Below are 72,089 nucleotides of genomic sequence, written 5' to 3'. Positions count from 1 at the left end.
CCAAGAGTACCGGTTTATCCTTTTTTAGTGTGGCTTCATATGTGACAAGCATATTGACCATCTCTTCAAGGGTGGCCTCTATCTTGTTCATATTAAAGTTCATCACAAAACCGTCAAACGATGAAGGAAGTGATAGAAGCAACAAGTCCGCGCTAAGTTCATGCTCCAAAGTCAAGTCGAGTGTTACCAACTTTTCAATAAGCCCAATCATGCGCACCTCATGCTCACGGACCGATGTCCCATCTCGCATGCGGCTCGTCATGAGCTCTCTAACGGTGGCATACCTCTTCGATCTTGACTGAGCTCCAAAGAGTTCCTTGAGGTTCTTGTGAATGTCAGCAGCATTCACGGCATCCTCGAATCTCCTTTGAAGCTCATCAGACATCGAAGCCTGCATGTAGCATTTGGCCTTGATATCATGGTCCCACCATAAATCAAGTTTGACCAACTCTTCCGGACTTGTATTAGCCGGGGCTTCCTTCGGAGGCGGCTTCTCTAACACGTAGAAAGCTTTTTCCAAAGTGAGAATAATTTTCAACTTACGGAACCATTCCGTATAGTTTGCGCCAGTCAATTTGTTTTGTTCGAGAATTGAAAACAGTGGATTGCGAGAAGTCATTGTAATAGTATACTGAAAAGGAAACAGACAATAATCAATGATTTGTTTAATTAATTTACTAAGACATAAAATATGGCGAATTTCATTTTATGAATTACACTCCCACTATTTTGACGATTTCACTACCCTCTAGTGAAAGCGGGAAACTATTTTCCTTAGTGAGAACATGGGGTCCAATTGACAAATCATGATCCCGAATAATATCAGCCAACCATAATTTTCAAAAGGTAGAGCCCAATTACTTCCAAAGTAACCCCCAAGTTTTTATCTCATGTCCAATAAGGGCCCAATAATATGACGCCGTTTATTGTGACATGTCAAGATAACCCATCAATATTAAGTTGTGATGGACGGTTGCCATGTGGATCCCCCAATAATATGAGTCAATCACATGGGAGTTCCACCCAACTTACAACATGTGTCGATCCAATGTACAGCTTTCCGACGAACGGGCCCCCCCAATAATATGAGCCGGACCGTATCCGCGGGTAGCATCTCATACATTGATCATTGATGGAAGGTAGAAATATTTAAACAATATTTAAATTCCCTTTTTATTAATCTTGATATCAATTTTAAATCATATTTAAAATGAGGGATTTTTAATTTTGAAAATTTGTCTCATCATGCAAGTTATGTATGCTTGCGGGATTCATACAATTTTGTCTAAACATGCATACATCAATAATATCATATATTATTTAAGGATAATCGATCCCATTAACTAATCGACCCGTGGTTGCCAATCACGAGTCTAAGTCCAATCCTAGGTGATATGTAAGTATGCAATGCAATCCTATTACATTGTACTTTCAATTTACATTTCTTCGGTCTTCATTGTCTGCTGGGCCCACCATTTCTTCAAATCTTTGTCTCCCACTAAATCTAATAAATTTATAATAAATTTCGATGACAAATATGGGATACATTTTAGGGGTGGAAACGGGCCATAAACCAGGCCCACTTTTATTACATATGACAATCATATTGGGCTATAAACCAAGCCCATTAATAAACACCAACAACAATAAGACAAATGTAAATCACCTAACATACACCTAAAACATTGGTCATGGAAATCGATTATCCTTTTATCCAATAATTAATTCAATAATTAAAATAATTGGATAAACATGCAATGACATCATAATTAAAAGATAAAATCATATTTTATCTTATCCATCCATAAGATCATATCTTATCATCAATTGTACCAAAATAATTAATTTTATAAAATCTAATTTAACGGATAAAATTTATAAATTTTCCAAAAATTCAAATTTATCCAAAAATCAATTTTAAAAATTTCGGACTCGAACAATTCCATCCGATGCCTCGTGATCTAATCAAAAACAATTTTCGATCGGATCAAACACTAGAATTTCAAAAATTCAAATTTTTTTTTAAAAATTAAAATTTTAATTTTCCGGGCTGCCCGGGACAAACCCGGGCAGCCCGTGCCCCGACCAGGGCTCAGGCTGGGCAGCGCCGTGCGCTGCCCTGCGCAGCGACAATCGCTACCCCGGGCAGCGATCCAATCGTTGCCCGTGTTTTGCCCGTCAAAAATTAAATTTTAAAAAATTTGTTTTGTTTTAAAAACCGAGGCTTAAAAATTTTGTACAATCGATTAATTTAATCGTTTGATCTGAGCAACCTGGCTCTGATACCATTGTTGGAAAACTGTGTTCAGATCAATTAGAATTGATACCCGGTGCAGCGGAAGTTTAAAAATTTATTTTATTAATATGGAACGATTCCATATCTGGGTATCAAAACTTTTACGATTAAATTTGTGTAAGTAAAATAAATAATCACAATTAAATATTTTACCTTAAAATCTCGAAGCGAGATTATGGACACCAACAGAATTTAATCTGCTCTTGTTGTATATCCCCGGAACTGATAAACGAACGTTTCTTCAATCAGGTCCACGAATAGAAAACAAAACCCTCTGATTGACTGCACTAGAAATCAATCAGAAGTTTGCGTAGAGAGTAAACAGATATGATCTGTTAATCCGGATTGTAATTTTTCACAAAAATCACAAGACCGAATTTTCTCCGAAAAGGGACAAGGATTTTCGAAAAACCCTAAGAAAATAATATGTGTGTGTTCGAAAATTTGATGAATGAATTCTCTTCAATTTTCGAACCCACTACATGTATTTATAGATAATTTCTAGTTATAATTGTATCAGGACTCTAACTCCTTAAAGCCCACAATCCATAACTTAAGCCCAACAACCCAAGCCCGTTGTTATAGAAATTAATATAAAATTCATCGTGACTCCGATTGATAAACTGATTTCACCAATGTGCACAGAAACCATTTCTGCATCTTTTAGAGTCAAGATAATTTTTTTGAATCCGAATTCAGTGATTTCCAAAAATGCCCATCCCTATGTCATTTTAGGAAATCCCACTCCCTTTAGTTAAGAAGTCCAACTTCTCTTTCATTAAATTTAACTCTTTAAATTTAACTATCTCTACGGGGTTTTAGTAATCCATTACTTATGTAACCCTCAATGGTTCAGGAATACAGCTAGCCGTGGGCTCACAACTTCTTGTGACTCGGAACAACAATTTCCGACTTACCCATCGAATCATGGTAAGAGCGCCTAGCAACATCGCCCCATGATTCCCTAGGTATTACTGATAGTGCCTGCAAGAACCAGTAGATTCTGGTTAGCGTACAGTACGGTCCCTTCAACCATATATCCCGATCGAATCAACAACCATTGGTATATCGAGAGTCGTTCGAGATTCGATAACTATGCATAACATCTTGGAGATCTATTAGTGACATCGCATGTGTTACTAGGATAACCCATTAACCTAAAACACATCATGTACTCTGGCCAGAGATTCGTCACACTAATATCTCCTCAGATCGCATAGGATATCCACACTCGCAAGTATGTGGTGAATCCTTGACAACAAAGCATCGACTCCTATATGTGTCGTAACTGTACCCAATCCCGACACCTGATGACCCCAATAGAGTCGGTAAACGAGTCAAAGTACAGTACTAGCATATAGAGTCTCAATGATGTTTCAAGTAATAAGGACTAATGGTGTACAACCAAAACCGCGGACTTTATCCACTCGATAAGTGATAACCACTTGGAAAGTCCGAATAGGGTAGTTCGATCATTCATCATATGAATATCCATTTGCATGCTTTGAACATCTCTATGTTCCATACCAATGAAACGTGGTACTCGGCATCGCAAATGCTAGTCTCAATCTCAAGCGATCCTTATCCTTATTTGCGGACGGCTCAATTGACTAGGAACAGTTTAGAATATACAGTGACTATAAGATGTGTTTCATGATAGCTATCCCCATGTGCTACCACATCTTACATACACTATAGTATATTCAAGGTCTTTATCAAAACAACAATAGTATATCATAATATAACAATATGAAGAAAGATAAAGTCAATGCCATTATAAAAGTGTAAATTATATTAAACAAAAGATTGTTTTACATAAAGTCATAAAAGCCCTTAGCCACAAGTTGGCTAACCGGGCACCCACTCTTTCAAGTCGGTCCACCACAACCCAGATAGCATCACAGTTCCTCGGGGATACCGGCAAATGGGTCACAAAGTCCATTGTGATAAACTCCCATTTCCATTCAGGAATAGGTAGACTGTGAAGCAATCCTCCAGGTCGTCGGTGCTCTGCCTTGACCTGTTGACACACCAAACATCTCGAAACAAACTGATAAACACTGCGTTTCATTCTCTTCCACCAGAAACGAGTACGTAGATCCTTGTACATCTTGTTGCCCCCAGGATGAATACTCAACTTAGTGCGATGTTCCTGAGACAAAATCTCCTCTCGCAACTCTTCATCCTACGGAATCACAAGTCTACCAGACAAACACAAAAAGCCATCTGATTGATAGTGAAATCCAGATGAGCTACCCTCGTTAGCTAGACGAGCCAAACGCTGGGTTTTTGAATCAGACATCTGAGCATCTCGAATCCGCGAATACAAAGCTGGCTCAGATAGTATCGCAAACATCTAGATACTCTACATACCTTTCTTATGCTTGAAGGTATATCTCGAAGTACAACAGTCACTGATCGCACTAGACATCGAACAAGTTTGAAGTGCGGATAGTCGTACCTTGTGACTCAATGCATCAGCGGTGATATTAGCAGCTCCCGGATGGTACTTAATCTCGCAATCATAGTCCTTAAGCAAGTCCATCCAACGTCTCTGCCTCATGTTCAACTCCGCCTGAGTGAACAAATACTTGAGACTCTTATGGTCAGTGAAGATCTCAAATTTCTCGCCATACAGATAATGACGCCAGATCTTCAAAGCGAACACAATGGCTGCCAATTCCAAATCATGGACTGGATAGTTGTCCTCGTGAAGCTTCAGCTGTCTAGAAGCGTATGCGATCACATGCCCATTTTGAGTCAGGACACAACCTAACCCCTGAAGAGAAGCATCAGTGTATACCACATACCCTCCAGATCCTGACGATAATGCCAACACCGGCGCAGAAGTCAACCGCCGTCGAAGCTCACAGAAATTCTCCTCAGAGGACCACTCAAAATCCACACCCCTGCGGGTAAGCTGCGTCAAAGGTCGAGCTAGCTGAGAGAAGTTCAGAATGAAGCGACGATAATACCCTGCTAGACCCAGAAAACTACGGATCTCAGCAACTGTCGTCGGACGCGACCAATTAAGTACCGCTTCAATCTTGCTTGGATCAACAGAAATCCCCTCCCTGGATATGATATGGCCAAGAAAGACCACTCGATCCATTCAGAACTCACACTTGCTCAGCTTGGTGTACAACTGCTCATCTCGAAGTGTCTGCAATACCAACCGCAAGTGAGAAACATTCTCTTCCGTATTACGCGAATACACCAAGATGTCGTCAATGAAGACCACGACAAACTTGTCCAAATACTCTCTGAAAACACGGTTCATCAGATCCATGAATATAGCCGGCGCATTAGTCAAACCAAATGGCATTACTAGGAACTCGTAATGCCCATAGCGAGTACGGAATGCAGTCTTGGCTACGTCCTGATCACGGACCCTCAACTGATGATACCCAGACCTCAAGTCAATCTTGGAGTAAATAGAAGTACCCTGAAGCTGATCAAACAAGTCATCAATGCGAGGCAACGGATACTTGTTCTTCACTGTAACACAATTCAGCTGTCGATAGTCAATGCACAGCCGCATCGACCCATCCTTCTTCTTTACAAAAAAAACAGGAGCTCCCCAAGGAGATACACTAGGACGAATGTACCCCTTGTCCAAAAGATCCTGTAGCTGATTTTTCAACTCACGCATCTCTGACGGAGCCAGACGATACGGTGCTCGAGAAATAGGTGAAGTACCCGGCATCAACTCTATGCCAAACTCGACTTCCCTAGCAGGAGAAAAACCCGGAATCTCATCAGGAAATACATCTGAGAATTCATCCACGATCGAAATGCTCTCTATCTCAATGCTCTCAGCGGACAAATCAACTGCATAGATAAGGTAGCCTTCCCCGCTAGACTCTAGAGCTCGACAGGCTCTCAAAGCTGATACCAAAGGCATCGGGGGTCGCGCGCCATCTCCATAGAAAAACCAGCTCTCATTCCCCTCCGGATGAAAGCGTACTAATCTCTGATAGCAGTCCACTGAAGCTCGATAGGTAGTCAACATATCTATTCCCAGAATGCAATCAAAGTCGTCCAACGCCAGGACCATGAGATTTGCTAACAGAATGTTTTCTTCGAACTCTAAAGGGCAACCCATCACTAGACGCTTAGCCAAAGCAGATTGGCCCGTCGGAGTAGAAACAGACATCACTACATCTAGTGCAATGCATGGTAACTTATGCCTCTTAACAAATCATGCAGAAATGAAGGAATGAGATGCACCAGTGTCAATAAGTACAAGAGCAGGTATACCATAAAGTAGAAATGTACCTGCGATGAATTTCTCATTCTCCTCCACTGCCTGATCATGTCTCAGGGCAAACACCTGGCCAGAAGCTCGTGGCCTCAAATGAAAACTCCCAGCAGGCTGTCCCTGTGACCTCTGCTGAACGGTGGCCTGAGAACCAGATCCTGAACCAGAACCAAAACCGCCTCCCCCAGATAGTGGACAATCCCTCCGGATATGACCAGTCTCTCCACAACGGAAACAAGCTCCAGAAGATCTACGGCACTTGTCGGATGGATGGTTCTTTCCATAGTGATCACACTTGTCCTTCTTACCAAAACGGACAACACCAGAAGAGCCAGAGGAAGAAGAAGTAGATCCAGACTTCTTAAAAGATTGGGCACGGGGACCTAAAGAACTAGCAGGCCTCGACTGAGGGAAAGACCTGTTCCGCCGAATGCTGTCCTTCGCCTGGTGACAACGGCTCACCAAACCCTTGTAGGACATGTCGTCGCCAACCGCCACACAGTCATAGATCTCAGGGTTAAGGCCCTGAAGGAACAGATTATACTTCATCCCAGAGCTGTCAGCAATCTCGGGGCAATAGGATAGCAGATCAAAGAACTTCTGCTGATACTCATCGATAGACATGGCTCCCTATCGCAGACTCAGTAGCTTGCCTGCCTTCGACTGTCGGAGTGCAGGAGGAAAATACAGCTTCTGAAAAGCTGTGTGGAACTCAGCCCAGGTGGCCACTCCTCTCGCCGCAACAAAAGGTGCAGAAGTAAACCTCCACCACCTGCGCGCACGTCCATCCAGAAGATAACCCAGAGTCTCCATCTTCTGCTCCTCGGTGCAGTGGAAAGTCTGAAAAGTCGTCTCCATACGGTCCAACCAATTCTCCGCATCCTCCGGAGACTCACCTCCAACTAAGGGCTTAGGACCCATAGCTAAGAATCGACGCACAGTGAAACGCTCATCGTCATGATGACGATGACGCCGTTCTTGACGACGCTCTCGGTCGGCATCGCCCGAAAGACCGCCTCCACTTCCGTGGCTACTCTCATCATCGTAGTTTGCCATCTACAAAAATACCTCATGATGAGACTAAATCCCAAGAATACTTTTGCATGCTCTGATACCATAAATATAGTGACCCTTACCTGGATCACCTACTAAACAGAACTTAGGCATGCAATTAACTTAATAAAACAGTTATTAGAATAAACTTGCGGAATCCATAAATAAATACAATCCCAAGGAAAAGAATCTGTAATTTATCAAAATATTATACAACCAAATCAAATATCTGTATCAACCCAAAACAACAGAAATAAAACCTAGACGAAGCTCTAGCTAGCCAACCACTGCCTAGCCCCTCTTGGATCCACCCGCCTCGTCCAATCGCAAACCTGCCCCATGGAATATGGTGTCCAGAAACACAAAGTACGAGACGTGAGCATAAAATGCTTAGTACGAGAGTATGAGTATACATGCATACAAAGTGAACTCCCTATAAACTCGAGGTCAAGGATCAGATAACAGAGATAGACCGGGCCCTAGTATGTAGCACGCTGTTCCGTCGCTTCAGGAGGTGGCTCCCATACCAAAATACAAGTGGATATGCCGGACCCAAATCGATGGAAGTCCAACCACTAACAGGATAGGGAAAAACCCTACTAACAGACATCTCGAAGGAGATAGCTCAGTATGCAAATGAATTCAGCATAAATCAATGACATATAAATCATGCAGTCACATAATACATGCATACTCAGTCAGGATATCTCGAACAGTACTTTTGTACCTCAAATCAATGCAAGCTCTACCAACTCTAGGTCCACGCCTATAGTCTGCTCTACACTGCCAAATGATACTACTATCATTATAGCGCTCTAAAATCCTTAACTAAGCTAAAGCATACTCCTAAATATTTTTAGGAAGCAAAAGCTATACCTTCGTCCGTCGTTAGCCCTTTGCTGTCGAGTGCCTCAAAACTAGGCCACGGCTCCGCTACGACGCCTGGATCGCTATGCCACTTCCGGATTCCCCACGGGACGCCTAGAATTCCCTAGATCTGAGCTGGAAGGCTAAGGAATTGAGAGAGAAGAGGTGATTGGTGCGTCTAAATCTGAATCTCGGCCCTCCTATTTATAGACGGAGTTCGGATCGTCCGAACTGGACTTCGAAGTGTCCGAACACGATCGGAGCATCCGATCTCGACTTCGGATCGTCCGATCCCAATATTAAGTCATTGCTTACGTCAGCATGATGATGTCATCCATGACGACTGTCGGCAGCAAGATCGGAGCGTCCGAACCACTCTTCGGAACGTCCGAACCCTGACTTCGGACCGTCCGATCCTTAACTTCGGAGCCTCCGAACTCGACAACCTTCAAACCATTTTCAAGTGTTCTGAATCCAATTCCGGACTCCGATAATCCATTAAGAGTTCCCTTAATCACGTTTACTCTTACTTAATAGGATTAATGATTTGATTAACGCTAAATCACTGATTTTGGGTACGGGCTACTACAACCATCGCCCACCTCTCATGGATAAGCTCAGATCTGGCATTGATTGGAGTTTCCGATAGTGAATGGTTGCCGATTTGGGTGACGGAGCGCCGGATCTGGTTGGGGAAGAAAGGGTCTTTGATGTTGGAGACCCGACGACGGTGAAAGGCTCTAAGTCTATCACAAACTATATGCACGTCATCAAAGCCACTGTTGATGCCCTTGCTCTCATGAATGTTGTCATCGACTTTGAAGACCTCACTCTCAAAGTGCTCAATGGTCTTGATGAAAATTATAAAGAGCTATCTCATGCTCTCCAGGCCCGTGACGTCCCTATCTCCTTTGATGAACTACATGAAAAGCTTCTACACTTTGAGGCATAAATTTATGCCAAAGCCCCGATTTCCGATCATCCTACCACTGCCTTTGCTACCTCTCGTTCCAATCACCAGCAGTCATCTAGCCCCTCCCTTGGTTAGAATCGGTCGTCTGGTGGTCCAAAGGGTTGAGACTCTTGCCCTGCTATCTCTTGGAAACCACGCCCCTCAAACCCCAACCCCAACCCCAACCCCAAACCTAATTAAACCATACCTTGGTCGTGGGCAACTCTGTGGCACCCCGGGCCACTCTGCCAAGTGCTGCACCACCTAACAATATCTACCATGGACCCCGCACCCTCAGCCTCCAAATCCACAGCCACGTCCAGCCTACACCATCCCACAAGACCATACAGCATCCCACGCCTATCGTACTCCCATTCCATCCGAATGGATTTTGGATTCTGGGACTTATCATCACGTCACCACGGACTTAGCAAATCTTTCTCTACACTCGCCCTACCATGGCCCTGACAACATTGTCATGGGAAACGGTTCTGGTTTGTCCATCTCACACACTGACACACTTACTTTACCTAAATATTTGTCATCATTATCACTGTCTAACACCATATGTGTTCCATCCATGCAAAAAAACCTTATCTATGTTGCACAGTTATGTCGCACTAACCATGTTTCTGTTACCTTCTCATCCTCCTCTTTTCAGGTGAAGGATCTGTACATGGGGGCTCTGCTACTCACGAGTCCGTGTAAGAATGGTGTTTATGTCAGGCCACTGTCCACCCCTCCTCCACTACTCCTCTCGCCCTCACCAGCTCCACTGAGTCTCTGTCTCTCTGGCACTCACGTTTAGGTCATCCCACCCTAAATGTTGTCAGTTATATAGTTTCCAATAAGGCTATTCCATTCATGTCTAGTTCATTTTCCAATTTTTATTGTAACTCTTGCAATATCAATAAAAGTCATAAACTTCCGTTTTCTGATTCAACACTTACATTTTCGTCGTCTCTTGAATTACTTTTCTCTGATGTCTAGACCTCTCTGGTTCTCTCCTCAGATGGCTACAAATACTACTTAATCATTGTCGATCACCTCTCTAAATATATCTGGTTTTATCCACTACGCCGTAAATCTGATGTTCTACATGTTTTCTCCGCCTACAAAAGCTTAGTCAAAAAGTACTTTAATTGTAAAATTATCTACCTTTAAACTGACAACGTTAGTGAGTTTCTTGCACTCAGACCATTTTTATCTCAGCGTGGTATAACACATCTCACTACCCCACACCACAAACCACTTGAGCACAACGGCTTCGCTGAACGTCGCTATCGGCACATTGTTGAAACGGGTCTCACTCTTCTCCATCAAGCCTCCCTACCCCCTACCATTTGGCCCTTTGATTTTTACACGGATATCTATCTCATCAATCTCATGCCTAAACCTAATATTTCCATGATCTATCCCTTCAAAAACTTCTTCTCTGTCGCCCCAATCTCGAGAAGCTTCGAGTTTTCGGCTGTCTCTGATACCCTTGGCTGCGTTCGTATACCAAACATAAGTTAGATCCTTGTTCCTCTCCGTATTTATTTCTTGGTTACTCACTCACTCAAAGTGCATATTTATGTCTAGATCTCTCTTTGTAGTGCCTAAAATCCAATCTACAAAATAATTGCATTTAAAATAGAATAAATATTTTTGATTATTATTTTAAGTTTAATTGATTTAAATTCCTTATTTGATTTAGGTGATAATAAAATATTAATTATTTATTTAAATGATTTTTCTTGTACTGATTATTTAATTAATATTTTGATTGTTTAAGTTTATTTATTTAAATTATTTTATCTGTCCAACTTATTTATTTAAAATGACGAGAGTTTATCGGATTGGTTATTTAAATTATTTTAAATGTCTAGCGTGTTTATTTAAATGCTTTTAAATGTCCAACTGGTTTTAAAGGGGTTTTAATCCGCTTGAGTAATTATTTAAATAACTTTTAAATGTGCAACCATTTGTTTAATTTATTTAATTGCTCAGTTTATTATTTAAATATTTTATTTAGCATGTTGACATCAAAATATTTGAGTATTGATTTCCTTATTTCTAAAGTTAGTATTTAAATTCTTTAAAATTTTAATTTTGTTTAAATTATTTAAGTTGAATTAAATTTGGAATTTTTAGTTCGGTGACTTCTGGTTCCAGCAAGCGGTGACGGCGGACAGCGGCAGTAAATCCCAGTTTATTTTAAAGTTCAAGATTTTTATTTGAAAATTTAGAAAATAGATAAATTTGGATTTTTGACTTTCCGGGTAACCCAGAACAGTTTCATGGAATTTCTTGAGTTTATTTCAGCATTTTTACAGTGCTAGAATTTTTAGACCCGGACTGGAGAAATTCAATTTATATTTTCATTTCCTAAAATTTTGAGCTTGGGATTTTAAAAGTCAGTGTGGAAAATTTTAATAATGGAAAATTATTATTTTTGCAATTTTCTGCATAACATTTCATACCCTAGAATTAAAATTTGAAACCAAATTCACAACCCTAGGTCCCAAACACCAACAGCCGGTTTTCTATTTTTGTTTTCCCAAAAGCTCGATCGGCTCTCCCATTTCTCTTCTCCTTCAACTATCGACGCTCCAAGCTTCTTCTTCTTCAAATTTTTCACCAGCTCGGCCGCCCTCCTCCACCGGGCTTCACTGCCGCCGTGCCCTACCACCAGCTGCCGCCGTAGCTCGGTCCCTAAGCGAGCGAGACAGCTCGATTTTCTTCCCCTTCTGCGAGCTGCTCAAGTCCCATCTTTGCCCCAGCTGCCTTTTCCCTCATTTTCAAAACTAAGGCAAGATTATGGATTCATTGGCTCCCTTGTAGATTACTTATGTTGTGTGTTTTATTGGTGTTTAAGTTTTTTAGTTATTTTATATCATGCGTGCCTTGTTCTTCATTTTTAAATCTCGGTCATTGCTGTGTTGTTTGATTTATGGATGGAATTTGATCTACTCTTGATTACATGTTGAAGAATGAATTATTTATAGCATTGGGATGGAAATTACTTTGATTCTAGCAAGCTTTCGAAAATCTAGATTTATTTCATATTGCTAACTTTCGAAAATTGTGTGACTTTTGTTGGTGATGCTTGGTTGGTGATTTAGGAGCTACCATGAGTGATATGCAGTTCACATGATAGCATTAGGATGTGTGAAGTTGGAATGGGAGTTGGTTTAGAGGAAATTCGAATGTCCAGGATATAGGGGGCTCGGTTTTGGTTGGTTCGTGGGGATGAGATGGGCTGGTTGTGTTGAGTTTTTTTAAGGGGGTTTTTGGTGAGCTTAAATGTTAGTTTGGGTACTAGGATAGTGGCTTGGAGCCGAGAGACAAATAGATAAGTTTTGGATTGAGTTTAAGGAAGGTGGCATGAGCAGAATCATGGAACGGTTGGGGATGTCCGAAAACTAATGGTAAAAGCAGGGTTGGAATCATGTTTTAGCAAAGGGCTCAGGGCTGGTATTGGTTTAGGATGTTGGGAGTACGTTGGTGAAAGCAGGAATTAATTTGGTTAAGTTTCGGTTGAGTTCTAGGCATTCGAAAAGAGAGGTGCAGATTTTTCTTAAAAACAGGGCTGTCCGGAATTGAAATTTTAAAACAGGGTTTATCTCATGTTTTGGGTAAGGACTCGGGTTTAGAATTGGTCTAGGATGTTGGGAATATGTTGGTTCAAGCGAAAATCAATTCGGATAAGTTTTGGTCGAGTTTTAGATTTTTTATTGATTATGTGCTGAACTTGCTGCCCGGGAGTTGATTTTTATAAAATGATCTCTTAGGAAATAAAATCCGAGGATGATTTCTTGGCTTAGTTCTAAGTGTCATGGAGTTGTGGTTTCAAGCGGAATCCTTTTTGATTAAGAATCGAGCAAGTTACAAATTTTACGGACAAACCGCTCTTATTGTCTTAAGCGCTACTTTATGGTTTTGTTTTGTTTTTTCCCATCCTTCGGTTTGCCTCCTAAATCACCATCCCGATCATCCTTGTGTGAGTCATATGCATGATTATTGAGTAATATTTACATTCACGTCATATTTACATATGCATGCTAAGTGCCATACTCAAGAAGAAAAGAAAATATTTTGAACGAAGTGAGATGGTTGTGACTACATTTATTCACGTGTATGTGTGGGGCTGGGAGACGTTTGGCCTCCCTTACCAAATCATTATGGGTTTCCTTACCTTAGCATGTGTTCGTGTGGGGCTGAGAGATATCTTGGCCTCCCTTACCAATTCAGGGGAAGATTGGGTTGGGTTTTATATTGACCTCCTTGCGGCATAGTGCACTGCAGCCATGATCATGATCGAAATCACAGAGTCACAATTCAAGGATCTAAGTTCACAGTTTCAGTTCAAATCATTTATGACCATGTCTCAGTTCAGATTATTAAGTTACATTGCTCATGATAGACTTAGCCATGCATATGTTTCATTCATATTCACTTCATTCTTTTATAAATCATTTGTTTAAGTTAAGGGCACAAAAGTATTTTTAGTACAAGCTATTTTTAATATGCGTGTGCATGTATTTATGTAGTACTCGTTATTTTCCCCATATTTTTTTTTAGCCCCTAGGCTCACTACATCTATTTGGTGCAGGTTAATTTATTGTAGAGATCGAGGGGCAAAACTATCGAGTGGACTGCGATGCGGGCACGGCACATCCCTCTCACCATGCCAGTCTTCCGCAAAAGTTTATTGTATTACTTTAAAGTCTTTTATCTAGTTAATTTAGAAAATGTAAATGGAAAGATATTATTGTCAGAATTATTTGTGGGCTTGTAACTATCAAATTTTTTATCTTTTGATGTTCGATATGTCGAATCTTTTTCTCTGGTTTTCATTTCTTTATCGGTCTAGTTTGTTTAGTGTTGTTGGTTGTATTTTTTTGTTGCTGTCTGTGACAGGCTGGTTTGAATATGAACGGATAGTTCATGCCAAAAATTTTTAAAATTCGCATTTTCATTATTAATTAATTTAAAATAGAGGTAAGAGTCGTTTCACTCTTCCTCTAAAGTGTTTGTATCTCGTCATGTCCGCTTCTTTGACTCGGTCTTTCCTTATGTTTCTTCCTCATCTAGCACCCCACCCAAGCCTTAACCTTCACATTATCTCTCCGCCGTCTCTATCCCCATTCCAGTACGGTCAGCGCCTGCACCACCTTGCATGGAACCAGAGTCAAGCTCCCGTCCGGATTCTTCCTCTGCATCTATGGTGACCCGCACCGTGATCACCTACTAATCAGAAACTTAAGTATGAAATTAAACAATAGTTAATAATAATCAGAGATATACTATGGAAACTCAAAATAAATAACTTAATGCCAATAAGGTAAAACCTAGTGGCTGCCCCGCAATTCTGCCTTAGTCACCACTCAATCTCCATATCCTTAGGAGAACTACCTGCAACTACCCCGTCGAATGGGGTGTCCAGACAACAGAAATAACTGGACGTGAGCACTAAAACTCAATACGCTAATACGGGTAAACATACGTATATAATGTATGAAGTGTAATTAACAGGTATCATTTCTGGGTAGACAAATCAGAATCCGCTTAGACTGGCACCTATGATATGAGCGGTAATCTCGGGGAATCAAACCACTGGATACGATCACTCACTCCTAACTGGACGTGGAAGAAATATCCCTAGATCACTAGAGTTTGACAAACTCATCGGTCATAGTGACTCTCAGTGTCAAAACGTCCTATCAAGGGCTGATTACCCTATAACACTTGTTTATCTCAAAGAAGATCCAAGCTCAATATGAATAAACATACAACATAATATCTCAAAGCAGTAACATGCATTATGTCATATAATATGCAACACATAAGCATGCAAACCTGCTGGCAATCTCAGTCAGTACTTACGTACCTTTCTAATGCAATTCCTAGAAGCACCTATCTAGGTTCCAAGCCTACCATGCAGCACTACAATTCATAATAATAAGGCATAATCTAACATGCTCTAAAAGCCTTAATTAAACTATAGCATACTCTCTATTTTCTATAAGAAGCTAGAGCTATACCTTCGTCCCTCGTCAGCCCACTGATGTCAAATGCCCCAAAGCTTGAGCACAACCCTGCTACGACCTCTGGACACCTCGCCAAAGCTTCTCTGCTTGGCTACTATTTCGGACACTGTCCGTTATATAAGTTATTAATACCTACTCTAACTCTTTATAAAAAGAGTCCGAAAGCCTTTAAATCGAGTCATCGTGGGAGAGGAGAGGATTTTGAGCGATTTTAAAATGAGAAATCTCGCTCCTATTTATAGAGCACGATCGGAAGCTCCGATTTGCGCATGCATGTCACGTTCCAATCGGCCAAAATCGGAAGCTCCGATCTATACTTCAGACGTTTCGAACTCATGCATGCAGCTACGTGTTCAAGCTTCATTTCCATGTGCAGGAAACCAAGATCGAAAGCTCCGATCCCTCTTCGGAAGCTCCGATCATCACGTAGCATCCGATCTTGCTTTGTTTGTTCCGATCTGTTCGGACCTTCCGAACCTAGTTCGGATCTTCCGAACTTTTTCAGGCCCAATTAAACTCATTAACCATTTTTCGGGCATTTTGGACACGATTTCTTGGTCCGTTTGATCATATAAAAAAATCCCTTAATCATGAATTATTAAATCTAAACATGATTAGCAAATTAATCTTGTAAAATGGGACCTGGTTACTACATTCTCCCCCACTTAAGATATTTTCATTCTCAAAATAATCTTAAGTATGCAAACTGAACTTGTAACAGTAATTCATTCTATTACATCTGAACATTTTACAAGATACAGAGCTGGTTAAAACATCTCCAGATATTCTGCTCGCATATGGCTCGACATATGTCGAATCTGTTTTCCATGACATCAGTAGTCTATTGGACAAACTCTAGTCCTTCTACTTGTAGCTTCCCCACTTCTTTCTAGAACAGTGGTATATGACATTTTCGTCAGTACAACGCCTCAAATGGTATCATATCAATATTGCAATGATAACTATTTTTTTATGCTAATTTGATAAATGGCAACTAATCTTGTCATGTCGGATAAAAATTCATAGTACAAGCTTGCAAAATACAATTAAAATAATTATTGAGCTGTTAAAATAATTATTACTATCAAATGAGTTATAGTGTGTATTAATAAAATACACGTGTCAATTAGTCAATGAGTTTGACTATTTATGAATATCTGGAATATTAACATTTTAAAATAATTATTGAGATATTGAAATAAAAATAATTATTTATGTCAGATAATTTAATTTAAAAGAGTATTTGACCGAGTTGACTGTTCATAATCTAAGTTTGACTCAAAAGTTACTTTGAGAAATTATGAGTCCAACTGACTAGTCAAAGTCAATAATTTCAGAAAATGGTGTTAAAAGATGTTGAGTGTGAGTACCAGAAAAATATCAGATTTGGGACTAATTTTACCAATTGGGTATAAAATAAATTAGTCCGGGATTTGAAAATATTGGATTATTATAAATATCAAAACACACACTGAAACACCATAAAGAAAACACAGATCGGATTTTTTTCACGAATTTCCCGAAATATTCGTGTGCACTGTAGTAGCCCTCCGATTTGAATTCGTCGACGTTCATCAGAGCTCGGATCGGAAATCCGAACTGTCACTATGTAGATAAGATCAAGAAGATTCCATCGGTACCAAGAAATCAGAGATCTGACTGTTAGATCGTTGGGAATCTTAAATTTTCAGACGAGGTACTATTCATGTTCTTCCCTCTTCGATTTTTCTGGTTTAAGGCTCGCCGGCTGTTCATCGGAGTTCTGATGGAAAATCCCAACGGTCAAAAGATAGCCAAGGTCCATACAATTCTATTGGTACCAAGAAATCGAAGTTTGGACGCTTGGATCGTTGGAAAAAAGAAGAAGAACTGACGCGCTACTATTCATCATCTTCTCCGGTGAGAGTTTTGAGTTTTGGGGTTGATTTTGTTGGATTTAAAGGTGTTAGATGATAGTAAATGATGTGTAGAACAATTCCTAAACTTATTTTAGCATTGTTGATGGAAAAATTGGACAGATCGGATCTTGGAAACTTTGCCGGCACCGCCACTATTTTTCTCAGATCTACGACGCGTCGGAGCTCCATTCCGGTCGTGGCCTAGTGCGTTGGAATCATCTCGTCGAGCTCTACAAGCCTCTCAAATTTCATAAATTTTGGAGAAGTTTGCTCATCTCCGCCTGTCGCCGCCGTCTTCCTCAATTTTCCGACGACCGTCGACATGTCAACCATTTTTGATCGATCGTATCGACATGATAGATTCAAATATCCAATTTTTAAGTCGATATTCGAAACCGTTAAATGGTGAGAACGCAATAAAGTTTGCAAATTTTCGGTCAAAGTTTGATTAGGTTTGAATTTTGACTATTATGTGATTTTTCGTAGATCAGAAGCTAGTTGAGAATATTTAGAGGCAGAAATCAGCATTTTAGAGATTTGAGCTTTTCAGAATTTGAAGTTATAAGATTCCCAAGTCACGATCTACGAAACCAGTTAAGTTTTCGTGCGTTAGAAACGCAAAGACACGTTTTTAATCCCTTCTTGAACACCATTTAAGTCATATTACATTGATTTATGCATGAAAGATATGATGTTGCATATGTATGAGTTATAGAATGAAAATCTTCATGTTCATGCAAAGTTATTCATGTCTTTGGATAAAATAATTGGTCCGTAAATATATATTTAATTCATGCATGTATTTATATATATATATTTATATAAGTATGGATTTTATGAAAATTAATTAAATATATATTTACAAGCAAATTTTCATGAAATAAATAAATAATAATTTTTTTTAAGTTCATGCATCATGCAACGATTTTTAATGCAAAGTAAAGACAAAATTTTATGAAAATGATATCATGAAGAATTTTTTTAGTTCCTGCATTACGAAATATATTTTTTTTAATGATTATGGGCATGTAAAAATATTTTAAGGAAGTTGAAGAGAGCGTGTGACAATCTACGGGATTAAGGATGGGATACCTAGGTCTGGAGCCCTTTCCATATATATGCTACGGGACTGTGGGTCGGGATACTGGGGCCTGATTGCCTTTCCATATGATTATGATTATGCGTCTATGGATCCGAGGTCAGCCTGGTAAAGTGGCATAAGAGGTAGAGATCTCACCGCCACGTACGTTGGTTATTTGATTGATCAATCACACATGTTACAGTCACACAACATGGATGAAACCTAATGAAATTTTCAAGTTATGACATGCCATATGTTATTAAGTATGACGATACAACTTATAAAATTATTATGCTTATGATAAATTTTATGAAACAGTATTTGATTATGACTCAGTAATGATTCACAAGTTTTTAAGAGCATGCATGCATACAAAAGTTTTATATATGTATATATTATAAATTATGTGCTTGCATGTAACCTCATGTTGTTATTATTGGATAGAACTTGCTGAGTCTCTAGGATGACTAGACTTAAATGGTGCAGGTGGACAAGAGTTTGTTGTTGAGCATGTAGCCCCGATTGGTGGTGAGGACGTATGAGCTTCCAGGCAGCTAGCTCACCCGTGACCGATGCTCAGTTTATGTTCAGTGTTTTTTTTAGATTTAAAACAGTTATTTCCACACATGTTTTAATATTTTCTCTTTCGTAGTTTATTGGTTTTAAAATATTTTTGTGTACGCATGAGTTTTTCATATGCATGGATTTATGAGAGTATATTATTTAAGTTTTTATGTTTCGAATCTTGCATGCAAGGATTTAAAAAAAAAATAAGTATTAAAAAAAATCCAGTAGTAATTTGGGTTGTTTCACATGATCCCATGAGTGTACTAGATAACTATACTGTTCATGGTATCATCTCGATTATACCAAAAAAATATACTGACTTGGTGAGTCAATCTACTACAACCTAGATAATATCACAATTCCTTTGAGGATACTGGAAAATGGGTCACAAAGTCCATCGTGATAATTTCCCATTTCCACTCAAAATTAGGCAATTTGTGAAGCAATCTTTCAGATCGTTAGTGTTTTGCCTTAAACTGTTGACACACCAAATATCCGGAAATATTCTTGATACAAACTGTGCTCCATTTCCTTTCGTCAAACCAGGTACAAAAACTTTTGTACATCGAAAAGATACAAATAACAAAGAATGTCTGATACCTCATTATAACACTAACTCATGTGAAAACGTCATTGTCCATAATTCCTAATTTCTTTGAATCTTTCAGATTCGCAATATTATTCTCCTGAATCCAAAGTCAATTAGTACTTTCTCTTGTATTAATAATCTGAGTTTATCTCACCTTTTGAGATAACAATAAACTGGTTATCCTGTGACAGATAATTGTTTAATGGATTCTGACTTGCTTATACTTAGATGAACAAGATCTAGTTTACCCAAAATTTGCAAAGTCTCCAGGCCAATATAGTCTAGCTAATTCTTGAATTGATTCTATTAAATCAAATACATCAATGTTCCAACGCATCCAAAAGACGTCATGTGAAAATCAGTGACAACAATCTCGCTAGACCTGGTAACTATAGATCTCAACTGTTGTCCTTTCCCTATGTCTAAACACTTGATGTTTTCTGTTAGTACCCATTGAAATTAAAACACTTGCTAGATCTTAATTTGATGATAACATCCTCAGAAAACTGTAGAAACACAGTATCTGCTTTATAAATCTTCCAAAATTGATATCTCCTAAAAGTAATATGAAATACTACTTCTTTCAATCTCCGAGAATAGAATTTTAAAGATCCTAAATCATTAAGTAATACCCAAAATTTCCAGTTGTCTTTCTAGAAAAGTGGCACTCTACCACCCCCATTTCTGGGTTATAACATCTTGTATCAGCCATGGACAATTCAACTGATTCCCAATGTCACAGGTATTATTTCTTATCAGTTTTTCTTAACAGAAGAATATCCAAATTTCGAACTATTACATTTTTGGAAATTCTCCAACAATTGAGAAATTCTAAGTACATTTCTCAGAATAAGTTCTTAAGCATACAAGCTTACAGAACTGATTAATTACATCTTAGTAATTAATAGCTTAAATCAATACTGATTATTTTTTAATGACTGTATCAATCATACTTGATCCACTACAACTCATAATGATCCACTGAGTCTAAGCCTGAAATGATCAATCAATTAATTCAATCTTCCTATCTATTCTCGATTTATTAGAATCCAACTCTGTAGATCAATAACTATGATCTCTGTTATTCCGCTTATCGAGAAATTTTCTGAACGCAAAACAATTGGAATAAATCAAATTCCCATACCGATTTTACTTACCTTATCTCTAACGAGGTTAGAAGATAATCAAGAGTAGTCACTTATGCAAATCTTGATCTACTACAAAACTTATCCTTGTCCATGCAACATAGATACTAAAATAAATACTTTTCGGACTAATTTCAATCAAATTATCATTCTCTATTTTGAACAATCTTTGTTTTCCAGAATATCTTATTCCATCTAGTGATATCTTTAAATATCGACTGCATAAAATATCTACTTAGAATGATCACTAGGCAAGGAATACCTTTTCCAAGACTATGTTGTTAGCAGAAAATCTTATTTTGTATCTCTGACGAAGTCAGACGATAACTAATTTTGTTAGATACTGAATTTATCATCAAATTCCATTTCTAACAAAAGATTTTCAAATGACGCGTATTATACTCCTGTGACTGTATAAAATGTCAAGACTGAGATTTTACTTTCCTGAAAGTCATTTCTGAAGAACGAAAGACATCCAGAATACATACTGACATAGGATCATGCATTCTCAACGTCTATACTCATATTACAGTCCACAACACTCGATATATCTCACCATTGTACCTTGATGAGATTTGTCATAATAACCTAATAGGTTCAAGTCGGCATCTACTTGCTTAAGAAAAATTGCCCAGTTAAACTGTTATAACCAAGTTCCTTGATGAAATACATCAATTCCTGAAACTACTCAATGTCAATCAACTCATTAGATTATTCCAGAATATTCCAATTGAAAAAATTCATAATCAAGTGGTTCAGAACGATCACTTGTCGGGGAATATTCATTCTGGATTATTCTGACAACAGAAAATCTCAAACTGTATCTCTGACAAAGTCAGATGATTCTCATTCCTTATTAAAGAATTCAACTAGTCAAAATACCCATGTGACTACTATAGAATTACTAGGCTAAGGTAGCCTCCCCCATAAATGCCCTCTCCCTGAAACACAAAAGGTTTCCACAGTAATGCTGGCATAGGGTCGCGCTTCCTTTTCATCTAGCTAATTCATACAGTCCACAGTACATGGTATAATCTTGTCTAATTATATGAATCATCAATCAAATCATTGTAGTTGAATAACTGATCAACTAATCAATTTCTAATAACCCCAATGATTACAGTACTCTGTACCACAAATCCAGGTTCTAAACAATTTTTATTACATTCCCAAAACAGAACAACCAAATACAATTAGATAAACCCAAGTGTCATACAATTACAATTCAAATCAGTTTACATCGAAGAATGTGCAATGATTACCTCAAATTTCTAAAATACAATGATCCCAATGCTTACAACTGAAATACTGTTTACAATAAATCTTAATATAGTATTTAAAATCCAAATACAACGGAAATCCTACAATCTGACTAAATGCGAAAATATTTCATTCCATATTTCGATCTTGAACGTGAAGTTTTCCGTCTGCCACACACGAAAGAATCGATACAAACATGTCAGCAGACTTCTTCCTCACAAGATCTAAAATAGTTTATCCTAATAGAGATGCCCAAAGCTTCATGGGGCATTCTCTTGGAAGGATCTTCTAATAATCTCTCCAACTACTAGTGGAGAATCTTTAGGGGCATATATGAACCACAGGGAATCTAGACTATAACGTCTTCCCACATTCCAACAAATCCCGAGAAATGCCTGAAGTTTAAATCTGGATCTTCTCTTCCAACTCCATTCTGCTGGGATCCACATAAGGCGAAACTCTGATGCCACTCTCGACAATGACGATCTTGGAAAATCCTAAGTACCTTGATATTCCAACTTCTGTTACTGCTATCGTCATTGTATCTAACTTGTAGTTTACAAGGATAACCCAAATGTCAACACTATATCCCATAGAATCTTATTGCATGCTCTGATACCATAAATGTAGTGACCCGCACCGTGACCACCTACTAATAAAAAACTTAGGCATGCAATTAAACTATAGTTAATCATAATCAGAGATATACTGCGGACATTCAAAATAAAAAACTTAATACCAGTAAGGTAAAACCTAGTGGCTGACCCCGCAATCCTGCCTTGGTGACCACCCAATCTCCAGATATCTAGGAGAACTACTTACAACTGCCTCGTCGAATGAGGTGTCCAGACAACAGAAATAACTGGACGCGAGCACTAAAGCTCAATACGTTAGTACGGGTAAACATACGTATATGATGAATGAAACATAATGAAGAGGTATCATATCTGGGTAGACAAATCAGAATCTGCTCAGACTGGTGCTTAGGATGTGATCTGTAATCTCGGAAAATCAAACCACTGGATATGACCACTCACTCGTAACTATACGTGGAAAAAATATCCCCAAATTACTAAAGTCCGATAGACCCGTCGGTCATAGTGACTCTCAGTGTCAAAACGTTCTATCAAGGGCTAATCACCCTATAACACTTGTTTATCTCAAAGGAGATCCAAGCTCAATATGAATGTACATGCAGCATAATATCTCAAAGCAGTAACATGCATTATGTCATATAATATGCCACACATAAGCATGCAAACCCTCTAGCAATATCAGTCAGTACTTACGTACCTTTCTAATGCAATTCCTAAAAGCACCCATCTAGGTTCCAAGCCTACCATGCAGCACTACAATTCATAATAAATAGGCATCATCTAACATGGTTAAAAATCCTAAATTAAACTATAGCGTGCTCTCTATTTTCTACAAGAAGCTAGAGCTATACCTTCGTCCGTCGTCAGCCCGCTGATGTCGAATGCCCCAGAGCTTGGGCACAGCCCTGGTACGACCTCTAGACACCTCGCCAAAGCTTCACTGCTTGGCTACTATTACGGACACTGTCCGTTATATAAAAATATACTAATACCTACTCCAACTCTTTATAAAAGAGTCCCAAACCCTTAAAATCGAGCCATCATGGGATAGGAGAGGATTTTGAGCGATTTGAAAATGACAAATCTCGCTCCTATTTATAGAGAACGATTTGAAGCTCTGATATGCGCATGCATGCCACATTCCGATCGGCCAAGATCGAAAGCTCCGATCTACACTTCGGACGTTCCGAACTCATGCATGCAGCTACATGTTCAAGCTTCATTTCCACGTGCAGGACACCACGATCGAAAGCTCTGATCATCCCGTATCATTCGATCTTGCTTCATTTGTTCCAATCTGTTTGGACCTTTTGAACCTAGTTTGGATCTTCCAAACTTGTTCAGGCCCAATTAAGCCCATTAACCATTTTTTGGGAGTTTTGGACCCAATTTCTTGGTTTGTTTTATAATATAAAAATCACTTAATCATGATTCATTAAATCTAAACATGATTAGCAAATTAATCTTGTAAAATGAGACCGGGTTACAAGAGCATCACCGTCGTCCGAATTCACCCATACCATCATTATGCTCGCAAAATTGCCACCCAATGATAACTCGGGCCAAAAATCATATCTCCAAACCAAATCCAAATTAATCCCTTGTCTCCACCTCCGATGCTGGTGATACAGAACCCACGTGTGTCACTGCTTCTCTTCGTGACCCACGGTGGCGCTCTGCAATGTCTTCTAAATTTGATGCGCTATTATGGAATGGTACATGAGATCTTGTTCCTCCTCATCATTCATATAATCTGGTCGGTTGTAAATGGGTTTTTTGCATCAAACTCCAGGCTGACGGGTCTGTTGCATGGTATAAGGCTCGCCTTGTTTCCAAAGGATTCCATCAGCATCCTGGTCCATGAGTGTTTCATGAGAGAACTACTCCTAAGATTATAAGATTGAGTCCAGATATTAATGAAAATTTTATGTGATTATAAATTCCATGTGTTTTCAAATATTGACTACATTTATCCCTAAAAATATATGCACAAAAAAAGATACAAATACTCGATATTTGGAAACACGGAAATTTAACATATTATTTTTTCATTGCGGGTTTAAAAATCTCTAAATTTCATAGTGCTAATATATTCAATTAACTCGTTTTCTTTATAATAAATGTAATATAAATTATTTTTTTATAAACAAGCTAGTATTTCACTCGTGAAATGCACAAATTGTATCTCGTGTTAATCGGATTAAAAATTGGATAATATGTAAATTTTGGCTATGTAATTATTACGTACACAAAATAATTTGACGGTGACGAATACATTTAACGAACGAAAAAAATATTATTACAAATTATGAAAAACTTCCATAAACACAAAATTTTTCATTGATTTTTTTCTAACGTCTACATCACATATTAATATTTTTGAATTCATTGGGATTTGTAACTTTGGATACAATGACGTATAGTTGCCCATGACAGAAAACAAGTTTCTTTAAAAAAATGACCTAATAGGATAATAATTGTCACTGACTTTTTAAATTGTCATTTCATACAAAACAATCAACGGAGTTGGAATTTAAAAGGAATTCTAGGATCTAAATGGGTTAATGACACTCTTGGATTAAACATTATATGCCCCACATTACTTCCGATAAAAAAATTTCCTTCCAAAGCATGGTTTCCAAGCCTCGTGGTAATCAGTCTAGTTCTATTGCATAATCCAAGAGAATGGTATATATTTCATAACAACATAACAGGTGTACCAACCTTAAAATTTAGCTCATGATTCAGAAATCCAGAACATCTAGTTCCATTAAGAATTTAGGTATATGCATGTCGTGAAATAGATCAATATTTATATTTGTCTAGCACGTCGACAATATTCCATCTGAATTGTGTTGGTGATGTCATGTATTCATTTATGGACTAAACAACATCGAGAGTTGGTGCTAATATATCTCTTTGATGGAAGTATGTTGTATGACTTACCATACTACCAAACAAAGTATATGTATTCTCTACGATTGTTGCAATAGAATCATCGCCGTCCTTCAGCAACATTGCATCTAGAATATAAATGGTCGCAAAGCCATCATTTGATTCTTTAATTTTTCCATCTCCTATATTTGCAATCCAACCCAAAATTTCTCAATTTCATCACTTTCTTCATCAGAAGCCAAATTATTAAGTCTTTTATTATTAGTCAATCTCAAAACTATGCAGTGTCTCCACAGATATAAAGAATTAACGGTGACATGAAAAATATAATGTCTACTATACTTTGGAATAATAGGACAAATCAATTGAAAATCACCACCGAATACTACTATGCCTCCAAAATGGATTTGAAATTTTGATGTATTTTCAACATTAAGTCGTTCATACTTCTGTCAAGTGATTCCAAACAAAACATGTGCATCATTATAGCTTCATATCATATGATAAGTTTGGATTTCACAATAATTTCTGCAAAATTACTCCATTTTTTGATATTGTATGTTGATTCTTCACTAGGATTAAAGGGAATTTACAAAGCGAGAATAAGCAATTTTTCCACTAGGAAAAAAAAGAGATATGATAAACTAGATGTCATATTTAACACAATTTTTTCCTTCGATCTCAAGGCTGTTGATAGGTTCTACCATATTAATGTTTTTCCAGTAACTCAATAAACATAAACAAAAAATATTCCGCTCTTGATTGAATCAATCAAACAATTATTGTAGTGACCCAAGTATCATTTAATCCAATTAAAATGTTAAAAATATTAATGGGACATTAATTAAGAAACTCAAGTTATTAAACAATTCGAAACTAAAGGATTTGATTGTGGACACTCCGAAGAGTTTGGATCCGTCATTGTGATTTGAAAGCACCAAGCGTGAGGTCGGATCATCCGAACGAGATCGGAACCTCTGAAGAGAAATTAGGCCATGAAGATTGTGAGGTGTCAAAAGTGCATGGACACGTGGGGGGATCGGATCTACCTATTGTAAGTTCGGACGTTCGGAACAAAGTTGTCCACTTAGATGTCAAGATGTTGTTGACACATCACTGCATACAGGAGTTTGAATCTTCCGAACTGAGATCAGATTGTTCAATCTTTGTCTATAAATAGGCCGCAAATTTCTCATATTTAGTTCATGTTTTAGGTTTTTTCTTAGTCCATTTTATATTTTGAGTGCTTTTATCCAAACTATCAAGTGTCGGGAAATGACGAGGTGCTAATATTGTTGTAGCAAAGATGTGGTGGAGTTGTGGTCTTCAATAGAAAATGGCTATCGACAGACACAATTATAATTACTAACTCCTAGTATTTACTAGGATTAGTTCTTTGCTTATTTAAGACCTCTAGATAAATTATAGTGATATGATATTCACTTGACAACGTACATAGACCCTATTTACTCTATTTTTATAGTAAAGGTATGTAAGTACTGACTGAGATATCCAGCAAGTATATATGCTTATATATTGCATTTATGTGTCATGATACATGTTTCACTATTTATAGGTATGTTTCATCTGCACAAACCAGCAATAATTCTGTTGAGTCATATCCATCCGAAGCTACGGCCGGAGTAGCATCTTCTTTGGGTTTTTCTTGTTGCTTTCCTTTCCTTCCTGGACAATTTCTTCTCATATTCCCAACCTTATGACATGCATAGCACTTCACATTCCCCAAATTTATTTTTTGGTATCTTTCTTGACTCTTCGATCTGGATTTTGGCCTATATTTCCCATTGGATGTCCTCTTATCACTTCTGCCCCTTGCCGTAAGACCCTCTCCATGTGATTCAGTGTTTGTGTTTGACTTTCTCTGAAGTTCCTTAGATTGAATTGTAGACATAACTTCTTTCAATGTTATCGTCTGTTCTCTTCCATAGAGCAAAACATCTCTAAAATTTTCATATGCTTTTAAAAGTGCATTCAGAAGTAAAGCCCGATCTTCATCCTTAATCTTTAATTCAATATTCTCCAAGTCATCCAATATCTTGGTGAATTCTTCGATCTGGTCTTCAAGAATTATCCTTGATCACAAAGAAATACAACCTCTGTTTCATGTACAGACGGTTAGCTAGGGATTTCGTCATGTATAGATTCTCAAGCTTAAGCCACACAGCAGCAGCGGATTCTTATCTCGCCACCCCTCGAAGAGGTCTATCACCCAGACAAAGAATAATCGCATTGTGTGCTTTCTCGAGCAATTCATCCTTGTTCTTGATATCATCAGACATCTCCTCCTCCTTCTTAAGTGCTTACACCAATCCTTTTTGTAGCAGGATTGATCGCATCTTAATTCTCTAGAGCGAGAAATCGTTCTTGCCCGTAAACTTCTCAATATCAAATTTCATTGATCCCACCATCTTTGCTTAGTTTCCCACAGACGGCGCCACTTGTTAGGAATCAATCAAAGTAAATTCAAAATTTCGAGAATTCACCACGCGAATACAGCAACAAGAGCCATAACACAATCCCAGATAAATAATAACACACAACTCAGATCAAACACAAACGCACGCTAAAACGATTTAAACAACACAACTATTTACGTGGTTCGGCAAAAAAATTGTCTACGTCCACGGGAGAGCAACACAACACTTCTATTAATAACAAACAGAAGAAATCCAAGATCAAAACCAGAGCTTATTACAGAGACAGACCAAAAAACTCTAACGCTAGATACAGACACAATTCAAGCTTTTTATCCTTGAATTTCCCCACCACAATATGCGCCCCAGTTTTCTCCTCTGAAATCTCTCTTTTCTTCTCTCTCAAATATTTTCTGGAGGTTGAAGAATTTGATTTTCTATTGTTTTGATTGGCGTAGCTTCGATCTGTATATATAGAGAATTATGACTTTCTTTTTTTGGGTTTTAGGTCAACAACAACTTACGACCCAATTATAAAGTCAACATGGTCCAACCCGATAAGTCTTCTTGCTTCCGTCTGATCTGCTTTAGTACATTGATCTTCTTCCAAGCTTCACTCCAGATTTACGGACAATTCATCTAACTTATAACCAAGTCCCAGTACTCGAGCAATCGATTTGCCTGAACTCATCCGAAGACTCGTCTGACCATCAACTTCGATCTGATCCCAGTATTCAATCTGACTATGAACTCATCTGATCAATGAAATCATCTGATATGTACTCTTTGATCTGATCTCTTCTCTATTTTCATTCAATCTGATAGAAGCACACTTCAACATGCTCTATAGCTAACACGTCTCTATTTATTTACCATTCTGGAGGCATTACTAGGTATTTACTTGTCTATGTTTATGATCTAATTCTTACAAAAAATTTCTGGTGCTTTTGAGGATTCATTGATCGATTGAGCGGCCGCTTTTCTTTCAAGGATCTGGGTTCTTTGTATTATTTTATAGGTTTTGAGGCTGATTCCTATGCAAGGGGCCTTTGTCTGTCACAGAAAAAGTATCTTCTTGATGTTCTCATTAAGACGAACATGGATGACTCAAATTCTGTTCAATCACATCTAGCCACGTCCTTGGCCCTACACTTACTGGATGGCTCATCACCTGTCGATGCCACCATGTATCGCCAAACGCTAGGGAGTCTACAGTATCTATCATTTACTCATCCAGATATTGCATTTGTTGTTAACAAGTTATCTCAGTTTATGCACTCTCCTTCTTTTCTCCACTGGGGTGCTGTCAAACGTCTCTTGCGCTATCTAAATGGTACGCGCTCCTGTGGTCTTTTTGTTCGGTGACATCGCTCTTCGTCCGTGCATGCCTAATGTGATTCGGATGGGCTGGTGATATTGATGATTCCACTTACATTGGTGTCTATATTGTGTTGTTGGATCCAAATCCCATATCGTGGAGCTCCAAAAATCAGGGCTCTATTGCTCGCTCTTCTACTGAGGCAGAATATCGTGACATTGCTTCTACGGCTGCTGAACTGCAATGGGTTCGATCGCTCCTTGTAGTGACCCGTATCCAGAATTAACGATTAATGAGTAATTAATCAAGTAATCATATTTGGATTAAGTAGAACATGATTAAGGAAATTCCAAATGGATTAATGGTGTCCAGAAATGGATCCAGGACACTCAAAATTGGCCGAGAAGGTTCCGAGAAGGTTCGGAGGGTTCGGAGGATCCGAACCAGGATCGGAGGGTCCGAACTGGTTCGGAGGATCCGAACCTGAGATCGGAGGCTCCGAAATGCATGGCCAGTTGTCCGAGAATAATACGTCATTGGTGACGTCATTGATGGGACTTCGGAGGATCCGAAGTCAGGAACGGAGGATCCGAACCAGATCGGAGGCTCCGAAGTCAGGATCGGAGGCTCCGAACGTCGCCTATAAATAGGGGGCCAAGATTTCATTTTAAAACTCACCTTCCCTCTTTTCTCTTTAAATTCCTTAGCCTTCTAGCTTAGATCTAGGGAATTCTAGACGTTTTTTTGGGATTCCGGAAGTGGCATATCAATCCAAGCGTTGTAGCGGAACTATGGCCTAGTTTTGAGGCAGTCACCATCAGCAGACTAACGACGGACGCAGGTATAGCTATGGTCTCCTTAAATTATTTAGGAATATGCAATAGCTTAGTTAAGGCTTTTAGAACTTAATAAATGATGCATGGATATTTGCATTGTAGAGTTGATGATAGGCTTGAGAACCTAGAGTGGGACTGCCAGGAACAGCCTGTAGTAAGGTACGTAAGTACTGACTGAGATGGCCAGCTTGATATATATTGTATGTGTTGCATGAGTATGTGCTACTTGTTTTACCATGTTTTACGGCTTTAGCACATGCATGTTGACCGCTTATTTCGGTATTAAAAATAATTTTTGGCAAGCGTACCAGGTCAAGTTATAGTAAGTGGACAAAGAGTCCAAGTATCGATCCCACAGGGACTGTTGTCAATTCTCAAGAATTAATTATTTAGCTTAATCTAGACAAAAATAATAAATAGGAGGCAATAAATTAAATAAAAATTTAATTATTAAAAATAATAAGAAATAAAATAGCTGAAAGATAAATTTAATTAAATTGAGACAACCAAGACACACGAAGGTACCAAAAAATTTATGCAAACAAGTGGCAAATCTAAGATCCAGATTTAATCTTAAATCACGGGAATTATCCTATCTTGTTTAACAGTCTATTTCTATAAAATGTTAAACATATTCAAGTTATGACGGATTAATTTTCATAATTCTAATCAAACATGAATGCATTCAATATTTGTGATAATTCAGTTTTCACCTAAAACCGCATACTAAAACCGAATACTATTTCTAGTCGATTTAACCATATGTCAATTATTGGAGTGATCAAAATCAATTCCTAACCTTTCGACTCGGAATTAATTAACAAGCAAGTAAATAATTGAAAATATTATTCACAAGACAGAATTTAAATTCAATAATCAATAAATTGAAGAAAGATCAAAAAATCTCAAATCAAAATCCACATATTCAACATAAAATTGTTCGACCAAATCTCGTCATCTTGGTTGAAGAAAAACTAATCAATAAATGAAAAATATAATTCAAACAAAAGTTTAATAATCAAAAGAACAAGGGAAGAAAAACTCAAATGGAGCGTTCTTCAATCTCAAAGTCTCCTAGCCGCCATCTATCTGATGCGATTCAAACCCCCTAATCACGTTCTGAACTCTCTTATTTATATGTCTTTGAAAGCCCATAAAATAAAGCCCGGAAAGTTAAGAATTTTAATTTCCGAAAATTTTATTTTTCTTATTCTGCGACATGCACGAACCCTGGATACGGGTCCGTGCCCACCTCCGGGTGCCCACTTCCTTAAATTATTTTTTTCCTCCCGACATGTTCGAACCCCGTGCCACCTCCGTGCATGGGTCCGTGCATACATATGTGCCAGCGCACAGTTTTCTTGAAAAAATCATATCTCGAGTTTTAGCCGTCGGATCGAGCCGAAATTTGGACAGCAGCTTTAAAACATCTTGAATTTCATTTTGAACGGTGAATATTGGATTTAAATCTTTCTAAAATTAAATTTGTTTTTTTGAACAAAGCTGCTTCGTAATTCACTCTTCAAAAATTCATTTTTCTACAAAATTAACCCGAGTAGTGAAATATACAAGCAAGCACTAAAACACATAAAAATAATATGAATGCACACAAAATAGACATAAAACTATCACGAACTAAAGCATACAAAATGTACTTATCAACACCCCCATACTTAAACCTTGCTCGCCCTCGAGCAAGACAAACAATGCAACAAGCACACCACAAAAACAAGAGTAGGAAAAATTCATGGAAAGATTCCTCAGAGAAGTCAAATGTCAACTTAAAATACGAATGCTCTCAACCTTTCATAATACACCGTCGATTTAGCATGAACGTGTGTGTGTGCTTTTTCATTCCAGTTTCATGCAACTCAAATAGAATCTGTTTACACGACTGCTTAGTGACCTATAAACACATCAGTGCAAGTTCCTTCTTATGTAACCATTCCTTCCAGATAACACTAAAATTTACACCTCCCTCAAGATTTTGAAATAACAAAAAAAAATAAGGGTGATTTATATTTTGAACGCACCTCTGCCCCATAAATTACCCGCATACTTAGCTACAACTAAGATAGGATTAGGATTTCAATCCCCTTGTCTATAGCCCGGAAGGAGCTCCAACCCCATTTCATCCGCATACTTAGCCTTTGATTTAGGGATTAGGATTTCAATCTCTTTTTTCATGGCCCGGATGGAGTTGTTTTTTTTTATTCATTTTTTTTCGAAGGGCGTATACAAATCACTTAACTTTGAAGTTATAAAAAATAAATCCGAGATCATGAATGCACTTATTATAGTATGTTGGGATCGGTTCAGAGGGTAGAGGGGGGGTGAATACACTCTGAAACTTATTTTCTTTCTTTTCAAAATGATCAAGTGAAGTTTAGTTCACTTAATCTGTTTTCTCAACTTCTAAAATGGTTTGAACAACTTAAATAGTGCAGAAATAGTTCAGAGGTTTTAGTGATGCAAAGGCAAGTTATAACACGATGTATGAGCAATATATAAGATAAATATGCAGTAAAGACTAAGGCACGATTTATGGAAGTTCGAAGGCTTAATCCTTCTACGTCTCCCCTTCTTCCACTTAGGAAGGAATTCACTAGAAGACTTTGGTTATTACAACGTCTTGCAATACACCCACTTCAGACTTAGGACTTATCCAATGCCTAATCCGAAACTCCTAGATTTACACAGATAAGATTCTCAGTTCTTATCAGACTGGTGGAAGCTTTCAGAGTAGCTTCAAGTCTCTTCAATAATGAATACAGTTCGGTTGAGCTTCTCAAACTGCAGAGCGGTCGAGAGGCTTGGAAACCCTAGGATGATCTTTGAAGATCAGATATGTAAACTGTAGGCGAGGGTTTATTTGAGCAGCAAGTGAATGATCTTGTAAGTGTGCTCAAGTATTGCTTCAGTATATCAGATGAGGACTTCTGATAGTATTCAAGTGATTGAGTTGATTGAGATTTTTCGTGTTGCTTGTCTTCTTATCACTTCTTGAGCAATCTTCCCTTTATATAGGTCAATCATCAACGTCTTTATTTTGAATGTTCTGATGCTGCATTGAATACACATTTAATGCTTCATAAATGCATTGATGATTCTGCATGAAGATCGTACACTTCTTTAAATGCAGACAACTTCCAGGGTCCAAAACTGGTATAAACGGTCGAATGCTTTATCTGTAGCCATTCTGCGTTTTTGCCATTTTAGTGCAACCTATTGTCTCGATGCAAGAGTCAACAGATCTTCTGATACGTCGGTTCTGCTTTTGATAAAAGATCTTGCAGTGAACGTCTTGTCTCAAGTATTTGTCTTGAGATATCTTGATAAGCAGTTGGCATTCTACCGGTAGATAGATTTATCCTCTGCTGGTTTGAATAACCAGTCGATAGGCTTGTGACTACAACCGGTTGAGAGACAAAGGCGGTTGACAAGCTTCCGGTAGATAACTTGAAGGGTTTAGACGGTTGCGGTAGGAGTTGTAGTAGATTCCTGAAATACAAAAGATTGGCAGCACATTCCTATACAATGAGTTGTTGTTTGTTATCACCAAAATGTCGGATTCAACAATTTCCCCCTTTTTGGTGATGACAAAACTTAAGTGCTCCGAAAGCAATATGAAAGCATTAAAATGAACTTCATTGAGAGAATGAATTTCATTAATTACAATAAGCATTCTTATTACACCTACTGAAGAAAAACAAAATGAGATACAGCTGCGATAAGTAAATAAGAGACAAGTTGTTCATCTTTTGAACCAACTGGCTCCTCCTGACCTATCGCCTTCTCTTCTTCTTCTGTCGGCTTCTTCCTTTCTTCTGGATTCTTCTTCACGTCTTCTTGCCTCTGCTGCTCTTCGTTGCTCTTCTTCCCCCTTTTTGGCATCACCTTGGTTGAGTCGAAGGATGATCTCAGTGAGTTGAGTGCCAAGGCAGGCTTGCATAGTATCAATTTTTGCATCTAGTTGATCAATTAGAGTAGCTTGCATAGTGTCCATCCGATCATTCAACTGCCTATGAAGGCGGTTTTCGGATCTGACAACTTGTTCGAAGACGGTAGAGAGCGTTTGGATTTGAGTGCGATGATGGGCAGTGATCTCTTTGGACAGATGAGCAAGGTCTCTAGACACGGTCTCAAAATACCGAATCATCGTCGTGCGTGAATTGTCAACCCATGAGGATGTGTTTGTGATGGCTTGTGAAAAGGATCGAACTGTTTGCAGGAGCTCATGAAGCCTATTCATCAATGTGTGATCCAGAGCTGCTGCCATGGCTTCAATATATGAGTCATCAGTCTGAAGCATTTGACTCTGTGTGTCATTCCTTGGTGAAGCCGGGCCAGACTCAAGATGATGTGATGGTGGTGATCTGGCTGGTGAGCTAGCTGATGGACCTTCCAATAGTGGTACAGTTGGAGATGTAGGGGTCTCGACTGCAGCCAAGATGGTTGGTGGAGTAGCAGGATCAGCACTCGGTTCATCCATTAGGAGATCTTCCACAAACTTTTCAGTAGATGGAGACGGTTGAAGTGCTGGGTCAGCATCAGTCACTGGCTGTTCTGGAGGTGCAAGTGATACAATAGTGCTTGGTATCTCTGTTGGGGGCACTACTGCTTCACTGCTGCAAGGAGCCTCTGTCACAGAGGTGACAGGAATTTCTTGTTCAATCACTTCTAAAAAATCTTGTAGACGACTGGGAGAGGTGTGAGCGGTCTCCGCTGGAGATGAGTGAGCAGGCACAGCTGCTTCCGGTTGAATTACTGCTTGGACTACGGTTGAGGCGGGGTCGACCGATGAAGATGCTCCCACAATCGATCCTAGAGCGGATGACTGAAACAGGTCAGCAGTGATGAGACCGGTCAGAATCCCATCTGAAAGAGTAATAGCAGAGACGTCTTCTTCACCCTGATCTTGGGTAAGAAAAGTCTTCATCATCACCTGTGCTTCCAGTCCATAAGCCTGTATACAAGCTGCTGAAGCTGTCGTCTTTACGTTGTTAAGAGCTTGGAAGTGCTGAAGTAGTTGAGTGATTTGACGTAGACTATTCTGTAGTCCAGTCAAAATCACAAAGTCATCGGTGGCGGTAGGACCCTTGGATTTGAAGTTATTGACACGCTCAGTAATCAACAGAGATATCAGGCTTCCTCAAAGCTTCAAGTCGATGAGCTGTCTTCTTCCCAGAGCCTCCACGATGTCTTCAGTGTCAGAAAAAAGAAGCATCTTCTGCTCAATAACGTTCAGAGCTTTCCACTTAGGAAATATTTGAGCAAGCGTCAGGTGAGTACGGGAATGATGCCATCTGTCAAAGCTCTGTAGGTGACGCTTGAAAGTGCGGAGAACGTGAGAGATGATCAAGTTGAGCTCTACAGTAGCTGCTGGTTGAGCCTTAGGTGAGTAGATCATCACACCTTTCCCTTTGTCCTTGGGATCAGCGAGAGTGACCTTTGGAGTTGATGAGGCACCTTCCATGATTATCACACCCTTGGTAGGACGTGGAGCAGTAGTAGCAGTAGTGGTAGTAGTCTCGACCGTTGGCAGAATTGGTGTTGGAACGGTAGGAGCAAGTCCAAAAAGGGACTTTAACTTCTTGTGTTGCCTCTTCTTCTCGCCTGCAGGCGTGGATGGCACAGTTTCTTTGGAGACAGAAGGAGATGACTTGCTGAAGGCTTGAATCAGTGGAACGTTCTCACGTGATTCTTCTTCAGAGTCAGACTCTATGATAAGTTGACGTTTGGCAGATTTCTTGGTATGGGCTGGTTTGGCCGCTACCGGGACTGTTGAAAGCGGTTGAGTGACAGCAACAACACTTGCGGTTGAAGGCAGAGTGTCGACCGCAACCTCTTTCTTGTTCAGAAACTTGAAGATTGTAGACTTGTTGAGCCATTTGGTGGGATGCAGAGGCTCAGTCTTGGAGAAGTCTACTCTAAGGACGCTCAAGGTGTGGCAAATTTGCAGAGCAAATCCCTCGGATTTCCCTTTTCCCCTGATCATTTCACATAAAGTAGTGAACAATATGTCTCACCAGTTGATGTTGATTTTGGAGGTGATACAAGCCATGTATTGGAATTTCTCCATCGTCACCTTGTCGTACGATCCAGCCTTTGCAAGAAGATTCTTGGCCACGATGTTGGTCAATAGCCTGAATGGAGCTTTAAGAGATGTCTTCTGAGCCGGCAGTTTGATCGGAGCATCAGTGGTTGAGAATTCCTTCAACCAGTATGAGCAGTTACCATCGAGAAGATCCGCGCATTTTGTCAAACCCTTGGAGGGCAGATCAAATGTGCTGGCGAAGAACTTTTGATTGAAGGAGTAGGACTCTGTCCGGATCAAGCATTTGACAGTCCCATGCTCGATTTGAGCGGTTGCAAAGAACTCCTTCAAGACAGGCAGATCGCAGATGGCGCTGCTTCCCAAAAACTTCTTCAGTCCAGAGGCTTCAAGCATGGTGAAGACCTCAGTGATTCCTGCATTGTTTGCCTCAATAACGGAATCAAAGTTGATTGCAAGGCAAGTCTTCTGGATCGACATGATAGCTGTAGATAAGAACTCGAGCAGAGAGTAAGCAAAAGCTTGATAGTAATACGATAGAATTTTTAATGTTATATGAAAGCTTTAGCAACGGTGAAAGGTTGATATACGAGTGTAAAGAAGTATATATAGGAACCTATGGGCCATATGGTGATGTCATGAAAAGTATTTTTGAAATTCAAAAAGTTTTGAAGAGTATAATCACCGCGCCCAATCAATGTCATTTGGTTCAAAGCACAAAGCTGTTAGTACGGAGCCTGTCAGAGACTAGCTAAAGGCGGATGATATGCCAACATTTATGGCAATGTAATAGCTAAGCTATTAAAGTCATACTAGCAATCATTCCCCCTAAAAGCATGCATACTAACTTAGATCTACTAAGCCAAGAATATTTCGAAAATATGAAAACTTATCGTCCGGTAAAGGCTTGGTGAATATGTCTGCTGCTTGCTAATCGGTAGAGATGTATTCCAGCCTGATTTCCTTCTTTAAGACATGATCTCGGATAAAGTGATGCCTGACATCAATGTGCTTTGTTCTAGAGTGCATCACTGGATTGTGACTGATGGCTATGGCACTTGTATTGTCACAGTAGATTGGAGCTTCACTCGACCGGATTCCATAATCATTAAGCTGCTATTGAATCCAGAGTATTTGAGCACAACAGCTGCCAGCAGCAAGGTATTCTGCTTCGGCGATCGAGGTAGCAATTGATGTCTGCTTCTTACTTGACCACGAAATTAGTCTATCTCCAAGGAATTGACATGTGCCACTTGTACTTTTGCGATCAATTCTACAACCTGCATAATCTGCATCTGAATAGCCAATAAGATTAAGATTTGAATCTTTGGGATACCAAAGACCCACATTAGTAGTTCCTTTAATATATTTAATTATTCGTTTGGCGGCAATGAAATGAGATTGCTTAGGTGCTGCTTGAAATCTAGCACATAAACAAACTGAATACATGATATCCGGTCGACTGACAGTCAAATAAAGCAATGAGCCAATAAGGCCTCGATACATTGTTACCTCGACCGGGATTCCCCCTTCATCTTTATCAAGCTTGATTGATGCACTCATGGGGGTAGATACAGTTGAGCACTGTTCCATTCCAAACTTCTTTACCAATTCCTTGGCATACTTGGATTGATTGATAAATATTCCAGTTTCAAGTTGCTTCACTTGCAATCCAAGAAAGAAATTTAGCTCGCCCATCATGCTCATTTCAAATTTCTCCTGCATCATCTTAGAGAACTTTGAGCACAACTTGGGGTTAGTTGACCCAAATATAATGTCATCAACATAAATTTGTACTAGTAACACATGATCACCTTTTACAAATTTAAACAAGGTCTTATCGACCGTTCCAATTTGGAAATCATGTTCCAGTAAAAAATTTAGTAATGTATCATACCATGCACGCGGTGCTTGTTTTAATCCATAGAGGGCTTTGTCAAGTTTATAGATATATTGAGGATGAGTAGGATTGACAAAACCTGGTGGTTGTTCAACGTACACCTCTTCTTGAAGTAGACCATTGAGGAATGCAGACTTGACATCCATTTGATAAACTTTAAAGTCCTTGAAAGCTGCATAGGCAAGAAAGATGCGGATTGCTTCTAGTCTTGCAACTGGCGCGAAGGATTCCTCAAAGTCTATGCCTTCTTCTTGTCTGAATCCTTGTGCAACAAGCCGAGCTTTGTTACGCACAACAGTGCCATGTTCATCGAGCTTGTTACGAAACACCCATTTAGTTCCAATCACATTTTGATTTTCCGGTCGAGGAACTAGATGCCAAACATTGTTGCGGGTGAATTGATTCAACTCTTCTTGCATAGCTTCAATCCAGCTGGCATCTGATAGAGCTTCATCTATCTTCTTGGGCTCTACCTGAGATATGAAAGCTGCATGCAAGAATTCATTAATCATTTGACCACGTGTTTTTCGAGGAGCAGAAGGGTCACCTATGACCAACCCAGGTGGATGATCTTTGTTCCACCTAAAATAATTCCCTAAAGGGATGTCATCAATTGGTTGACGAACGTCCTCGTTTACTGGATCATCATTGGCAGGAGGATCGTTATCAACCGGTGGATCCTCTTCTGGCCTTGTTTGATCACACACGGTAGAGGGAACTGGATCATCCTTCTTTGGAGGATATGGATCACTGTCACTCTCTTCCTGTAGATTTGTGTTTTCCAGTCTATGACTCAGATCATTTATGCTCCCTTGAGTTTGTTCTGTACAAAGAGTAGATTCATCAAAAACAACATGAATGGTTTCCTCGACCATTAGTGATCTTTGATTGAACACTCGATAAGCTCTGCTAACGGCTGAGTAACCAATAAAAGTTCCTTCGTCTGCTTTGGCATCGAAAGCTGTCAAATGATTTTTGCCATTGTTGTGGATAAAGCATTTGCACCCAAAAATTTTGAAGTATGAAATATCAGGTTTTGTGCCATTCCAGATCTCATATGGAGTTTTGTTAAATCGTTTATTAATCATAGATCTGTTTTGAGTATAGCAAGCTGTGTTAACTGCTTCTGCCCAAAGCCTTTGAGAAACATTTGAATCAGCAATCATAGTTCTGGCTGCTTCTTTTAAAGTACGGTTCCTTCTTTCAGCCACCCCATTTTGCTGTGGGGATCTAGCAGCTGACAACTCATGCTTGATTCCCTGATCATCTAGATAAGTCATAAGAGTGGTGTTTAAAAATTCAGTCCCTCTATCACTCCTGATTCTATCTATTACAGTAGATTGTTCATTTTGCAAGCGTTTAAAAAGCTTAATTAGGTGAGGTGCAGTTTGATCTTTTGAAGAGAGAAAGATGACCCAAGTAAATCGAGAAAAGTCATCTATAACAACAAGAGCATATCTCATTCCCCCTATGCTTCTTACTGGTATAGGACCAAATAGGTCCATGTGAAGTAAATCTAAGCATTTGGAAGAAGACATACACCCTTTATTTTTAAAGGTTGCTCTCACCTGCTTTCCTAGTTGACAAGCAGGACAAACTTTGTCTTTTATAAAATCTCCTTCAGGCAGACCAGAAACCAAATCATGCTTCCTCAAGTTAGAGATGGACTTAAAATTTAGATGATTTAACCGCTTATGCCACAACCAATGTTTATCATGATGAGCAGTAAGACAAGTAGGTGAAGAAATATGTGAGCAAGACCAGTTTACCTTGTAGGTGTTTAGGTCTCTTACACCGGTCATAAGAGTCTCACCTTTGTCATTTTTGATGATGCAAGTGTGTTTGTGAAACTCGACCGAATGATCATTGTCACATAGTTGACTAATACTTATCAAATTATAGCACAGTTTGTCAACAAGCAACACATCTTTAATAATGATGTTACCATGGATAATCTTACCCTTACCCACGGTTTTACCTTTGGAGTTGTCTCCAAAGCTGATCTTTGGTCCTTTGCACAGTACAACTTCTGTTAGAAGTTCTGGATTCCCTGTCATGTGCCGTGAGCAACCACTATCTAAGTACCAGGTAGTGTCCTTGATAGAAGTGGTCTTCTCGCCCGTTTGGACTTTTAGTACCTGCAAAAAGTGAAGAACTTTTGGTACCCATATCTTGTAGGGTCCAGGTCGGATTAGCCCTTTCGGGACCCACACCTGGAACACCCTTACAGGTTTGCCCGTGTGTGTGTCCAGAAATCTGTGCGGTCGATAAGCAGTAAATGTGTGTGCTTGTGAGGTTGCTGTGTGCTGCTTGCCTTTTTGATCTTTATCAGTTAGCCTGTACCTCTTTTGAACTGGCCTGCAATTAAAGTACTGGTAAGGCTTCTCCTTTGACCATCTTCTCTTAGAGTAGTTAGACTCATTCCATGGCCTTTTGAAATTAGATTGGTTTCCCTTTCTTCTTTCATTAGGTTTTGGTTTAATCCAAGTTCCTCTTTGATTAGAGATCTGGGGATCCACATATCCCAGCCCTCTATGCTTAGAGCTTCGTTCGTTAGATACTTTCTGATTTTTGTCAAAGCTGCACTCATCATGTTCATATATCGTGCTGGACCTGACAAATCTTATTTTGTTAAAATTGCCTTTGTCCACGCTTGACTGCCACGACAGCGACGTCCTGACGGCGTTTTCCACAAAAAAACGGCGTTTGCTACGAAAACACTTTACAAACACAAAAAAAAACCCATTTAATTGATAAATCACCAAACACAATTAATACATAAACAAATTTAAAAAATAAACTGAATCACCAGAAGCAACGACAACGGTGTCCTGGCGGCAGCGGGCGGCGGCGGCGACGGCGGGTCGACGGAGTCCACGTGAAATTGGCAACGAAAAAATGAAAAAACTACAAGAAAATGAAGCCTACAACACGTAAATTTCAAATATCATATTATTTTGAAGGATAAATTGATGGAAAGAGGCGGGAAGTGACGGCGGCGTGTAGGGTTTTGGCAGAAATGGAGGGAGGAAGAAGAAGATGAAGAAGAAAAGGGGGATCGAGGAAAGAGATTATAAAATCTTTTGCCACAATTTTCCTAAAACCGTGACAATGTTGTCACGGCTATACTAAAACCGTGGCAATATTGCTACGGTTTGACAAACTGTGACAAAATATAATTTAATTTATTATATTAAATAATTTAACGAATTATTTAACCGTGGGAAATTTAATTAATTAATTATTTTTATTATTAAATCTAATGTAATTTTACTTTTGTTATTTTGAAAAGAGATATAATTTTATTACAGACACAAGATACGATATTTTACGAGACATATATCATAAATTAAATTTACATATAATTAATTTATAGTTAAAATTTAACGAATTATTTAATTTTGTCACGGTTACTCTTAACTGTGGCAATATTGCTACGGTTTTTCTATAACCGTAGCAATATTTAATTATTTTATTATTAAATCTGATGTAATTTTTTTTGTAGATACAAGATTACGGTATTTTACGGGACATATGTAATAGATATATCATAAACTAAATTTACATATAATTAATTTACAGCTAAAATTGAATGAATTAATTTATTTTGCCACAGTTAGAATTAACCGTGGCAATATTGCTACGTTTTAACTAACACCGTGACAAACGTTTTGCCACGATTTTTGTAACCCGTGGCAATTTGCGACGGTTCTTAAAAACCGTGGCAATTTGCCACGTTTAAGTTAAATTGTGGCAACAAAATTGCCACGATTTTAGTAACTGCCACGGTTATTTAACACCGTGGCAACATTTGCCACTGTTTAAGGTAACCGTGGAAAATTGCCACGGTTGGAATAAACCGTGCAGGTAACCGTGGCAAATTGCCACGGTTGGAATAAACCGTGCAACATTTTCCACGTGGCAAATTGCCTTTTTTTTTTTTTTTTTTTGTAGTGAATACCAATACAATTCTAAACTACCTAGGGAAATAATTCAAAATTAAGAGAGACATGCATAATTTAGAGCATGTAGGACGATGGGGTGAATCTAGGACGAGTTAAATTCAAAACCCAATGGATTTGGATTGGACTCCCGAACTCGTACAAATTAAATAATTTGTAATTCTCGTAAATGAACACACAAAAATCAGTTTATTTATTGAAATTAAATCCAAACCATAGAATTGTAATAATTAACTGACAACAAGAGACCGAAATATTATGAATTCAATCAAAGTATTAGGGCATTAATTGCTAATATAATACAACCATATTATTAGTTATATATATAGAGTTCTTTTATGGTGCCAAACACTATATGCCCACTTCATGTCCACCATGTACAAGTCAACTCATCTATTGTACCGGTCAACTCATCTATTGCACATGATGGACATGAAGTGGGCATATAATGTTGGGCACCATAAAAGAACTATATATATATATATATATATATATATATATATATGTATATATATATATATTGCTTCAAAAAAAATTATATATATGTATATATCTATACAATATAATAATGCATAAACCTCTTAGAATAATTACCTTGGTCAAATTAATGGATGAACAAAAATATCTTTTACTACTTATAACTACTTCAATTTTATTTTTCAATTTAAAAATATAAAAAAATGTCAATTATTTTTAGATGTTATATATATAATTTATTTATGCAAGCGAATTTTCGCGTGCGTGAGTTACTAGTACATATTATGGAGCAAACCCATTAACCTTGCCCGTCCCGGACTCGCTTTCAAACCTATTGACTGAATTGTCTAATGTTATCCCTACCTAAAAGAAAGTGCACGAAGAATTAAGAATTAGTGAATTATAATTATAAAGATGAAAATATGTCACTCACATAAAATTTCGAAAACTCTCCACTGCAATAATTAAGAAGCATATATAATAAGTGGTTTGGATGCCTATTATTGTGCCTGAATATGCATTTTTTTTGTGGCTTGTGCTCATAAAAAGTTACCTATGACATCCTGTTTCACTTTTGTGGATATGTTTTTTTTTTTTTTTTTTTTTTTTTTGTAATAGACTAAATGTATCTAACTTTTTTTTATAATAAAAGTATAAAACAAAAAGGTTTAGAGATCGAACTCATATGTTTAATTTTAGTTATCAAATTTTTAGTTAGCATGTTAACGAGCTGAAACCTGAAATTCCAACCATGAGTTTGAGTGAAGGATCACTAATGAAACTGAAGCTCGATATATGAAAAATCGTATTCCAACCAAATAGAAACAAATCGAGTTTAGGTTTGGGTCAAGTTCGGTAAGATCTAAAGCTCGACCAATTTAGAAGGACATGTGACCTGTCCCGAAGTCTGTCGAAACATAAACTCATATCCAACTAGACTCATACTTGAAATTTAATAGATTCTACTTGGCACGCCCCGAAATCGGGTTTAATTGACATCAGCGTTGTTCTCAACATCCATCGAAAACAACAAGCCTCAATAGTACATAATTCGGAAATAAACTAGTCTGATGCCCCTAAAAAATATACGGGTCTAACCCGACCCGAGCCCAATAATCCATATTTTTGGAAATATACTTTGAGGCACATCTAGTTTATTTTATGAAAAGCCCATTCTGAAATGGTCTTGTAAGGGAATAAGATCATAATCATGAATTCATGGGCTTGAGCCCTAACTGGTATGGTTGGAGCCCGACCCGAGCCCAGGAAGGGCCCAATATCTGGAACCTTCTATTACTCTCGGGCACATGAAGATCATCAACAGATAAAGACAGTATCTAATGAATCCAAGATTTGACATTATCTCTAAGTTGGTGTTAGAGTTCTACTGGGTCATGGCTCCTATCCGAGTAGAGTCCTACTCTAACGTATGTTCTACCTCATCAAGGTAACCTACCCCTCCAAGCCCCTATAAATACAGGTATGGTTCATGATTTATCCATTCATCTCTTCTATTCACTTCTTGTTCACACACTCACGCACACATATTCTCTTGTTCTTACTTTTTGTCAAGATCTTTCACTTTCAAGCACTGACTTAGGCATCGGAGGGGTCACGCCGAAACACCTTCGGCGCCCCCTAATTTAGCTTCTATCTGTGCAGAGCTCCGTCGTGCCAGACCCGACCCGCTTTGTGGAGGATTTGGAGATTCGCTTTACCAGACCGAACCTAGAGAAAAAATTCGGCATCATCAATTGGCGCCGTCTGTGGAAAATTGAAGAAACAGAGTTAAGATGATTGGCACGAGTGGAGTAGATACACAGATGGAGCAACTAGTTGCAACCGCGGTTGAAAAAGCTATGGCTGCAAGGGCGGCTAATCTCCCTCCCCCACCACCAGATCAGAACGAGCAATTAGAGGAGATCAAGAAATTGAAAAAAGAGATGGAGCTTTTGAAGAAAAAACAATCCGGATATCTAGCCACGCCAGTCCGGAATATTCCCTTCTCTGCCGAAATACTGGAGTCCAAACTCCCCAAAAACTTTAAGTTCCCACATGTGGGAGAATATGATGGAAAAGGAGACCCAGAAGAGCACTTGTCCCGTTTCGAGAATGCCGCACTGCTGCACAAATATTCTGACCCGGTCAAGTGCCGAGTCTTCCTCAATACCCTGTTTGGGCCAGCGCAGCAATGGTTTAACCTACTACGATCAGGGGATATCAAGGAGTTCAAAGATTTCAGCAAGGTATTTTTACACCACTTTGCTAGTAGCAAAAAACACCCTACAACTACTCTTAGTCTTTTTGCCATCAAACAGCAAGGCCAAGAAGATTTGCGCACATATATTCGACGATTCAGTGCTTTGGCCCTTGAAGTGCCTACTGCTACTACTGATCTGCTCATCAGCGCTTTCACCCAAGGACTTGCTACGGGGGATTTTCTTAAATCTTTGATCAAAAAACCACCATCTATTTACGATGAGCTGCTTGCTCGGGCGGAAAAATACGTGAATCTAGAAGAGATACAAGTTTTCCGGTCGAATGGGTGGACGAAAAAGCCCTTGAGTTCAAAGAATGTAAGAACTCCTAACCCGCCTCGGAGAGCGGGACCAGTTCCTCGACCCGAGCTGATTGGACAATTCACCTCTTTCACCCCTCTAAGGATGGGTAAAACTCAGGTCATGCGAATATGTGAAGAAAAGAGACTTCTACAGAGACCTCCATGGAGTGAGCAGGGACCCCGTAGGCCAAAATCAGATAAGTATTGTGACTTTCACAATGAGTATGGACACAATACTAATGATTGTCGTCAGCTGGAGCAAGAGATTGAAAGAATAATACAACAGGAGCCAGGGATGAAGGATAGGTTGGCACGACAAAAAGGAGGATATCCCTCAAATAAGAGGAGTCACGAAGGTCCCGATCATTATGCACCAAGACCCCGAACTGAGCCGCCACAAGGAAATTTCCAGCGTCCGAATCAAAATCAACTTGGGAATAACCAAGGACCACCCCCTCCCACAAAAGGTGTCATCAACATGATATCTGGGGGACCGACTGATGGAGATTCCAATCGGGAAAGGAAGACAAGCAGTCGGAAATTTAGCAACATGGAGATAGCCGACCAGGTGGTTAGGACAGGCCCGACCCTTTCCTTTGGCCCGGATGATCTTAAAGGCTTGTCAGATACTACTCATAATGACGCACTGGTTATTCGAGCTCTAGTCGCCAATTACGATGTGGCCGGGATTTTTGTGGATTCCGGGAGCTCGGTCAATGTACTATTCCAAGAGACAATAAATCAGATGGATTTGGGAGAATATAAAGTAGAACCCGTGGTGGCGTCATTGTTCGGGTTCACGGGTCATGCCATCCGACCTACTGGATTGATCAATTTGCCGCTCACTTTGGGCAAGGACCGTACAAGTAAAACACGGATTGTCAGCTTTATTATCGTGGATGCACCATCAGCATATAACGTTATCTTGGGAAGACCAGCCATGACTACATTCATGGCCGTGGCTTCAGCACTATATCAAAAGATCAAATTTCCTGTGGGTAATGAAGTGCGAGGTTCAAGGAGATCAGAAGATTTCTCGAAAGTGCTACGTAGAAGAGGTACGGATAGAACAAAAAGTAGTCAAAATTAATCATGATGACCGACCCTGGCCTGTAGATCGGGAACGAGTAAATTTGTTGGAAGAAGATACCCCTCTTACTGCCGAAGAAGAGTGCAAAGAATTTTTTATTTGCCCTCCGACCGGGTCGGTCAAGGTAGCTCGGACGTTAGAAGCCTCTCTTAAAGAGCAATTAATACAATGTCTGATGAAGAACAAAGACGCCTTTGCATGGTCTATATCTGATCTCTTGGGAGTACGGAGAGAAGTAATGGAGCATAGGCTAAATGTTATGCGGGACTATCGCCCCATTATTCAAAAGAAAAGACACTTCGGGCCTGAAAAAGATGCTGTGATTCAAGGACAAGTTGAGGAACTCTTGAAAGCTAGACACATTCAAGAAGTATATTTTCCGACCTGGTTATCAAATGTAGTACTGGTACCCAAGTCTTCGGGCAATTGGTGCATGTTCGTAGATTTTCGTGATCTGAACAAAGCATGTCCAAAGGATTGCTATCCCTTGCCCCGAATAGACCAGCTGGTAGATTCTACATCCGGGCACGAGTTGTTGTGCTTCCTGGACACCTATCAGGGGTATCATCAAATCCCCTTGGCCAAAGAAGATCAAAATAAAGTGAGTTTTGTCACTTCCGCGGGGACTTATTGCTATGTGGTTATGCCCTTTTGGCTCAAGAATGTTGGGGCCACTTATCAAAGATTGATGGACAAAGTGTTCAAACAACAGATAGGCAAAAATATTGAAGTGTACGTGGATGACATTCTGGTCAAGACTCGAACAGCTAAACAATTCATTGCCAACCTGACTCGGACATTCCAAACATTGCGTGATTATCGACTAAAGTTGAATCCGAGCAAGTGTACATTTAGGGTTCAAACCGGGAAATTTCTGGGGTACATGGTCACTAGGAGAGGAATTGAAGCTAATTAACCCGGAAAAAATTCAGGCCATCATCTCTATGGAGTCACCCAAGAACATTCAGGAAGTCCAACGGCTGTCAGGAAGGATTGCCGCACTGGCGCGGTCATCTCAAGATCGGCGGACAAAAGTTTTCTTTTCTTCAAAGCACTCAGAAAAACAAAAAACTTTGAGTGGGATGAACAAAGAGAAAAATCTTTTCAAGAGTTGAAAACATATCTAAAAGAACTACCAGTGTTGAACAAACCAGTACAGGGAGAATAGCCCTTTGTGTATCTAGCTATCACTCCCCGAGTTGCTAGCTCGGTCCTAGTCAGGAAGGAGGGGGTGAATCATCTACCTGTTTATTACGTCAGTCATGTCTTGAAAGGAGCAGAGCTTAACTACATGACACAAGAAAAGTTAGCTTTGGCCCTCGTCATTACAGCTAGAAAGATAAGGCTCTATTTCCTCTCTCATCCGATCACTGTTCTTACCAACAGCGCCTTGGGAAAAATTGCGGCCAACCTAGATGCATCGGGAAGATTGATCAAGTGAATTACAGAGTTAAGTTAGTACGACATAAAGTTTGAGCCCCGAACTGCTATCAAAGCTCAAGCCCTAGATGATTTTTTAGCAGAGACTGTCCAGTTAGAACAAGAAGACCATTGGAAGATATTTGTAGATGGATCATCTTGTCAAACAGGAAGCGGGCTTGGGGTGAGGAAACCAAAATCTCAATAAGGTTGGATTTCCGAGCATCTAATAATGAAGCAGAATATGAAGCACTCTTGCTCGGACTAAAGGCTGCTCGGAAACTCGGTATATCCCGAGCTACCCTTTATTCAGATTCACAGTTGGCCATACAACAGAGTAAGGGGAAGTTTGAAACCAAGAATGAAAAGATGATAAAATATGCCCAAGCATTGGACAAAGCCAAGGAATATTTTACCGAACTCACTATGGAATTGATCCCGAGAACTGAAAATACAAAGGCCGACCAATTGGCCCGTCTTGCAAGTTCCGTTGGAGAACCATCCGAGCCCGGACTAAAGGGAAAAGAGATGGTATCTCAACTTGAAATTCTAGATGACATAATAGCGGACGTACTAGAAGGAGATTGAATATATGGCATACACAAATACCTGACCAAGAATGAGCTCCCAAACGATAGCAAAAGGGTCCGGGAAATTAAAAGAAGAGCCTTACGTTTTGTGATGGTTGATAGAATACTTTTCAAGAGGTCATTCTCCCAACCTCTTCTCAAGTGTCTTGTCCCGGACGAGGCTAATTATGTCCTACGAGAGATACATGAAGGTTGTTGTGGAAATCACTTGGGTAGTATAGCCTTAGCTCGGAAGGCTCTACTGGCTGGGTTTTTCTGGCCCACCATGAAGAAGGACGCATCTGCCTTGGTCAAATCATGCTACAATTGCCAGAGGCATGCTAATTTGCAATGGAAGCCCGCGGAATTGATGAAAGCAGTAGTGGCTTCTTGTCCTTTCGATCAATGGGGAATGTACATTGTTGGACCTTTCCCAGTCAGTACGGGTCAGAGAAAATTTTTATTAGTAGCAGTTGATTATTTTTCAAAGTGGGTCGAGGCTGAGCCCTTGGCAAAAATCACGGAAAATGAAGTGCTAAATTTCTTATGGAAAAATATTTTTTGCCGGTTCGGAATACCGCGCAGGCTCATATTAGACAATGGAAGGAAATTCTGTGGTTCTAAGGTCCAAGCTTGGTGCAAGCAGATGAAGATCGAACAAGTTTTTACGTTTGTTGCTTATCCCCAAGGTAACGGGCAGGTAGAAGTTACTAATAGAACTATCATGCAAACACTCAAGACCCGGTTAGATTCAGCACCAGGAAAATGGGTGGATGAACTTCAATCTGTGTTATGGTCCTACCGAACTACAACAAGGTCCGGGACGGATGAGACACCATACAATATGGTGTATGGGACTAAAGCGGTTCTGCCCGCCGAGATTGGACAGGAAAGCGCTCGTATAATAGCCTACGGCCCTGAAAACAATAAATTAAGAGCCATGGATTTGGATCTGATTGAAGAAAATCGAGCTAGAGCTGCAGTTTGGTTGGCAGCTTATAGCAAAATAATGACCCGAGCCTATAACAAACGGGTCTACCCTCGAGCCTTTCAAGAAGAGGATTTGGTTATGAGGAAAATTCAACACCATGGAGAGAGAGGGAAGCTGGATGCAAAGTATGAAGGACCTTTCAAGGTGATAGGGAAGGCAGGAGTAGCCGCTTATTATTTGGAAGATGCCCAAGGAAAGAGAGGGAAAAGGCCATTGAATTCTCAACACTTGAAGAAGTATTACTCTTAGAGTCTTGACCAGATTTGGAGAATTACTCGACCGCTTAGGAGTAATGGGTTGTGAGTTATTTTGTTATTTTTGTTTTTAAATTTGATAGTAGTAGTAATCCTTTTTGTTATTCCTTAATTTTTGAGATTTATGTTAGAAATTACTTATGAGAAAACGACATATTTTTGTCAAACACCACGTCATTCGTGGTCAAATTAAAGCCCTACCAGCTCGGAACTCACCACGCCATTCGTGGTCAATTTAAAGTCCGACCAGCTCGGCACTCACCACGCCATTCGTGGTCAAATTAAAGCCCGTCCAGCTCGGCACTCACCACGCCATTCGTGGTCAAATTAAAGCCCGACCAGCTCGGCACTCACCACGCCATTCGTGGTCAAATTAAAGCCCGACCAGCTCGGCACTCACCACGCCATTCGTGTTCAAATTAAAGCCCGACCAGCTCGGCACTCACCACGCCATTCGTGTTCAAATTAAAGCCCGACCAGCTCGGCACTTACCACGCCATTCGTGGTCAAAAAAAGCCCGACCAGCTCGGCACTTACCACGCCATTCGTGGTCAAAACAAAGCCCGACCAGCTCGACACTCACCACGCCATTCGTGGTCAAATTAAAGCACGACCAGCTCGGCACTTACCACGCCATTCGTGGTCAAAACAAAGCCCGACCAGCTCGGCACTCACCACGCCATTCGTGGTCAAATTAAAGCCCGACCAGCTCGGCACTCACCATGCCATTCGTGGTCAAATTAAAGCACGACCAGCTCGGCACTCACCACGCCATTCGTGATCAAAAAAAGCCCGACCAGCTCGGCACTCACCACGCCATTCGTGGTCAAAACAAAGCCCGACCAGCTCGGCACTCACCACGCCATTCGTGGTCAAATTAAAAGTCCGACCAGCTCGGCACTCACCACGCCATACGTGGTCAAAAACAAAGCCCGACCAGTTCGGCACCCACCACGCCATACGTGGTCAAAAACGAAGCCCGTTCAGCTTGACAACCACCGCATATTTTAAACTCAAGTCTGAACTCACAATTGATCGAGTATAGCAAAATTTTATTAAGATTCCAGCTTGGGAATTCATTCAATACTTAGTAAAATTTCGTCAAAATTCCCGTTCGGGAATGTATTCAATACTTACCAAAATTTTGTTAAGATTCCAGCTCGGGAATTCATTCAATACTTAGTAAAATTTTGTCAAAATTCCAGCTCGGGCATTCATTCAATACTTAGTAAAATTTTGTCAAAATTCCAGTTCGGGAATGTATTCAATACTTAGCAAAACTTTGTTAAGATTCCAGCTCGGGAATTCATTCAATACTTAGTAAAATTTTGTCAAAATTTTAGCTCGGGCATTCATTCAATACTTAGTAAAATTTTGTCAAAATTTCAGTTCGGGAATTTATTCAATACTTAGCAAAATTTTGTTAAAATTTCAGATCAGGAATTTATTTAATAGCAAAATTTCGTCAAAATTCCAGCTCGAGAATTCATTTAACACTGCAAAATTTTGTTAAGATTTACAGCTCAGGAACGTATTCAATACTTGAGGAAATTTGGCACGTCATATCAAAATACCCAGCACGGGTCGTTCATGAAATGAAAAGGAAAACTAAAACAAAACCACACAGGGTCTAGGAAAACAAAATTTGTTTGGAACATTGTTTTAACCATGAACGAGTACATCAAAAAATTAAAATCAAGGGGCAGCATCCCCCTTGGCTTCGACCTCTTTTTCCTGCCGCACAGGCTCCTCTTGCTCAGATGTCTCTTCCTCATCAGGCAAGTCATCCAAGGCCTTAGCAGAGTCGAGGGAGGAGAAAGGATGCTCGGCTTCCGAATAACCCTCAGCCCGGATCTGAGCTAGACACCCCTTAAAACCGTCCTCAAAAAAAGCAACATTCTTCTCAGCACACAGGTCGGCGAAATCAGAGGAAGTGAGGAAATCATTTTTCTTCCTGGCCCATCCAGCCTCGAACTCCTGATCCTTTGCCAGGAGAGCATCTTCCAACTCTTTGATGCGCTTCTTGGCCCCGTCCCATCCGTCCTGAGCAGTCTCGATGTCCGACCTCATGTCATGTACTTCTTGACCATGAGCGTCTCTAAGGTCATAGATCTACCTGGTCAGTACGGTTATCCGCTTCACCAGAGCATCTTGGTTTAGAGAATGGTCAACTCGGGCCTTATAAGATCGGGCAGTGACCTCTCCCGTCCAGACCATGGTCTTCAAATGAAAAGGTCAAAGTATTATTCAAGGATGAGAGATTAAAAGTCCTAAGGGAAAGTGAAAAGGAATTACCTGCATAAAAGAAAGGGCCAAGGATTCCTCAGCCTCCTTGTCCGGGATTGCCCGAACTATCTCTAGATCTTCAGTAGAGACCATGTGTTGCAAAATGTTCAGGCTCCCGGGCTGGTCTGGCCGGGCAAAGAAAGAAATCCCTGGGATATAGGGGTGGTCGGGATCACCTCGTTCCATGTGCTCGGGAAGGGAGCCGAGATCAATGAATACTTTCTCTTTCCCCTTTCCATGAACAACGGTACTGGATTGGGGAATAGGCTCTTGCTTACTAGGGGTTTCATCCCCCCGAACTTTCTTGGAAGTTTTCTTGGATTGCGGCTCAGGAATACGTGGTTCGGATTCAGTGGCAGATTCCGCGGAGGCCTCGGGTTTCTTTCGTTTCAACCTTGTGGCTGCAGCTCGGAAGTCAGCCGTCATTTCAGCTTCGATTATTCTTTTGTCTGTATATTAAGAAAAAGAAAAGGTTAACACGAGTGCACGGGAGAATAGAGAAGAAAATGATTAAAAAAGTTAAGTTCCCCTACCTAAATCACCCTGAACCTCTATCCCTCTCCTACAAAAGCCATATTTTCAAAGCAGGTTTTCCTTGATTAGGCTCTCGATATTGAAGGTTTTTTCGGATAGGGTAGCAATAAAGTTAGTGAAGTTATGGTTGGGTGGAATAGGAAACTCAGGGAAGTGAAATTCATTGCCCAGTTAGATCGACACTTCCAAGGTTGCTCGGGCTCAGGACGAACAAAGAAAAATCTATTGTTCCAACCCTTATGAGAGCTTGGTTTTTCCTTCAAGAATTTGTACTCGGGCCGGATAGAAATATAAAATCGACCGGGGCTATTTTCTTGATCTGAAGAAATTTGGTAAAATTTCCCACATCTAAGGGAACCCCGGAAAAAACGAAACAAGACTCCTAAGGATAAGATAGAGCTAAAAGAGTTAGGGGTCAACTGGCTCGGACATATACAAAAAAATTGGCACAAGGCCAAAATGATGGGCGGGATTGGAAATCTAAGACCCATCTTCACTTGGTCTAGGCTAAAACATAGGAAACCCTTGGGGGGTTTATGAGCCCGGTCATGACGTCCCGGGATTATTAATGTGTAGGCTTCGGGCATGCCCGACCTATCTCTAATGGTTGGACCCATGTCCGGACTAATATGGGAAGCAAGTATTTCGAACCAATGCTTCCCATCTTCTCTTAAATGGGCTTTGTCATTCCTAAGCCGATGAAGTCTCCTCATCTTAGCCTCCCGAGTCTCAGAAGGGCTCGGGTCGGCGTCTGATCCTGCCTGATCAGAAGGCTCAGGGGATTCGGGGTGAGGAGAGGAAGGAGCATCTACAAAAAGGGCTAATTACCTAACATTGGATTCATCAGGGGAGGACATCTTAACTTAATATTTAATAGAAATACTTACGGAAAAAGATGGTTGGTCGGGAATTATAAACGAGAAGCTTGATAACTGACCGATCGGAAGGGACACGGGAATAGTAGCTCGGGTCGGGAGAGCTCTCGAAATTTTGACAGAGTAATGCCCACGCTGTAAAAGTAAAAAAATTAGTTTTTTACCGACCTATTTATAGAAGGATTGAATTGATCTTGACCGACCGATGATAGCCTGGATCAGCGGTTTAGGGCGGGCCACGTCACTCAGGGAATCCCTCGGGAATCGTACAGTCGCGAGATCCTCACCGTTCAGAGAAAACACATGACAAGGATCGAGATCAGGACCGTTCATAGAAAACACATTGTGGTATACTACATTACAAGCATGATATATGGGGCTCGGGGTCCGGTCAGAGGACTACATGGTCTAAATTTCATACTTCTTTAGACCAGTAGGGGGAGGTACTATTGATGCCCCTAAAAAATATACGGGTCTAACCCGACCCGAGCCCAATAATCCATATTTTTGGAAATATACTTTGAGGTCCATCTAGTTTATTTTATGAAAAGCCCAGTCTGAAATGGCCCTGTTAGGAAATAAGATCATAATCATGAATTCATGGGCTTGAACCCTAACTGGTATGGTTGGAGCCCGATCCGAGCCCAGGAAGGGCCCAATATATGGAACCTTCTATTACTCTCGGGCACATGAAGATCATCAACAGATAAGGACAGTATCTAATGAATCCAAGATTTGACATTATCTCTAAGTTGGTGTTAGAGTCCTACTGGGTCAAGGCTCCTATCCGAGTAGAGTCCTACTCTAACACATGTTCTACCTCATCAAGGTAACCTACCCCTCCAAGCCCCTATAAATACAGGTATGGTTCATGATTTATTCATTCATCTCTTCTATTCACTTCTTGTTCACACACTCACGCACACATATTATCTTGTTCTTACTTTTTGTCAAGATCTTTCACTTTCGAGCACTGACTTAGGCATCGGATGGGTCACGCCGAAACACCTTCGGTGCCCCCTAATTTAGCTTCTGTCTGTGCAGAGCTCCGTCGTGCCCGACCCGATCCGCTTTGTGGAGGATTTGGAGATTCTCTTTACCAGACCGAACCCGGAGGAAAAATTCGACATCATCATAGTCTATTCGTTCATAAACTGAAATTTACATTGTATTTTCATAAACTGAAATCAAATTTATTTTTACAACCCAAATCGAAATAACGAGTCTAGGCAGGTAAAACTAATATAACAGAAACAATAACTAGCAACGACAATCTTAGTTTTTCATCATCAGCCCCAGAATTGGTTTTGCTTATCATTTTCTAGCTCTTCTTCAATTCTATCTAAGAGGATGTATCAGTGGGTGAGTGATACAGGTGTCACTCATAAGTACAAAATCGTTTTATGCACCAAATTTACTTATGAGTTTTATGGCTAACTGATATCAGTCTCTTATATGTTTATCTGTGTTTGGATGTCCAAAAAATAGAATAAATTGGAATTAGATTTTAAATCCACGGAATTGGAATTCCATTTTGGTGTTTGGCAAAAAGTTAAAATATATTTTAGAATTTGATAGTATAAATTTTAAATAAATGATATTTTGTAAAAAAAAAATATATAAAGAAAACTTAAAATTTATAAGTAAAGTATATAAATTTATTATTTAAAATAAATTTATTAATTTATAAATTCAAATCACATGAAATCCCGTGAAATATCCGACCAATTTTGTCCAAAAATTTCACTTAACTAATTGAAATCCTATGAAATTCCATCAAATACCAATCTCGTTTTGAAATCCCAACTTGTCAAACACTAAAACGGTATTTTCAATTTCAAATCACACCAAATCCCATCTAATTCCACTGATCCAAACATAGTGTGAAATGTGAGGAATCAAAACCAAACAGAAACATAGTAGAATGTTCATAATATATATTCCTAATACTAATTCATAAGCTTTGGTACACCAGAAAATCATAGAGTGCATACTCATGCAATATCGTATATTTACATGCTGTAATTCCAAAAAAAAAAACAAAACAAAGATGCGATACTTCAAAACAAAACGACCACTTACAGTAAGTTGTTAACAGAAATCTCGGTTGTTCTTCATATTATGCTCTTGCTCAATTAAAGATCAATTGAACGCTCAATTGGTCGTTCAACTAAAGTATTTTACTCAAATTTCTGTGTGTATTTGCTCAGAATCTTGTGTAATCATTAATAAAAAATCTAAGTGATATTTATAGCCAAAATTCTGGCTGTTAGGCTGCCCATTTATTTCTCTTAATTGTCATTGTTTCGAGTTAATGTGTCAGTTACAAATCTGGAGCTGCAACTGTAGCTCGACTGAATTTCGTCTGTTGACTTAGCTCAACTGAATTTGAGATCGACTGAACTTCGACAAGTGACTCTGGTCCTCAACTGAAATTTGGACCTCGATTGAATTTCGAACCTCAACTAAATTTCAATCCTTAACTGAACTTTATTCCTTGATTATAATTTTGGGTTCTCACACTACCCATCAGGCAATTGTATTTGTAGATTTCTTTTATGGTGCCCAACACTATATGCCCACTTCATGTCCATCATGTACAATAGATGAGTTGACCGGTACAATAGATGAGTTGACTTGTACATGGTGGGCATGAAGTGGGCATATAATGTTGGGCACCATAAAAGAACTCTATATATAATATAGAGTTCTTTTATGATGCCCAACACTATATGTCCACTTCATGTTTACCATGTACAATAGATGAGTTGACCGGTATAATAGATGAGTTGACTTGTACATGGTGGGCATGAAGTGGGAATATAATGTTGGGCACCATAAAAGAACTCTATATATAATATAGAGTTCTTTTATGGTGCCCAATACTATATGCCCACTTCATGTCCATCATGTACAATAGATGAGTTGACCGGTATAATAGATGAGTTGACTTGTACATGGTGGGCATGAAGTGAGCATATAATGTTGGGCACCATAAAAGAACTCTATATATATATATATATATAGTTTTTTTCAAGTGCCCACCTATCATGTCCACTACCATGCCCACCAATGATGTGACACTATTCTATTGGATGTGATAAAGATGTGATAAATTGTAGGTCCAATAGAATAGTGACACATCATTGGTGGGCATGATAGGTGGGCACTTGAAAGAAACTCTATATAGATATATATATGTATATATATATATATATATATATAATTTTGAGCTTGTACGTTTATAAATACTTTGAATAGAAAACATCCAAAAAAATAATCTATAATTCATATAAATACAAAAAAATATTAATTTGATATTAATGTATAATAAACCATAAATCCTATGTAAAAGAAAATTTCAAGACACGAGAGAAATGATTTGATTTGTATTGAATTGAGATTGATGATATTGTCCGAGTATGAGATTATAAAACTACCCGACCCATACCCGAATGTGTGCAAAAGTTGAATATCAATTAACCGACTAATGCATATACACATTCAACACTACCCAAACCCGATCCAAACGGGTTGGATTCGGATCCGATAGCCATTCTACTTGTATTCATGGTCATCCTTAATAGCTTAAAATTGGGCCGGGTCATGGCATTCAAAATATATTTAACTGGACAGAAGCCCAAGCTTAAGAAAGCCCAAGAAAGGAAGCCCAACTTCCCCCCTTCTAGTCGAGGATTTTCGCGTAGAGCTGTCTCTGCAACTCAGCTCCGAACTTGACAAAAACTACTGAAAGTGGATTATGGCACCCAGAAAATGTGAAGTTTGTGCTGAATCGCAATCAAAATACAAGTGCCCCATCTGTCTGATACCCTAGTGCGTTGATTTCTCCATTTGTATTGATTTTATGATTTTTTTTTATTGTCGACTTAATTTGATCTGTTCAGGCGATGATTTTGTTGATTTCTTGCAGCTGTTCGTTGATTTGTTTCAAGAAACACAAAGGTAGGGTAATAAAATTGATTCCTTTACTGCAGTTTCGGCATTTGTTACTTTTAATTTGCAGTTTGGGTATATGCCTGTAACTGTTTTCTTATGCGATGCTTCCGCAGAAATTCTTTGCAGAAAACTGGAATCTCCTGTGGAAGTTAAAGCTTGTGAGTCAACTGGAACTTTTTCTTTTCCAAAAATATTTTGTATTTTAGTTGCTAAAAGGAATTCATGGTGAAGTCATTCCAAGCAAAAGGCCACCTGCATTTGGTTTGCTAGTTGTGAATATGTGTTTAGAGAAACTGTTTATTTAGGTGATGTCAATAGGACATCCCATGTAAATTACATTTATTTGACTTGATTTGAAGATATTTTCTGATGTTACGGGATCGAATCGGTTAAGCCATGGATTAAGCACTTTTTTGTGAATTTTTGTTGTAGCCTGGTGTTGCAATGCAACTGTACCTTGTTTACTTTCTTGGATAATATTATATTTTTCTAAAAATCGTTATGACTGTTTAATGGTTGTTCATGGATAAGACGTCTGTAATTTTTTACTTGCCATTTGGGGAAGTATACACTCATATGTGACGAACAGAATCCTATTTTGTTTCCTCGTCTATGCATGTCGGAATGGAAGTTATTCCCACACCCAAAAGATATCGCCTCTTAAGATATTAGTAGAATGCTTTCATTGTAGTTTTGGTAATCTATAGTTGTGTTCTAGCTTATTGTTGTTTGATCAGTTGTTGACTTCTTGGTTGGTGACTCACTTTTTTCCATTGACTAGATTCTAATATTCTACTCTCTCTCTCTCTGACCTTTCTTTGTTTCTTAAAATGAGTTAACTACTCCTTTGGTAATGGTTTAAGGCAGTTCTATTTAATTATACTATTCATTTGACAATATGATTTTCATGACTTTCTATGTTACATTCTCGTATTAGCTCCTGCATCAACTGTGGATGACGAGAAACCACTTTATGTTGAGGAGCCAAGTGAAGTGTTGCAAGGAGTACAACTAGAGTTGATAGGTAAGATTATCACCTATTTGCTGTTATTTCATTGCAATTGCCCATGCCTAGGTTTGGAATAGGTTTGAGCTGTGCTTCTATCTTTCTGCTACGTTTGTGCTTTTTGTCCATATATGTGTGTGGATATGGATTATGGAATGCATGTATCTTAGGTTTGTCTATGACATCGTTTACAAGTATTCTATGGGTCCGTTTGGACAAGTACTTTAAAAACGTTTTTAGTGTTTAATAAGTTGAAATAATTTAAATACGTGTTTGGACAAGATTTTTGTAAAACGTTTTCGAAAAATATTTTTTTTAAAAAATATTCTTCATGTATAGTTTTCACTTTCCAGTGAACAATTAAGATGTGTTTTTTAATGTTTTTATAATTGAAAGCAGTGATGAAGAACAAAACATATTACTTTTTTATTGTAATTTTTTTTTGTATAGAATAGTTGTTCAAAGTTCAAACGCATATTTATTCTTAAAATAACTTTTAAAATATTTTATAATAACGTTTTATAAGTTCTTGTCCAAATGGAGCCTATAACTTTCGAAAATGCATTTGGAAGAGAAATTTACTCGAGGCATGTAGCTTGCAGTTCCAAAAATTTGTTTAAATGAATCCTTATGTTACTTCTCTTCTTGATTTTGCCGCAGCTTCTTCTAGTGAAATACGAGATGCAATGAAGGATGAGAAACTCAAGAAACTTATATGTGACATAGATTCTGCCATGGATCCTGAGAAGGTAATTTCAATCAATCTTGCGTGGATGCTATATAGAGAATACCGCTCGTATGTCATAATTAAAATATTTTTCCAGGCATTTGAAAACCTTTTTATTTTAACTCAATAGTTTGCTTTCCATGTAAAGTTTTTGAGAAAATAGATATTCAGATTCTGTGGGGCACAATAACCATAAATGCTTGCAACTCATGAAGTTTGTGTGTTCCAAAATGGTGGGATACGAAACAAAAAAATTTCAGTCTCAAAGCAAACTTTTGACTATGTGAATATTGCTGGGTGTGGTTTTGTACTTTAATAGGAGCTTGATAAAGTAATGGAAGTGGAGGAATTTCGGCTGTTAACTGAAAAGGTATTACCTCTTTCTCGCTAATATAATCATTCCATTTCAGTTTTTCTTTAAGTTAAATTGTACTTTCCACGCTATAAATAAACATGGTTTCATAAACTTAACAGTAGAGCGAACTTGCATTTCCATATTTGCAGATCCTGTCCACCATTACACCATGAAACCTAAGCATACCTCATATCTGGGGATCGAAGGGATTTTTTATGGGCAAATTTTTTTACTGAAACCAAAAGGATTAACAGTTGAATCAAAGGCTGATCCTCGAAGACTAGAATGTCGTGTATCACGTAAATTTCATGACGTATTATTCTGCATCTCAAAGTCTCAGAATGCAAGAAAAGTGTTTCCAATCCATCCAAGATAAATGTAAGAAAACTGCTGCTATGGTGATAGGTACAGGTTAGGTGTCTAATATCTATGATTGTGCTCTACTCTCTTACAAAATTTAGTTGAGCGGATGAGTTCCATATGTGATTGCCTTGAAATCAACATCCAAATGTTGAAACTTTTGTTTCAGATAATGATGTATTCCTAGTTCCTTCAGGGTTCTCAACACCATTATTGCACTGCAATTACAAAAAAAATAAAATAAAGTAAAATCTCCATTGAAGGTTCTTTCACAGTATATTAATTTCAATAATATCCAACAGTTTTTAGTGCTTGTAAATATGACGAATATAAGGAACATAAAACTATACTGATTTCCTACCTGATTGATGATTCTAAGGGTTTCCAATATCTTGGCTGTTACTCGGCTGCTTGCTAATAGGTTGTACCACAGCTTGATTCTGCAAAACAAGTGGGGGGGACCCATCAATATAAATAAATACCCGAAAAACATGTGATGCCTAAGTTGATATGCAAGTAGTTTCTTAAGTAATCTACGGAATAATCTGACAGCTGATGCTGGTTAAGTGTTAGGCAACGCAAACTTGCCTGTGGTAATGGTGGTGCCTGGTGGGGACCAAGAAATTGTTGATATGGTTCGTTAAAATTTGGCATTTGCACCTGGTTTGGATTGCGAATAGGATCAGTCTGATTAGAAGCTTGAATTCTCGAAGGGTCAGGTACAGGAACCGGTGGCAGATGAAATGCAGGCATCGGAAAACAAGCACTCATATGTGCCGTCGCTGCTGGATTTGGCAATGCTGAACCGGGTAGCATTGATGGATAAGGAACCATAGGCCGGTTCATGCACATATCCATTCCCATTCCCATCCCCATGCCCATCCCCATTACAGGCATGTATTGCTGCATACCAGGGTACATCATAGGAACCATTCCACATCCCATGGACATCATCTGCAGGTACATTTTCCATCAACTTCTTCTCGCGAGCGAGTTTTGAGTAGATGTGACGGGGTTACTAAATAAAGCTCAAAAGTTACTATTTCTAAGGGTGTCTTGACTTTCCAAGATTGAGTTCGGAATACTAGATGTTAGAAACTATACCTGTACTTGGAGTTGTAGTGACTTCAAGTACTCAATTGCCTCATCCAACATCGAAGCTTTGTCTGACTGAATTTTGGAAAGAAAATCGATTCAATCTTTATGTCTTACAGGGCTTCTTTCAAGAAAATATTACCAGGGTGATTCGGGGTGGTCCCGAAGGTCCTAGTAGCATAGTAGGGAAGTCGACGAACATAATAAACGAAAATTTTCATAAAACTTAAATTTTGCCCCTACAAATATGTATATCGTCGTCTGCGAGTAATTTCTAAGTTTTCTGACCTTGTTGCATCGAGGTATAAGTTCCTGTAGTGTCTTCATCTTTTCATTTATCCTATCTCGACGCCTCTGCATTGGTTAAAACTTAAATAAGTTCCAATAACTGTCTCCTCTATGACACACTAGAACAAGAAAGAGAGAATTTAGCATGGTAATCAGAAAAAAAATAATCCTAAATCCACACAAACCCTTTCGGACAGATTGTGCACTTCCGCAGCACGAGACTTCTTCGTCGATGTCGAACTGCGAGCTTGCGGTTTGTCTTCTGTAGCATGGAACTCGGTATCCTATGACACACCAAACATAAGCGAAAATCAGACGAAACTGATCGTTAAATGTAACAAGTGACTGATACTCGTGCTTCATTATCCTCTTTTAATCCGATTAAAATCGGAATGAAACCTTTCTCGTCCTTGAAACAAATTTTGACAAGATGTATACAAATACTAGAATTTAAAGAACCAAACTCGTTGAAGAATATAATGTAACTGATACATTAATGTTCTTCCCCACCCCTCAAAGTTTCTCTCTTTTGGTGTGTTTATTATTATTATTATTTAAATTAACAGAAACTATTTGTCCATTTGTAATCCAACAACTGTACCAATTAAAAATATAACTCTTAAAGGCCAAAGGGACAGAGGGGGGTGGGAATTCCCGTGATCCCGCACAGAAAACTTGGTTCTCCCATCCATTCACATAAATCCATCTTCTTTTTTAAAAAAATTATATAAGAGTGCGTTCTGTTCACTGGAAATTTGTGGGATGCAAAACCTATCCACGTGGCAACAAATCATTGTTCCCACACAGAGCGTATGCCACGTGTACAAAATTAAAATATTAAATTATCTGCATCACCTAGTCTGAATCACAAAATACGGAGAAAAAACAATGTTGTAGATTTCGACATTTACAATCAATCAATAATTAAAACATAGAACCTTCCTCTCCGGTTTCCTTTTTTTTTTTTTCCTTTATTAATAAAAAGATGGGTCGGATATATTTATTAATGAAAATCAATCAATGATGATGATTATTATATTATTATTAAATCTGAAATAGGGGAATAAGAAACTGAAAGACAAAGCTTATCCTAATCGACTACCAAGATCGATGCTACTTCATCCGAGCAATCCAACAAACCCAATCTCTTGCAGATCAAATCATTTGATATGTTGATGTGATCGGGTCCGTTGGATTGCCCTTGGGAGTAGCAACCCCAAGAGCAGCGTCAACCCTTCCCTCGACTAGACTTAGAAATGAAATGATGACATCTACCTATTGGATAATTGATCTGATTTCTTCGCATCCAATAAATTAGTGTTATCTTTCGCCGTGCTCTTTCATATATGCCCTTAAAGGGTGTCACCGCATTAAAATTTAACCCACTTTTGATATCTATGTGAGTGTCAACATCGTTGACGTGACACCCATTTAATTGGGTGTACAATTTTGATATGATTTTTAACATCCAATACACATTCTAAACAAATTTGAACTTGAATTAAGGATACACTTGGATTAGATTGTTTGAATCATGGATTCCAAACCTATTATTTCAAATATATTATGATTATTATAATTGAAAAGACTTTAATAGTCGATAAATTTGAAATACATTGATTTGGTTTAGAAAATAATTTCAAACGGAAATGATGAATTTGAAATTAATAGGTTTGAAAATTAGCGAAACAATTTGAGTTGATTCGCGAGAAAAATTCGAAAAGATTGAAATCAAAATCGATTAAATACTTCTATCCAAAAAAAAAAAAAAATTAGCCATAAAAAATGACTTTTATTTGCTAAAATAATGATAATCTCACTTTTGACCCAGAAATTAATTAAATAATTAGAACTAAAGACTGAAGTTTAAATGTTGCTGACCTCCCTCGGGCGCTCGCTGTATCCGGCTTCTCTTCCTTTCCGCTTCCGGTCTTCCGCCACCGACCGCGGCGGCGGATTCCGAGGAGGAGGACGACGGTCATCGCCGGCGCTGAAACTTGCTCCGGAGCAACTGGGCGATGACGTGACGGTGAACTCAGCCGGACCTGCAGCCAATTCTCCGGCCTCCACCAGAGGGACACTTTCCACGTTACGTTGGTGAACGTTCGCCTTCGAATCCTCCGCCGTGTGAGCCACCTGCCCCACCGCGGGGGTCTCATTCGACTCCACCACAGTCAGTGCCCTCGCATTCGTCATCCCCGCCGCCACGCCTGACACCGGCAGCGCCGATTCGTTCCTTACCCGGGTCGGTATCCGTGAGATATGGGGGAAGTTTTGTAAGCGTGGGAAAACTTGAACCGGCTGAGCGGGGGGGCGAATATCGACCACCGGCCGCGGCGGAGAGATGGTGGTGATAGGTATTGTTGATGGCGGCGGAGCGGAGTAGAGAAAATCGGCGTACAAGTCGCGGTCGAAGGAGGAAACATCGAGCGGGTACTGAAGCCAAGAAGCCATCTCATCCTCCTGCATGAACAAATGCTGCTGCTGAGGCGCCGGTTCCCCTTCGCCGCCGGTTCGGATCTCTCTCTGCTCCGACGCAATCACAGCCTCGCAGCCGTCTCCCGTCGGAGCTCTCTTGGACAATTTCTGGGTCTGCGCCACAACTTGCCCATTCTGCCATAGAAGCTCCATTATCTCCTCTTCACCTCTGCAAGTAATCCAAATCAAGTGATAAAACAATCAAATTTCTAGGGTTCCAAATCATCCAAAACAACAACAGTGCTTACATTGCAGGCCTTTTGGTTCTAGAATTGGACACTCCAGAAGAAGCAGGAATCGCAAATTCATCTTCCACCTCTTGGAAATCCGGAACACAGTGATTCATCATCTCTGCTTCTCAAATCATCTACTATTAAAAAACAAGCACACACCACCCTCTTCAATCATATAAATTTCAGCTCAAAACAACCACCCTCAATCAAAAGTTGGTCATCAATTCCATTTCAACACAAGAAACTATTTGTTCCCTTGAATTGCAGTATGTAGGGTATGGATACGGAAATCCCAGTCAATTCTAATCTCTTCCAAATCGGGAAAGGGTCGAGGAATTTGGGAAAAAGGGAACACACCCATTAGTTCATATGGGAAAATTTGGCCATGTCTTTTCTCTGGAGCTCTGGCATCTACAATCTAATCTAAGATGGAAATTGTTGGGTTGTGTTAAATGAGTTATTGCAGGGAAGATAAGATGGGGTGCTTTCTCTTTCTGTGCGTTGGTTTTCTCGAATTTGGAATGAATAATAATAATAATAATAATAATAATAATTTGTTGAAGAAGAAAAGGACGAAAAGTGATGCTGACAGTATGCGAGTATCGAACGCAGTGCTGCTCTCTGTCTTCTTCCTTCACTACTTTCACATTTCTCCACCTTCCATTTTTGTAGCCAAATCCTCAATCATCATCTTATTTATATCAACTAATCTAACTATTTACACGCAATACACACACATATATATAAACTCTCGCAAAAACTGTCGTTATATTGTTGAACCATCTATCAATTTCTTGATGTAAATAACTGCGTCATCCATAAAAAAAAATTAAATTAAATTTTTAAAATATATTTCTTGTTGTATGGACGGATCGATTTTATAATAAAATATTTATTTTTATATAAAAATATTTATTTTTATAGATTGAATCAAAAATATATCTTATCTTTGTTCCGTGAAAGTTAGAAACATGAAAAGTAGCCCACTAGTTGATGTTATTTTTAATATATTAACAAGTCAAGGACTCAAGTTAATAAATGATTTTGGAAGGCATGGAAACAAACTTACAAACATGGAGACAGGAGCAGCCCGATGCTAGGGAATATTGAATGGAGTTCAAATTTACTATGGCAATTTCGAAAAGGAAAATAGAGGGAGGGTATGGTGGTGGAGAATGTGATGGGATCATGAATAACAATCTGGAAGCCGCCGTGTTTGGATAAATTCAAACTGAATGTCGACACATCGTTTAATGAAGAGCGGAACCAATACAGCATTGGCGAAGTTATCAGAGATTATCAGGTCAGATTGTTGTTAGCTTTTGGTAAGCAGATTAATCAACATTTATGTGTGTTAATTGGTGTGATTAGAAGAGTTTGCATTGATTAAATTCATTGTATAGTTTCTAATGAATGTTTTTGGTTTGATTTAGGGAAAGAAGGAAATGAGCAAAAAGATAGAAGAAGAGTACGCAATGAAGATCCGAGCAGCTGCAAGTTGAAGAAGAGAAGAAACAAGAGTTGTGCATCTGCGCACTTGGGAAAGAAGCACAGCGCGATTGCGCAAGCCATGCAATGAAGAAGATAACAACGCAAGATTGTTGCGCAGCAAAGGATTGAAAAGCGTGTTTGCGCATGTGGACCGCGCAAGCCATGCGCTGTTGAGAGTTGAGGTTGCGCGATTGCGCATCATATTTGCCCATCTGCACTGCTGTGATGCGCAAGGGATTCGAGGCAAAAATTATGTCGCTCGATCCGTTATTTTATACCGATCGAGCGAGCCAATTGAAGATTTCGAGACATAGAATTTCTCGCTCGATCCGCATACTTCAACCGATCGAGCGAGCGAGACGGGATTTTCGGGAATTTTATTTTAATTAGGAAACTTTCTTGGAAATGACTCTACACTTTAAATAACTCTTAGAACTCGATTTTTTATGTGATCTAGGACGGTTGGAATGCAAGAAAATATCTTGGCGGCTAGGTTTCTTCTCTCTTTTTCTTAGATTTAATTTTATTTCATGAAATTTTCTAGAGAATTCATGAATTTTGTTGGATAAGTTCTAATACTTGGTTGAAGAAGACAAACTCTTGATTTTATTTATTTTGTAAGATTCAGATTTTCATCGTTTGATTTATATTTGAGTATCAAAAGTTGTTTTGGATTGATTGTCATTCTCGTATGTGAGATTCTAGGATTGATCACCCTGTGATTTTATTATACAATCTATTGCTAAATTAGAACTCAAATTCGTAATTGTTTGAATCATCTGATTTGCGAAGCAACTACGATTGATATTTTCCGCTTGTGAATTTATTTAATTGTAGGAACAACGATTGACTAGGTTAAATACATCTGTTTGTGTATGTGTTATCTAGGTTCATCAGTTTTACTAGTTTGCATGCTGCCTTGGATTTAAATCCAATCGCTTGTATTGGGGTAATTCATTGGTAAGGGTTAATTTAGAACGCTTGTGTCTAGTTAACAAAAATTAAGGTGAAACATGAATTAAATTTCTAATGGTGAATATTCGATGTGAATTAATTATTTTCAGATAATCGATGATCGAATGAATAACTTCAAGGGTGTAGTCGACCGATACCAAGGCTTGTTAATCTATTGATTTCTCGTAATCTTAATTTTTCATGTTAGTGATAAGATTTAATTTTAAATTGCTTAAATTTTTAGTAGTTAATTTCCAAAACTCCAAACTCCCTTTTATTTCATTTTAGTAATTTTTAAAATACGATAAATTTCACTTTTCTCGTGGGAACGATCCCTACTCGCACTACTACAGAATTTATTTATTTGATTTAAGTTGGGTAATTTGGACGCGACACGACTAAGCGTTGCCAAATTTTGGCGTCGTTGCCGGGGAAGACATTTAATTTATTTTTGTTTTTTTATTTTTCTTTTCTTTATTCTGTTTATTTTCTTTTCCCAGTGCTTCTCGGGTTTGTTAATGTTTTCAGGTGACTCTTCAGAAGAATAATTTTCATACGACCCGGAGATAGAAAAAACTTTACATAGGCGAAGGAGAGAAGCTCGTACGAAACAAGAAGAGAACGAGCTACAGGCTGAAATTCTTACAAGAGCAATGGGTGACAACGCGAATCTTAGTCTGAGACAATTGGGCACTCCCGATCTGAACCAGCAGCCTTTATGCATTACTTTCCGTACCTTAGAAGCTAATGCTACTTTTTAATTAAAATCTGGGCTAATACATTTGTTGCGTGCTTTTCATGGTCTTGCATGTGAGGATTCCCATAAGCACTTGATGGAATTCCATGTGGTATGCACAAGCATGAAACCCCATGGAGTAACATAGGAGCAAATCCAGCTGAGAGCCTTTCCGTTTTCATTGAAGAATGCCGCGAAGGATTGGCTATACTACTTGCCTCCCGGATCCATCACCACCTGGGCAGAGATGAAGAGGATATTTCTAGAGAATTACTTTCCAGCTTCGAAAGCGGCAAACATTTGGAAGGAGCTATATGGCATCAAACAGTACACAGGAGAGTCACTTCACGAGTATTGGGAGCGGTTCAAGAAGCTTTGTGCTAGCTGTCCGCAACACCAAATAAGTGAAAATATTTTAATCAAATACTGCTATGAAGGTTTGTTTTCTCATGACAGGAATATGCTAGATGCGGCCAGTGGAGGAGTTTTTGTGGACAAAACTTCAATCCAATCAAGGAATTTGATCGAGAATATGACTGTCAATTCTCAGCAATTTGACACTAACAAAAGTGATTCTGTACCTAAAAGGAGTAATGAGGTAAATGTTTCTTCCTTTGAACAACAACTGATTGATATGACGTCTCTTGTGCGTCAAATGGCTGTAAGGAATGGACAAAATATGAAAGTTTGTGGAATTTTCACTGCAAGGGGACATGCAACTGACATGTGTCCCACGCTTCAAGAGAAAACGAGCGAACAAGTCAATGCAGAAGGAGGATTTCCTAGGGCACCACAGAGAAAGTATGATCCTTATTCTAATACATTCAATCCAGGTTGGAAGGATAATCCCAACTTTAGATACGGAAACCCTCCAATGAATCAGCCTGCACCTCAAGTGCAACCGAATGCTCAAGCTTACAGGCCACCGTATCCTCCACAGCCACAGCGTCCTCAAATTCCAATGCCTGGTGAGTTTCTAGAAAACATTGTTAAGGATCTTGCAACTAATACTTTAAATTTTTCAGCAGGAAACGAGAGCAAGTATCCAACACTTAGAACACTCAGGTGGGATAGTTGACAACCGCAGTTAACTGGTTGGAAGCACAACATTCTAGCAGCTTATCATCACAGACAGTGGTGAATCCAAAGGAGAATGTGAGTGCAATCACTTTGAGGAGTGGGAAGGAGTTGAAGGCCCATAAAGAGGTGGTACAAACACCGGCAAAGAAGGAAGAGGTGGAGGAATCCAAACTGGAAGATAATGAAATAATTCAAGAAACATCAAGAGGTAAATTTCCTCCTCTTTCTGAGTATAAACATGTAGCCCCTTTTCTCTTAGCATTGAAAGAGTTTAGGAAGGATGAAGGAATTAAGGGGTTGTATGAAATTTTTCTTAGATTTGAGGTCAATATTCCCTTGTTAGATGTTATTAAGCAAGTACCTCGCTAGCTAAATTTTTAAAAGAATTATGTACTGTGAAGAGAAAACACAAACTGAAGAGGTGTCAGAAAGTTGAATTGGGAGAACAGGTGTAGTAGCCCGTACCCTAATTGAGTAATTAAAAGATTAATGCTAATTAAATAAATTGGGTATCGGACGGATCGGAAGCTCCGAAGGCACGATCGGAAGCTCCGAACAGGATCGGAAGCTCCGATGAGCGATCGAAGGCATCGATGATATTACGTCATCCATGACGTGTGATTAGATCGAAAGCTCCGATCACCCCTATCCGGAGTCAACAAGTGATATTTTGAAGGTTCGGACGTTCCGATCGAGGATCGGAAGTTCCGATCGTTGTCTATAAATAGAGGGCCGAGGCTTCATTTCCAATTGCCAATTCCGAGTATTTCCCTCTCCTTTCTAGTCTATTCGAGTTTTTCTAGCCTTCCTAGGCTTGACCCGGGAGTCGTCGAGGCGTTCGATAGTCGTAGCGGAGTTGTGCCCAAGTTCTGGAGGCATCGACATCAAAGGGCTAACGACGGACGAAGGTATAGCTTTTGCTTCCTATAAATATTTAGGAGTATGCAATAGCTTAGTTAAGGCTTTTAGAGCGCTATAATGATAGTAGTATCATTTGGTAGTGTAGAGCAGACTATAGGCGTGGACCTAGAGTTGGTAGAGCTTGCACTGTTTTGAGGTACGAAAGTACTGTTCAAGATATCCTGACTGAGTATGCATGTATTATGTGACTGCATGGTTTATATATCATTGATTTATGCTGCATTCATTTGCATACTGAACTATCTCCTTCGAGATGTCTGTTAGTAGGGTTTTTCCCTATCCTGTTAGTGGTTGGACTTCCATCGATTTGGGTCCGGCATATCCACTGGTATTATGGTATGGGAGCCACCTCCTGAAGCGACGGCACAGCGTGCTACATACCAGGGCCCGGTCTGTCTCTGTTATCTGATCCTTGACCTCAAGTTTATAGGGAGTTCACTTTGCATGCATGTATGCTCATACTCTCGTACTGAGCGTCTTATGCTCACGTCTCGTACCCTGTGTGTAACGCCCCGATTTTATCTTAATCGACTTTATTTGAGATAATCGGAGATTCCAGAGTTCAAGAGCCGACTTGATTTTGATCAGGGTCCTTTTTTCAAATTTCGGAATTTGAGGGACTAAAATGAAAATATTGGATTTGTTAGATATTTATAGCTCCTTTGACTTTTCTCCTTCACTCATCCTTCCCCTCCAAGCCGTCTCCCTCCATTGAAGGCGACTCCAAAGCTTTTCAAGCTTTTATATTTCTCCCCGAGCTCGATCCGTCCATTGGAATTTATTTCTGAAGGCAGATTAGCGATCACGGCTGAGAGAGATTCGTTCTATCGTAAGTATTTCTCCGATCAAAGACATTCTAGTTTTGGGATGTCGTTAGAATCGATTGAGTTTCTAGTATGTTGTTCTTGACAGAGTCCTGATCGTTTATTCTCTGTCGGTTTTGAAATAGAGCGTCGTTCGGAATTGTTATGAATTTTAGAAGGGATTTTCGAAAAAAATGAGTTTTGTGATTTGTTGGAATTGGATTGTTTTGTTTGAATGATGATTGATAAGAGTTGTTTGGATTGATATTATGCTGTCTGCATTTCCGATTTGATCAGATTATAGTCGTTATGCCGTCGGTTTGAGTTTTGGATTGTCTATCGGTTCGAATTGTTGGAGCCAAGCCTTCAATTGAGTTGTATGTTAATCTCGAGCCTTATTACTTCTTGTACAGATTTATTTGAGGCCAGTGGAGTTGCGATATTGCAGCTTGGTGCAACTTGGAGATTGTAGCCGGTATAGTATCGACTTGCTTATTATCGTTGAATGTTAGAATGAATCTTGAATTAAGGAATCGTTGTTGTTTCCAGGTTTGGAGCATCGACGTTGTTGGATAGAGGTATAAGATGACTTAGACTGGAATGGAACGTGTGACTCGAATCTGACTTGATTCGAGTGTTCCGAAAAAATCACATACTTGCATGTTATTTGATTATTTGAGTTATTTGAGTTATGTTTTGCATTGCATTCATATTGAGCTAAGAATCCTTGATTTGAGCAGTGGGCAGGACGGCCTTTTTATGACAGACGTTTTGGGGATTATATTGCGAGTGGCCTGGGTGTAGCCGTTTCACCTAGTGCTAGCATACTCCTTATAGTCGCACCAAAGTCTAGAGGATGGAGATACGTAGCACCACCTCGATCGGGAGAGTCGGTGGGTTGTTTACGTGATCTCGTCCTCGGGATCCCAAAAGCAAAAACAGCAACTCTTTTGATTATCCGACTTGATAATCCCAGATTTAAAGACATGCATTGCATTTATGCATCTGAATTGAGTTTATATATGCTTATGGAATTGCATGGTTGTTAATTGAATATTTGAAAGTTGATGCATTTCATTTGAGATGTTTTTATGATATGCATGTTTGTCTCTTTTACTGGGAATCATATTCTCACCAGATTCTCCGGCTGTTGTCTTGTCTTTGTATTTGTGCTTGGCAACAGGTGGGGCAGGACCGAGTCAGAGATTGCGTGACTAGGCGGAAGAGTTGATAGAGTGAGGCCTTGTTGTTTTAGAAGTCGAATATGTAATCGAACTTATATTTTATTTGAACTTGTTTTGTATTGAATAAGCTAGACGAAAGCATGTTCTATTAGTTCGAGATTGTATAACTTTAGAACTACCTTGTATTGGAGTATGCATGTGTATTAACGTTTTGAGTTGCGTTTTAATGTATGACTTTGAGTTTGATGTGTGGAAAAGTTTTTGGAATGAGTTGCCCAACTTTTTTGTTCTGTTTCTGCTGCAGGGGGGGGCGCCTGAGCTGCAGTTTTTAGCAGCCCGAGCGCACCCCAGTCGAAGCAGTCCAGTAGCACTGGACATCAGGGCGCGCTCGAGCGGCGGTTTTTGACCGCCCGAGCGCACCCCTTTAAAAAAAAAAAAAACTTTTCTTTTGCCTTTGATCTTGGATCTTGTATGTTTAATTGTTGATTAATCCTAGATTAATGGTTTAGAATCGAGTTCTCACATTAAATGGTATCAGAGAGATAAGATTCTTGGACTTAATTTAGAAGTGAGCGGGGTAGATCGAGTCCGCATGAATTGATTCTCGCATGTGATTGAGTTATTTAAATTTATTTATTTAAATACCATACGAGCATGCTTTATTGTTGAGAATTATTTGAGTTACATGATTTTGTGATTTGAATTATAAAGCATGAATTATTTGAGATATGAACTGTATTTCATCTGTATCCGGAATTCTGAGAGGTTGCAAGGGCACCGATTGCAGCGATTGAGATATTCTGTGTCCTAACCTTTGATTATCAGATGGGTCCTCGACGAGTTATTAATAGGAACCCACCACTAGTTACTCCTGCGACTGAGCAAGCTAGTACCGAGGTTGATCAGTTGAATGCTACAGCGACGCCGATGGAAACCTTGCTGAAAAGGTTTCAGTCGTTTAATCCTCCCTTGTTGTTGGGTACAGAAAATTCAGTTGATTGTGAGAGTTGGTTGGATGACGTAGATCAGTTGTTCGATTCCCTTGACTATTCTGATGACCGCAGAACCAAGTTGGTCATTCATCAGCTACGTGGTGTGGCTGTAAGAGTGGGTGCCCAGTGAGCCAACTGTGTGGCTATGGGCTTTGATGACTCTTTGTATAAACAATCTTTTGTTTAATATTATTTACACTTTTATGGCAATGACTTTATATTACTTCATATTGTTATATTGTGATATACTATTGTTGTTTTGATAAAGACCTTGAATATACTATAGTGTATGTAAGATGTGGTAGAACATGGAGATGTCTATCATGAAATACATCTTATAGTCACTGTATATTCTAAAACCGTTCCTAGTCGA

At 39.2% G+C, this 72,089-nt stretch overlaps 3 protein-coding genes across 4 annotated transcripts; 2 read left to right on the top strand and 1 right to left on the bottom strand.

Annotated features, from left to right (window-relative positions):
- The first annotated feature begins 44,271 nt into the window (after positions 1-44,271).
- LOC140873947 (uncharacterized) lies at positions 44,272-47,044 on the top strand. Its single transcript, XM_073277229.1, has 2 exons — positions 44,272-46,096; positions 46,155-47,044. The coding sequence occupies exons 1-2, from the start codon at positions 44,272-44,274 to the stop codon at positions 47,042-47,044; spliced, it is 2,715 nt and encodes a 904-aa protein (XP_073133330.1).
- A 9,705-nt stretch (positions 47,045-56,749) lies between these two features.
- On the top strand, positions 56,750-59,387 carry LOC140879963 (uncharacterized). Of its 2 annotated transcripts, none has more exons than XM_073283972.1 (7): positions 56,750-56,890; positions 56,988-57,019; positions 57,127-57,171; positions 57,951-58,037; positions 58,680-58,768; positions 59,066-59,116; positions 59,251-59,387. In XM_073283972.1, exons 1-7 carry the CDS (start codon positions 56,817-56,819, stop codon positions 59,272-59,274), a joined length of 402 nt encoding a protein of 133 aa, XP_073140073.1. In that variant the 5' UTR covers positions 56,750-56,816; the 3' UTR covers positions 59,275-59,387. The 2 variants fall into 2 exon arrangements, with proteins under 2 accessions (XP_073140073.1, XP_073140064.1); XM_073283963.1 differs by having other exon boundaries at positions 57,127-57,183.
- LOC140879953 (transcription factor PIF1-like) lies at positions 59,380-64,201 on the bottom strand. The gene is made up of 8 exons (XM_073283951.1): positions 63,571-64,201; positions 62,726-63,491; positions 61,030-61,128; positions 60,845-60,910; positions 60,566-60,631; positions 60,050-60,415; positions 59,823-59,901; positions 59,380-59,679 (listed from the first exon to the last, which is right to left on the bottom strand). Exons 1-7 carry the CDS (start codon positions 63,669-63,671, stop codon positions 59,836-59,838), a joined length of 1,530 nt encoding a protein of 509 aa, XP_073140052.1. The 5' UTR covers positions 63,672-64,201; the 3' UTR covers positions 59,380-59,679; positions 59,823-59,835.
- Positions 64,202-72,089: the final 7,888 nt, after the last annotated feature.

The sequence above is a fragment of the Henckelia pumila genome, chromosome 1 (assembly GCF_033568475.1).
Source record: "Henckelia pumila isolate YLH828 chromosome 1, ASM3356847v2, whole genome shotgun sequence".
In the NCBI taxonomy this organism is placed as follows: domain Eukaryota; kingdom Viridiplantae; phylum Streptophyta; class Magnoliopsida; order Lamiales; family Gesneriaceae; genus Henckelia; species Henckelia pumila.
This window is presented reverse-complemented; position numbering and strand designations above follow the sequence as displayed.

What these genes read in the sequence shown, in the direction of transcription:
- LOC140873947 (XM_073277229.1), top strand. Translation starts at nt 44,272, where the DNA reads ATGATTGGCACGAGTGGAGTAGATACACAGATGGAGCAACTAGTTGCA. An exon ending in GAAAGTGCTACGTAGAAGAG is followed by an intron (nt 46,097 to 46,154) that starts GTACGGATAGAA and finishes CCTGGCCTGTAG; the next exon opens with ATCGGGAACGAGTAAATTTG.
- LOC140879963 (XM_073283963.1), top strand. Translation starts at nt 56,817, where the DNA reads ATGGCACCCAGAAAATGTGAAGTTTGTGCTGAATCGCAATCAAAATAC. An exon ending in TTGTTTCAAGAAACACAAAG is followed by an intron (nt 57,020 to 57,126) that starts GTAGGGTAATAA and finishes ATGCTTCCGCAG; the next exon opens with AAATTCTTTGCAGAAAACTG. An exon ending in TTCGGCTGTTAACTGAAAAG is followed by an intron (nt 59,117 to 59,250) that starts GTATTACCTCTT and finishes CCATATTTGCAG; the next exon opens with ATCCTGTCCACCATTACACC.
- LOC140879953 (XM_073283951.1), bottom strand. Translation starts at nt 63,671, where the DNA reads ATGATGAATCACTGTGTTCCGGATTTCCAAGAGGTGGAAGATGAATTT. An exon ending in TGCACAATCTGTCCGAAAGG is followed by an intron (nt 60,911 to 61,029) that starts GTTTGTGTGGAT and finishes TAACCAATGCAG; the next exon opens with AGGCGTCGAGATAGGATAAA. An exon ending in CACTACAACTCCAAGTACAG is followed by an intron (nt 60,416 to 60,565) that starts GTATAGTTTCTA and finishes ATGTACCTGCAG; the next exon opens with ATGATGTCCATGGGATGTGG.